The 65,164-nt window shown below is 41.0% G+C and overlaps 1 protein-coding gene across 2 annotated transcripts; it reads left to right on the forward strand.

The window, feature by feature from the left end:
• Positions 1-14,634: 14,634 nt before the first annotated feature.
• Positions 14,635-59,450, forward strand: pax7a (paired box 7a). 2 transcript variants are annotated; one of them, XM_034869091.1, is made up of 9 exons: positions 14,635-15,133; positions 16,345-16,580; positions 17,380-17,509; positions 17,911-18,039; positions 35,849-36,048; positions 43,168-43,333; positions 43,806-44,002; positions 55,283-55,526; positions 56,665-59,450. In XM_034869091.1, the coding sequence occupies exons 1-9, from the start codon at positions 15,046-15,048 to the stop codon at positions 56,778-56,780; spliced, it is 1,506 nt and encodes a 501-aa protein (XP_034724982.1). In that variant the 5' UTR covers positions 14,635-15,045; the 3' UTR covers positions 56,781-59,450. The 2 variants fall into 2 exon arrangements, with proteins under 2 accessions (XP_034724982.1, XP_034724981.1); XM_034869090.1 differs by having other exon boundaries at positions 14,636-15,133; positions 17,380-17,524.
• The last annotated feature ends 5,714 nt before the right edge of the window (positions 59,451-65,164 follow it).

Below are 65,164 nucleotides of genomic sequence, written 5' to 3' on the forward strand. Positions count from 1 at the left end.
GTCGTGACGTAATACACATCCATAACAGCAAGTGGCGCTAATGTGTATTTTCACCCAAAAAATGAAAACCGGCACCTGACTGAGCAAAGCATGATAATAATGTCAAAACATGTTACATTTATAATTATGAGTTTGTAAATATTATGATCTGATGCTCAAGATTATGCTCGTTCTGTCACACAGGTGCTCTTCAACAATCTTTTTTCTGTCATTTTTTCTGTCATTTTCTATTCTACATGTGTCCTACATTAGCAACGCTTGGAGGTTTAAATCAGCTTCCACTGTTGACCCCAGCAGAAATGAAACACTGATTTCCTGAGAGCGTTCATGAATTCAGGGGTCATTTCTTTGCCTGATGTTGTCTGAGTGCACAGATTTCTGCCGACTGGGAGCCCAACTACCCTCCCCCCACCCCCAGTCTTGGAACATGGTGATTTCACACTCCTGTTGTGTAAAGCTTGTTTTCTGTGTGTGTGTGTGTGTGTGTGTGTGTGTGTGTGTGTGTGTGTGTGTGTGTGTGTGTGTGTGTGTGCGTGTGTGTGTGTGTTTGTGTAGCTTTCTGTGAGGAGAGGTCACTGAAGACACACAAATGAGATGGGCCATGGTTTGTAATTCTGCAAATATCTATTCCCTGCATGACTCCTCATATATAAATATATACACATATATAAAGCCAGTTACAATTTCTACACGAGGCATTACATAAACATATTTATTAAATGCTTCATTTAATTGATTCAACTCTCCTTGGATCAGAATGTATATGAAAAGCTTTAGTAAAGAATGCATGCAAGGTTTCCACTTCATACATTACAATTTCTTCTGTATTGTAGTCTAAATAACGTATCTAAATGGATAATTATTAATACATATCTGTAGCAGTGATGTTATTGCAAATTATTTTACAATTTTTTAAGGCGAACATGACAACTAAGACAAAATTCTTATGTATGTAAAACTAATCTAATTGACTGTGCACCACATTATCCAAACTATCCACACACACACACACACACACACACACACAAACACACACACACACACACACACAGCTGAATAGAATAACCAAATTACAAGGATGTTAGATCAAAAAGATTTAAACATTTTGTCAGTTTGGTTTGTCACAGAAAATATTTTCAGCAACCAGATGAACAACATAACACAAAACACTTGGTTCAACCAGGGCTGAATTTCAAGAGGAAAGCATCGTTAATAAGTTGACCACGTTTTTCTGCGTAGAAATCTGAAAATGAATAGAGGCTTTACACAGTTAGGCAGCAAACAAAATTCATCTTACATGGTGAATCGGCAATGCGTGATTATCTGAACGGTGACATTAATTCCAGTTGTTGCTTACTCTCTCGTGAGGACCCCATGCTCTTTGGGATACCAAGACGAGTTGTTCCTCCTCTAATCATCTGTGACAGCTCAGTTAGAGACGCTCAGATGACCAGATATTTTACTAGGAAAAAGCAACAGGAGTCTGCTTTAAACAAAGAAGGCTGCCTCAGACATTGTAGTTAAAGAGGGCTGAGTTTAATTTGATTACGTGGAAGAAGAAGAAGAAGAAGAAGAAGAAGAAGAAGAAGAAGACACTAAAATCTTTAAAAACACTTTGCTTTATCCTGTGCACTTGCAAAAACAACTCTTACTACCTCGGTAAACTGAATTAAAGCAATATTTTAAATCCTTGTGAGACCATGGGGGTATTCTATGGCCCCAAACGTCTTTATATAGTTAAAATAATGCATACAGATACAAGTTCACACTGTCCGGCATGATAAGTATGTGTGGTACACAGGATTTAAAGAAATACTTTGGTATTTTGGAAAAAAACGTTTTTTCACTTGGTGGAGAGTTAGGTGAAAAGGTTTCTCCCACTCTTACACCTGTCCGTTTAATATGAAGCTACAGCCAGCAATTAGCTTAGCACAAAGACGGAAAAAACAGCTAAAAACAGCTAGTCTGGCCCTGTCAAGGTTAACAGAATCCGCTACCATCATCACTAGTGAGTGTTATATCTCATGTGTTTGATCTGTACATAACTGGTGGTTGAAAACAAATGTCAATTCATTCTTTTAAAGGCATTATGTGCTAATCTATTTCGTGGCTGGAAACACTAACTTCCTGGAGCCCCCCCTGGTTGTCTAGCAACATGTCTCATTTGTAGTCTTTGAGCTAAGCTAAGCTAACCGGCTGCTGCTGGCTGTATCCTTCTATTTAAATATCCTTCTCCTGTAATACGTATCCATAACTGGAGGCGGCGCTAATCTGTATTTTCGCCCCAAAAATGAAAATCGGCAGCTGACTGACCAAAAATAGTTCACCAAAACATGTTTCTGAAAACATTTTAAGCTAGAAATAGGCCATGGATTTGCTGAATCTGTGTTCATTTCAGATCGACAAAGGTCAGTTTAAAAGATTTTTGTCAGATTTGGAGAGGCGTTATTTCCAGGTTAGCAATCCACCAACCAGATTGGTCATTGAGTCCGACTACCCGCCTTCCGATTCAACATGTCAAATCAGCCCAAATGAAGGCTGACGGCTCCTCCGCCTGACGACAGGAAGCAACGCCCTGAAGAGACTTCAGTCACTGTCCTTGCCAGACTGTCCGACGTGTCAGGACCTAAACAGACAAATACTGGATATGTGAGTGGTATCCATCTTCTCTAACAACTAATTCTCACCATGTCTAAGTATTTCTGCAGTCTTCCACTGGATCTAGAACATTGTTTATTAGGAAATTTAAAAAAGGGGCATAGTGCATCCTTAAAGGTCTCTTATTTGCTAATTTTAAGGTCAATTCTTGTAATTTGGGTTTTACTAGTACATGTTTACATGATTTAATCATTCATTCACAGTGATATTCAAATGTCACTGTCTAAGTCTGTCATCCCCATGTGCTTCATGAAGTCCATCATCATTCCTGTGCCCAAGAAAACAAGGCCAGTCTGCCTGAATGACTACCGCCAAGTGGCACTCACTTCTGTAGTGATGAAGTGCTTTGAACCACTGGTCAATGATTACATCTGATCCTCACTACCCAGCACAGTGGACCCATTCTTACAGATTGCCTAAAGTCCCAACCGATCTACAGAAGCCATAGCACACATACTCCCCACCACCCAATCTAACCTGGAAAAGAAGGGAAGCTATGTGAGATTGCTGTTCATTGACTATCATCAGCGTTTAGCATCATCCAGGCATGTTACAAAGCTCAAGGACCTGGGCTTAAACACCTCACTGTCCGTGTGGATCCTTGTCTCCTGACAGACCAACCACAGGTGGTGAAGGTGGGTGGACACACCTCGTCCACCCTCATCCTAAACCCTCTTAGGTCTAAGACATTAGTTCCAATATTTGGTTTGCCCAGTCTCCTTGTGTAAAAAGGCTTGTGCTGCTTCAACCCAGTGATGCACAATCAAGTAATAAAATGATTTGTTTCAGGAGAACTTGGGCTCTCAGGATATGCTGCAAGGATGTCACATCAATGTATAAATTGTTATATGACTATAAAGATAAAAGAAAAGACTAAATGGAAATGGAATCTCACAGAAATTTATTGAAATCACAAAGAGAACAAAAAAAACGAAAACTTTTGGCTTTTGAAAATTATTATCCCAAGTCTTGGCAATCAGAAGAAACAAATATAAACTCTGTTACGAACAAAAATATGAAACTATTTAGATTTTTCATCATAAAACTCTATACGTTTTTTGTCCAAAAGGTTAGTTGTGACATCTTCAATCCATTATCCGTCTGCTATTTCACATCAGAAGACCAAATCACACTCACTTCAACCTCCAGCTTTCATTCTGGCGTCTCTATCTGCCAGGCCTCTGCCAGGACCTTCCAATAAACACACACAGACACAGTAAATATATCCCTCCTGTAAGGGCCTGCTCTTGGCGTCACTATTCCATAAGTTATCCGGCTGACGCAAATCGTTTTTGGTACATTAAGATGACTAAATACAGTAAATAGCCATTTAATCGTGGATTTGAAATTACTTGTGGAAGCCCCTGAAAAGTCACGTTTCGAAACATTGCCCTTGCCTTAAATATTGGAGCTTAAAGCAGTGTTGCAGACATTACATTTTTTTCACTTTAGTATTTCTCATTTTTCCTGCGCCTGTCAGAAGGCGGGATGTGCACACAATCACTTTTATGAAAAAGGAACTAACCTCCCCTTAATAGCAAAGGGTCCTCGGTGAGGAGGTTGGACAGGTTCAAGTAGCCTGAAGTCCACATCACCAAAGGTCTGACCTGGACACTGCATACTGACTCAATAGTGAGAAAGGCAAGGCACAGACAGTTGTACCTCAGCGGCCTGAGGAAATTCCAGTTATCACCTGAAATACTGAGCAATTTCTACTCCTGCATCATTAAGAGCACCCTGACGGACAACATCACTGCCTGGTACAGAAACAGCCATGAATTTGACCTCAAGGCCCAAGAATGGTTCGATTGGCTGATCATGCAATAGGCGGTGCCCTACCCAGCCTAAAGGATATTTACACCATGCACTGCAAGAAAAATGCTAAGGGAATCATTAAAGAGAATTAAAACCTGGGTAAAAGCATTTCCTCCCTGTTGAGGTCTGGTAGAAGGTACTGCATACACCATTCCACACTGCCCCCCATGCCCCCCTCATTGATTGATTAGATTGAAAAGCATATGCATAGAAGGGACAAAGACAACTTGGACAGGACTTCCTGACGCTTAATGCTCACTAACAAATTCACTTGCATGCCTTTGAACTGTTTAATGAAGCCATTGGAGTACCCAAGGAAACCCGCATGAACACTGGGAGTGTTTGCAAACACTAAATGGTGCAGGGAAAAGTCCAGATCCCATCATGGAGGCCTTGAGAAAGAACTGCTGAAACCTTGTTGTGCTTCTTTGTTCTGACCACAATTTCTGCACCAAATAATACATTTTCTAAGGTAGAGTAAGGTTTCGTTTTCGCTGAATACAATCAAAGTGTGATGTTTATTTTTTTGTACGTTTATTTTTTGTTAGGAACAGCATGCATTCGATTCTTTAGCTCAGTTAGTCAGAATAATGGATCTTTTCAATCACAGGGGCTGTGTGACTTCTGGTCTGTGAGCTCTTTGTGATGCCCCGTGCTTTTTTTTTAATCATCTGTGTCCAGCTCGAGCAGAGATAGACGTTCTGGTTGCAGAGAGAACCTAATGGAAATACAGAATTCGGTCACAGATGGAGTGTCAAGTGATCTTTCTTCTCTGGAAGGATCTTTCAGATGGTTTTGGTGAGACTAATGGTAATCGCATGCTGAAATGAAGGCATTACTTTTATCTTCATTAACAAAGAGGCTTTTTTTGTTACTTTTTTCCCTCTAAGATTTCTCTCCTCTTGCAGCCACTGACAAAGGAAATTATTCTGTGTTCTAGGGAATTGAGAAGTATATGCGTGATTGCCTCAGTCAACAAATTAGTGAATGTTGTGTGGGTGATACATAATCTATTTCATGTTGCATACTTTGATTTAATATTACTATTACTGTTAATTTGAACAGCTTTTACTTGTCACTAATTATGTAGTAAGATTTGTAAAGAATAGGTGTATGTTGAATTTCAACCTGGACCATAAATCTTCCCCAGAATGTTCCCTTGGATCAGAGAGGCTCCAAAATCAGGGTAGCATCTGTCGCCTTGGTCCCGCTCCATGTTCTGTGATGCCATGTTCTACTGCTACACTGCAGTGCCCTGCTATGTCCTGCTGTGCCTTGTAATGCCCCACAGCGTCCTGCTATGCCGCAGACTACTACAAAGAACTGCTACAGACTACACATTTTTGTCTATTTTTGTTATTGCCACTCTTCATTCCAACCCCAACCGGCCCGTCAGACACCGCCTACTAAGAGCCTGGGTCTGACCGAGGTTTCTGCCTAAAAGGAAGTTTTTCCTCGCCACTGTCGCACTGTTGCTTGCTCTGGAGGAGACTACTAGAACTGTTGGGTTCTTGTAAATTCTGGAGTGTGGTCTATCTGTATAGTGTCTTGAGATAACTCTTGTTATGAATTGATACTATAAATAAAATTGAATTGAATTGAATTGAATTGAAAATACTATTTTGATTTTCCATCTTTTACTACACAACCTCTTCAACAGCTTTAGCTTTGAGAAACTAACTCTTTTGGGTCTTAAACATGGTTTAATGACTTCAAGGACCAGGATAACATTTCAAAACAGAATGCTCACAGAATAAGCATGATCAATTCATTAAAAAGGGATCGTAAACTACACATACTATTAGCTTTTAATGACTTTATACACTCTTCAGCACGACAAACAGGAGATTGTGCACAAAATAAATCCCTTTGGTCTTATTCAGAGCAAACGTTTGGGACCATGTTTACTTGGAACAAATATGCACGTCTGATTATAAAGTGTGCTTCTGTTTTTTATAAAATTTCACTTCGAAGACCCAAACAATTACCAATTAAACAGTTTTTATTACTAGTGACAAGCTACATTGTGGGCATAAAGTTGTGCCATGCAGGATTATTAATGATGGTGACAATGTTTTGATGGGATGTGGGTTGAAGAAAAACGTTGTGGTCAATCAACAAAAAAAAGAGAGCTGGGCCACATGCAACCAATGTCACAGTGCAATGGTGGAATGTATGTAGTTTTGAGGTACTTGTACTTAACGTACGTATTTCCATGTTCTACTACTACATACTTCAACTGCAATACATTTCAGAAGGTCAGTTATAGTTACATTGCAAATTTAGAATTGCATACATACCAGTATACAAAGTACTTACTATTAGCTTCATCTCAAACAGCCACAACAGTGAAATGCTTCTTAAGTGTTTATGCCTTAGTGATGATGATTAAATAACATAATATGTAATAACTCTGACAATGGCCATACTGTAAAATTATTTAGCTTTCATTAATTTCTATATATTTTGTTGGTAAACTTTCAGGACTACAACATAAATGCAGGACTTTTACTTGGAATTGCATATTTTTACATTGCCGCATTACTACTTTTACCTTAGTAAATGATCTGAAAACTTCTTCTGTAAATTTCACAATCCAGCAAATATAAATAGTTCAATATAAAGTTCACATTCCCAGAACTGATTGTTACTTTAATTACTATAGTGTCTTTAGATATCAAATTTATGTTTATGTTTAGCACCAAAAAGTTAGCTATGACTGCCATACATAGCTCTGCCTTCATCAGTGTGCAGTAGTCAGTGAGTAATTTACAAAAGGACCTAGGTTAAAAAAGAAACTGTGAATCTCTATTTAAGAATGCTAATAGATTTTTTTAGAGCTACCTGGTTTTTCAATTGACATTATGAAACAATTAACAGCCGGTGAGAGCAGACAGGGTATCTCCAGGCAGATAAAGGTAATTTTTGGTCCGTTCAGTCAGCACATAACATTGTGATTTCTGCTATAAGGGGTCGTGAACTGCCTCCTGAGCTGCAGCTCTTCCCAGACCTCTGCTGGCAGAGCTGAAGCTGCAGAGCCACACTGGTAGGTTGTGTGAGAGGACAAGTGGATTTGGCATGCACATCAGAGCGTGATACCCAGCATTTTGGTCCTATCACATGCCACACACAGACACACACACTCACACAAGTACAACAGGCACACAGAGCACTCTTGGTTGTGTAAAATGGATTGCAACAGTGGCCACTGTAATTAAATGATGCCAGCAACCCACAGTATTCCTTTACAGACAAACTCTCTAAAGCTGTCAGTGTACTCTCAGTGTTCAGTGTTTTTACAGTATTACAAGGAATTTTACCAAATGTATTTTTTACATTGTAAACAATCTGTGTTTCTTGTCTTACTGAAGACAGGGGGAATGTAACGCAGCCACTTTCAATTTCAATTTCATTTTCAATTTGTATATAGTATCAATTCATAACAAGTGTTATCTCGAGACACTTTACAGATAGATTAGATAGTTTCCTTCAGAGCAATCAACAGTGCGACAGTGGCAAGGAAAAACTCCCCTTGGGGAAGAGACCCTGGACATACCCAGGCTCTTTCCTTATGTTCAATAGACTAGACAGAGCACTAACAGCCTGGCTGCGATTTAACCTCTGGGAGTTGAGAGACAACGTCTACGACAGATTATTTCACAGGTAGCAAGTATTTGTTTAGTTATAATTAAGTATGAATGCTGAACCGTTTTTAAAAAAGCCAAGAAAAAGTTAAAGCGTCGTCAGACGATAGCCAGTGAGTTCTAAGATAGCTTTTCGGCCAATGCGTTCAGCTTCTTTTGCTTTGCACACGATCTGTTGACCCACATGCAAGCAAAACCTGCTCAAACATGATTGGTCAATACGACTCATTATACAAACGGACAACACACGGAAACCACAATGCTTCCAAAACCAAAATCTTGTCCCGTTACTTGCAGATTCTGCATTCATATGCAGATATTTGTTTATAGAGATTAACGTTTGACAAACTTAAAAGTAGATTTCAGTTTAATTTGACCAAAAAAAAACTATTTCAATTAATAGAAAAAGCCTTCTGGTTGTTTTTTAGTCAAACCTTTGAAGGTATTTTGAGCAAAGTGACAAAAATCATCGGCGATACATTCTTCCAAAATGCTTGTTCACTGATTTAGTCTCAGTCATGTTCATTTGTGCTTCAGGGAAATCTGTACATCTGTGATCTTTCACATTTGGGTGTTTGAGTAACCTGTTTATTGAACACCCAGTAGCAACGCAGAGATTACTCCTTGTTTAACTGCAATGATGCCCCTCTCTTAGGTAACTGACACTAAACCAAAAGCTGCCTTATCTTAGGGACATTGTAGGCGGCCATGACAAGTTCTACACCATTTAAAATATTGCATTATCTCAATGCGTTTGTGCCGGTCTGAGGCGAATCATCAAAGACACGAGATCAGTGGTTGGCTATGACATGGTACCATATTTATGCACAGCTCAGAGTAGCAATGCCATACTCAACGTTACACAAACTGGTGTTAAAGTGAATGTATGATTTTGTGTGCCAGTAAAACAGAAAGAGGTGTTTTATTGGTTTTCTGTTGCGTTAAACAGAAGAGGACAGGTAAGCTCTGTTGTGGGGTGATAAGAGCCTTGTGATATGCAGACAACAGGTTTCTCAACACATTGTTTAAGGAGGATAAAGGAGCGCTGTTGCACATCCTGAGACGCAAAGGAGACAACAGTAATCATCATTGCTTTGTCATGTGCCTTGTATTTTGTTTGTTACTTCCTGGCTTCAAAGTGTGAGATGGCTCTCATTTGAAGACTCAGTAGTATGTGTCTTTATGCAGTGCATTGTCCACCATCTACATTGTCCATCTTCTTGGGGATAAAACTCTTCCCTCTAGACCTCTACCTCCAGTGTTGCATCACTAATTTGTGCTGCTTATGTGCCAAATTAAGGTGCTATTGAGGATACACAGAATTCACACTATAATGAGCAGTGACAGGATGTCAACTCCCAGCCCGCTGCTGCCATCCCTGCACCCACCTGCACCCATCCAGCTGAGTCTGCCTATTTATGTGATGTCACCCGCACTCCACAGAGTTGTTTTCTCTGCAGAGCCGATCAGCCTGTTGATGGCGTTGCAACCAGGAGGCAACATTCACTCTGTCCCTTTTTCCTAGCTTGACCTGATATGACTGATTAGTCTTCTCATTTTTACCACTGTTGTACCGTAATTTTTGTACCGGTATTTTCCATGTCCAGTTTGTCCTCCCTCTGGTTCCTTTGATCTCCTTGAAACCCCTTTCTAAGTGGCCTTTGGCTATGTTTGATCACTGGTTGAGTTATAGATGTCTCTATGACTCATAACTCACATGCCAGACTCAAATGTCAACATAACATATGTCGTTTTTCCTGCTCCCCTACCGCACGTTGCGTGTGATAGAGTACACGGTGATGTAGAAAAGAGTAAGGTTGTTGTGGGATGTTTTGTGCTCTAAAGCAGAACTTTTCAAGCACAGTTCAAGCACAGTTCACACACATAGGCTAACTTGTTCCAAATGAGTGTGAGGAATGCTCCTTGCTCTCCTTATTAACCAAACATCACCTTGTCAGCCTGACATGCCTGTTCAGGGCTCCTCCCGGTGCCACACATAATGAGATGAATATCTCAAATCAGCTTTCTTTAGATAAAGTTACAACACAAAGTAAGCTTTTTGCCAGTATCCTCCTAAGAGCACATTTTACACGCCCTATCTCTATTGTGATAAAATAATTCCCATAAGGAAGTGATCACACATAAGTATAATTCTGAACAGATGTGGGAAATGTCTCAACACGGTAACAAGATTGTGGTGGAAGAGCAGTTCTTGTCACTGTTGAGGTAGCGGTCTGAGGTCTCCCTTGCGTTCAGTCTGGCAGTGGAGGACGGAAGATGTTGAAAAAACAACAGGTTTTTTTTTGCCTTATACTTTCAGAAGCTTCCTTTTCTTTGCCTTTCTTTGGGTTGCAGATTTCACTTGCAATACATTCAAATTTAGCTATCACAGGAGAGAAAACGTATGGCTGAGGATTCACTGTGTGTGTTGAGTACTGGGGCAGATTATTTTCAAAAGGATTGACAGCAGAGAAGAAAACTTGCCTTCAGCATTAATATGCCTACAAAATGGAATGAAAATGTAGGAAACTATTGAATTACATTCAAGAATATTTATATTTTTTGTAGTGCAAGCCAGCAGGGAATGGACGGAGTATTTGTCTCTTTCGGGGTTTGTTTAAGAACTAGATTGTGTGTTGTACCCGTTTAACAGTTTTTTTTTTTAACTCTTGGTGTTATATACAGTATTTCTCTCTTTATCCTTTGCCCTTATACAGGGCTTACATTTGAAAAAAGAAACAAAATAAGCTAATTCTTCCTAATTTTATGTACAGTATGCAGAATATGCAGAACGGATGTTCATCCTCAAAAAGTGAATTTGCTGTTGTAACATCTGCTATACTGCAGAAATGAAACAAACAACACATTCTGCACACCATTCACTAAAGACAAGTGTTGTTCGGTTGCATTCAAAGTCCCCCCTACTTACAGGAAGATAAAAGCACAATTTCAACACAGTAAAAAATAGTGTTTATATACAGTTAATGCCTGTGCTTCTCGCCTTTGTTCAGCTCAGACAAAGATAAAGCCTAAATTGGTGATGCATCTTATCAAAGGTGTTTTGTCTTTGTGCTCCTCAATGTGAATAGCTAAACACAGAGAAAATGTAGAAGGGGGGTGGTGGGGGGGTGTTCACCTACAAGCAAAAAAGAAACTTTGGTAATTGCCATAACACAAATAATGGGAGGGTATGTAGGGAAGTGTTTGAAGAGCGGTCCTGATCTAGATAAGATTGGAAACAGCATCATGAGAGGGAGGAAGTGTTTTTCTGTCTGCTGCAGCTGAAAGGAAACTTAAGTGGCAGAGTTACTTACATGAGCCAGACGCTGCGCCAAACTCTGAAACAACAGGGCTAAATGGAGTGTGGTGTGACGAGGACCCCGCTTATGGTCAGATAGTACAGAAACGTAATGCATTCAACTACAAAACTGTTGTTTGGAGCAGCATATAGATCACATAAAAGTAGCTTATATCCACAACTTCCAGGATTGCTTTGTTGCCACCAGAAATTCCACCGGATGTCACTCTTTTCGGCAGGATTTCCATTATCTAAGGATTTCTTTGTGTTGTAATTTTAAACTCTGTTCAATTTAGGCTGACTGTGATTAACTGCTCCCCAGATCTCTGCAGGGTAAATCCAGACATTTAGCTATGTGTCCAATCGGAGTTTCCTGTTGCACAACTAAAATAACCTTTGAACGTACAAGTGTTCCACCAAAACAAGTTCCATCCCAAGGCTATTTTGCAGCAGCACCGTCTGGCGCTTAGCACCGTCCAAGACAATTGTGATTGGTTTAGAGAAAGGCTAATAAACCACGTCCTTTTCCTATCCCAGAATGCTGCGTGGACTCTCCTCCACAGCGCTGTGGAGGTCTTTATGTGACTTTTCTCCACATAAGAAAAAACAGTAGTCGTCCACTAGAGAACATGGTGCAACAACAATATAATAACGCAATCATAAAATACTGAAAAAAAACTCAGTTTAGAAGATATAGGCTAACTAAAAGCCTTTACAAGATAAACATTTTGGTTGATTAATATCAGCTGTTTCTGCTGCCGTGTTGAGTTTGTAGGTCCAAAAGGAGGAGGCTAATAACCATTTATTCTATTCAACGCTTCTGTTATCACAAATTCAAGCCGGCATCAGCTTTTAAATTCTTTATCTGGACTCTTTAAAAATGTTCTTGAATGTGGTGTTACATCAAATGTCCCATGGCATGAACGTTTTTTTACATAAATATGGGTTCCCCCAGCCTGCCTATGGTCCCCCTGTGGCTAGAAATGGTGATAGGTGTGAATCGAGCCCTGGTTATCCTGCTCTGACTCAGATGGGCCGATTTGGATTCTTGCCCCTTATGAGGTCATAAGATGCAATGTTACCTACCCTTTCTCTGCCAAGAAATTTGCCAAGAAAACTGGCAGTTGGTCAAGCCGCCCCCCCCCCCCCCCCCCCCCCCCCCCCCCCCCCCCCCCCCCCCCTCCTCCTCAAAAGCAACAGACTCAGAAATGGCACATACTAAGGAAAGCTCATTGTGGGACTAGCTCTAGTGGCTGTAATTCTGAACCAAGACAGAATTTTGGGAAAGACGCTTCAGATATGGTATTAGGGGACCACTAAGGTCTGTATAAAAGAATCCAAAGAGCACCATGTCTTGGGACCTTTAAGAAAACTGTACAATGAAGTGCAATTCAAGCACCAAAATTGAGCTTGTATACCATGTACACACTGTACAACGTATAGTGTCTATTTATCATAGTGACTGTTCATCTCCAAAGTTGTTTTGTGTTTGTTTGTTTAAGTTGTTAAGGTGTTTCTAGATGTGTTTGTGTTAATGTGTCCCTCTGCATGGCTTTGTCAAAAATAACTAAATGAACATCTGGCAATTCATTTATAGTAGCCTATTAACTTAAATAAAATTAGTGTAAATCAATTGCCTTGAAATACTCAGAAACAAATTAGAATAACAGGATGTATAGTTCAGACCTATAAGTGGCTTTATATTTGCAAAAATATTACAAACAGAACATCACATTTAATTTCGTAACTTACTGAATATATCACACCTTTCTTTTTGGTGTAGGCCCTAATTATCATCAGCTGCATAACAAATGAATAACAGGCTAATACTGATTGGGGCAGACCTGATGTGGGTGAACCAATGATATTTGCAGGGATTAACAGCTTGAATTGCGTGTCTGTGGGATTTCAAAAACATACCTGTTGTAGCTTCAGACAAACACAGAGGTGAAAATATTTGTAGAAGAACATGCTTTCCATAGACATTTGCTTTTGTTTGGATTCCACATGATTGATGCTTGACTTAATCCATTGCTCTTTGCAGCTTCCCAGGAGGGTGAGGCGGTCTCTTTGTGCTTTTCTGTCCCATGTGAAGCAAACCAAAGCGGGAGAGTGAGGGTCATAGCTATTCGGCAGGGTACCAGATCCTTCCCACCGGCACATCTGCATGTGAAATCGCCATTTCACCCCTCCACACTCCCTAATTGTTGCTAAAATTATTTGTGAAATTGCCTTCCACCAGGAGTGTTTTCCACGGCAATTGTCACACAATTTTATATGCACGGTGGGCCCACATCGTTGACACATGCACTTCTTCTTTTCCACCATATGTGCTCTTTTTATTCGTGTTTAATAGTAGCGCATTATTATTATTTTTAACAATTACTCTTGTGCGTACTCGAGGGCAAGTCAACCTGTTGTCATCAATAGAGGGTCGATATAAATGTTGTAATTACCACAAAAGCTATAGGAGCGATTTAGATGTTCATGCTGCGCACATTTACTTAATTGAAAGGTTAACAAGCCAAACGCATCTTGTAGTCTAACCTTCGCTGGGCAGGGCTGCTTTTGCGCAGCTTTTGTCCATTCAGAAACCACACCATCAACTGCTGACTCAATTATTTTGGACCATGATTTTTGCACGAAGCTCAGCGCGTGTTGGTGTATGGAGGGACAATTTAGAATATAGGCTACACGTTTAGCCTACACTCTTAAAGGTTGATAAAAAAAACAAGGTGATTTTTCTCAATTCATTTAAAAAGTTGAGATTTTATTCAGACTTTAATTCCTTATTGGCAGACAATATAAAAAATAAACTATTTTCATATTTTTTTAAGATATCATTTCAGGTATTTTTCATTTGATATTGTTATGTAGTTTATATATGGGCAAATATGTTTTTTTGTTTTTTTTAAAATATACCCTTACGTTTTTTCTGCTCTATCAAAGAAAAAAAGAAAATGGAAATATCATTATTAATCCACAGGTTCGAATAGCTGAATGTCAGGGAAGCAGACACATTTTGAAAAGACAGGCTTTAGTATAACATTTAGATATAATAACATTTTGAACTGCTTTTTGGTGAAGTCTAATGAGAGAGGCAGCAGTGAATTAAAATTGAAATGTGTTGCTCTGATTGGTCGGTCGGCTCCTGGCTAAACCCACTCTCTTTCATCCATAAAAGAAAGGCCAGAGAGCCTATAGCGCTCGGCTGTCTCCTCCTACGACATGCACGAAAGTTGGCCACTTAAACTACTTCCAACCAGCCAGCCACCAGACATTATACTGATCCCAAACTACACCAAGGAAAATAATTACAGTGCATTTACCATTCAGACAGAAAACTTTTTAATGCTCCATTTTGCAGACTTCACTGCTTAAAGGAGTTTTTATTTAATTTGTAACAGCTGATTTTTTTTTATTTTTTTTTTACATTTTTGGGCACGTTCATCGCACCGGGAGAGCATCATTAATTTTCGCTGGTGGAAGGGCTTGTCCAGTTTCTCCGCCTTGGATTTGGATTTGACAGCAGACTGTGCATTATTTTGAGCATTTTGAAGACATTGCGGCTTTTTTTTATTGGACTGGAGTCCGTTTTGTTGTTTGTCTGTTGTTTATTTGAGTGGCTAAATGATGGCTACTTTACCAGGAACGATGCCTCGGATGATGCGCCCTGCGCCAGGCCAGAACTATCCCCGAACCGGCTTCCCCCTGGAAGGTAAGAGAAACGACAACGTGTGTTTGATGTTTGAACTTGTGCTGTGACATAACTCATCATCAGTACTTCCATATGTCAACGTAATAGTCACACAGAGCGCAGTTCGTTACCGGCGACATGCTGGGAAATAAAAAGGTGGGTGAACAAATACGACCTCTAGTCATTGATGATTAGAGTTAACAACCTGAATCGAAAGGGAATTATATTTGCATAAAAAACTTCGGCTCGTTCTTTGACAATCAACCCACAACCTTTTAGAATAGCCTTCCTCACAGCCTTGTTTTAATTTGAATTGATATTGTGTTTATTATTCATAAAAAATTCCATAATCTTTGTGTGAATTTATGTGGATTTATTTGCATCTGATTTTAGGTTGTTTTGTTTAGATCTGTATGTGTAGATCTGTAATGGTTATTATACGGAATCTACCTGAAATATTTATAAATGTTTTTGATGGTTTGACGTTCAAATAATATATACAAGATAATAAAAGGCCCAGAAAATATTGTATTTTAATTTTGTTTTAGTTTTTAAATTGAAGCCAACATGACAGATTTTAACTGTAGACTTTAGATTTGTATTTTAAAGTCCAGCTTAGATTGTTACACACACAAAAAGCAATCTAATTGGTAATTCTTTTTTAATGCCCATGTTCAAGTTGTCTGAACATATGGGCAGAAAAAAGATCACTTTGTATTTGCATGCATTTATGGAAACAGTTTTCCCATTACAACCAGTTCGTGCTCAAGTGCTCTGGACTGAAATGTAGAAAAACCACGTAGCTCGCAAGTTACTCGAGCTGCGGGATTTGTTCAAGTGTCCTGCTGCTGGAAATGGCAATAATACACACAGCAAAGAGATGACTCAAAGGATCACATCAATATTTGTACAGCATGACTAGGAATAATCAAGGTGGGAAGTGTCCCTCTTTAGTCTCTCTTGAATGTGAAATTGGATCCTGAAGTGGCCCCGGATAGCCTGCATGCTGTCAACCAGAATGACGCTGGATGAATTTGGCACGACGCACTCTTAAAAATGTATGATAATGTGCGTAAACAGCGTCCCATTAAAAGTCAGCAACACAGCAAACACGCCACTATTTGACTATAAAACAAGCTCAATAAGCATCCTCTAATACAATAAAGTGAACATTTTAGGAACAAGATTTGTTGATGTTGTTTTTGAGACTTTTGTTGTTTACTGTGGCGCAGTATCCACCCCTCTGGGCCAGGGTAGGGTGAACCAGCTTGGCGGTGTGTTCATCAACGGGAGGCCCCTGCCAAATCACATCCGACACAAGATAGTGGAGATGGCCCACCACGGCATCCGACCCTGCGTAATCTCGCGACAACTGCGAGTTTCTCATGGTTGTGTCTCCAAGATCCTCTGCCGATACCAAGAGACCGGCTCGATCCGTCCGGGAGCCATAGGAGGCAGCAAGCCCAGGGTGAGTGGGATCCATGAACGGGTTTGTGGGTCACTGCAGCGCGAGGGAGGGCGGCTCGAGGGGCAGCACACTTGAGTGAGCTCAAAACGGATGTTTTGTTATTGCAACAACCTGATGGAGAGGAACGATCAAGACTTAAAGGATGTCAGACCTCGTCTGCAATATAGTAATAATAGTAATAATAATAATAATAATAATCATAATCATAATAATTCTGGTTCCCAAACGTTTTATTAGCGTTTACATTTAGCCTACATGACAGCCCACCTGTAACATCCTTTCTGCAGTCCTTGCTGGTCATAACAAACTTTTGCAGCTGCTACTTTGTTCTTTATGAATAATCCTATATAAACATGCAATATGTTTCATAATTGATAAAAGAATTAACCTAAAAAAAATGAAAATAACAAACACTGAGAAGTCAATTGCTATGATATATATATTTTTGTCTGTGGTGCTCAGTAGTGATTTATTACGCAGTAGTGGGAGTATTTAACATGAAATAATTATTTGTGTAATTATTCTATCGGCTACATGTTTTACTAAAGGGGGACATATAGCTTAGTTTATCACTGGTGTTGAAAATTTGGTTTATTGTGCCGTTAAAATGGTTGGCTTATTTTGTTTGTTTGTCTCTGGCATGTACTTACATACATAAGTACGTATGTACATACATGTACAAACATATTTGTTATCATTTTAATGCGTTTTATTATCACAGTTTGTGTTCATCTTTTTATAAATCCTCTGAATTAATACGTCTTTTTCCCCCAACCTTTACACCATTTCAAACCTAAAGCAGGTGGCAACTCCTGACGTGGAGAAGCGGATCGAGGAGTACAAGCGAGAGAACCCCGGGATGTTCAGCTGGGAGATCCGGGATAAGCTGCTGAAGGACGGGGTGTGCGACAGAAGCACAGTTCCTTCAGGTGAGGCTTCATCTGGTAAGCTGCACTTTTTTTTTTTCTTATTACGAGCGAACACTGCAGCACCACTTCTGAACATCACTTTGAATTCAACCTGTTTTAAGCCCCAGTTACCGATAATAACATGTTCAGTGTAGCAGGAAGCACAAATACAGTGACCCAAAAAAAAACACCCTGTTGGGAAAATGTTCCTTTGGTGCTCAATAGTTAATTTTCCTCATTGCATTTATAGTGTATTATTTTCCTTTAATATAGAATTTAATTTGTCAACGCAGCTGCTCCATGTAAAACTTTTTCTGTGTTTTTTTTGGTATGGTATCGTAAAAAAAATGTATGATAGGATTACAATGGTTCTTTTATGGGTTTTAGAGCTAATCACCCATTTACCTTTTTGTTGCCATTAGTGAGCTCCATCAGCCGCGTTTTGAGGGCCCGATTTGGCAAAAAAGATGACGAGGATGACTCTGATAAGAAGGATGAAGATGGAGAAAAGAAAACAAAGCATAGCATCGATGGCATCCTCGGTGATAAATGTAAGTTAACAGCAGAAAGTATATGGCCCTTTTGTATATGTATTATTATCATTATTATTATTATTATTATTATTATTATTATTATTATTATTATTATTATTATTATTATTATTAATATTATTATTATTATTATTATTAATAATATTATTATTATAGGGTCAATTACAGCCTTGTAAACAGGGAGCAAATGTTTTAAATACACTTCCTACTTTACGTCCTCTTGGGATATTGGCCCACATCCGAGCTGCAGCTAAACGCTGAGATTTTATTCCTGCTTTTAACTTCGAGCCAGCAGTTGTTCATTCACTCAATTATTTATGAGAGCCTTGGCAGAAGGTTTTTAACAGCAGAAAATTAATTTGTGTAGCGAATTCCTCCTCATTCATTCATTCATTTAACGACCTCTAAACGACAGCTGACAGTTGACCCATTTCACAATCGATGTCAGTTCACTGACATTTCACCACTTGTCAGTTAAAGTGGAAATCAATGTTCATATTATTATTTGCTCTGTTAGTAATGCTGCGAGGACGGGAAAATAAAGCTTTGATGCAGGTATTTGCTGTCAGTGTTTGTCAATGGTATTTACAAGCTTATAATAACCTTACATGTGGTATATAATACCTTTGTAACATAATTTTTATATGTAAAACAATGTATGTAATAGCAGCCTACACATGAGAAAAAAAGTTCTTAGTTAATACAAGTTTATATAAGAAAATGTGAGATTTCTCTTATTCTACGTTATTTAATAAGAGTAGAGAGGTTTGAGATATTACTAGACAATCTTCTGCTTTTATTGTCATATTTTATAGTCACGTTATGTTTAGTGTTTTTCTACGGAGTGAAAAATGCAAGGCGTCCAAACGATATAAAGGTTAGCTCTTTTGCTGATCAAACATGAGTGAATGGGGTTTAGATAAGAGTTCACAAAAGCCTCTTTTTTTCCTCAAAAGGACATTGCCAAAATATTTTAAACTTCAAGATGAACTTCACGAGCAAAACCTCCCCTCCATTGACGCTTTTCTTAAGCAAAGAGTGCAAGGTACAAAAGCAAATCCTGGAAAGCAGTGCAGCGAAAAGGAGAGTATGGACGCGTCCATTCTCATTCAAAAAATCGGGTAAAAGAGAGTGAAAACTTTGGACAAAGGGCACGGAGAGACATAAAGGGAGATGAATTATTCAGTACGCCCCGCTGGTAGATAGTTTTGTAATTTTATATAATGGTCCGTTGGAGAAGAATAAGTTGATAGCGTGAAAACGGTGTCCTTTCTCCTGCCATAGCACGCATTAATGTTATGAAAGAAATGTCAAAACTTTGTTGCAAATATCTCAAGTGTCCATATTGATGGTGAGTGAACTCTAATGACCATAAATGGCCACAGTCTTATGGAGAGTCTGCTCGTTACGCACAACTCAGCCGCGTAAAACTGAGTTCTGTTTTCTGAGTAATGTGATAGTTTGACTTTTAAAGCGTTAACTACATTATCGTTGCATTATTATTACTAAGTGTTGGTAGAAAATATCCACATGATGTTCCTGCTTCTTTTTTTTTTCTTTTTTTTTTAGGGCTTCTTATGTTTTAAATTGGGACTCAATTACGTTGCTATAAAAAGAGACGCACCCTCTGAGTAAAGCAGTTTAGACTATCGGCATCCGGATGGCATTTAATAATGTTAATACTTATTAGAGTAAGCACTGGAAACGATGGTTGCTGAATAGGTGGCTGTGTTCGTGCCGGGTGTAATAGCTCGAAGGCATGGTAAGAAATGTATTTATCCCCAATCAGCCCCTCACTCTCCGAGTTTGAAGCACAGCCCTTATGTGGAGAGGGGTTTTAAAGCAGATTAAATAGAGCCTTTTATTTCTTTTCACTTTCATCTCACAGCGGAGCTCACAGTGGCTCGCCCAGGGCACAAAAATTCATGAGATTTTTTTTTCGTTTACTTATCCAGATTTTAAGACTTTATTTATTTATCTGTTTGTTTATTAGCCCTGTGTATTTGGTTTTCTCAGAGGTTACATCCCGGATTTATCCCAGCTCTAATCTAGCTTTATTTAACGTTTATTCAAACTGCTAGCCATATTATAATATTGTAGGTTACATTTTATTTTGTTGCTTGGAGTCAACTGTTTTTTCTCAGAAGGATAGCTAAACCAAAACAACTCAGTGTATGCACGGAAGTCAGTTTCACCTTTTCTTACTGCTGTAATGGCCTTCTAATTCCATAACTGTGAATCATCTGTTGATCACCAAACTAGTTTGTGCTAAAAAAGAAGTTGGTGCGCAATTTTAAATTCTGTGCCAAAGTGAAATTACGCGCAAGAAATTGGGTTAAGATTGCACAACATCTGTGCAAACGTGGACATCCTTTTGTTTGCGCCACACTGCTAAGAAAGAGAAGGTGAAACAGCTGTCTGGCGTCCATCTGCCACACTAACACAACCGACCTGACCGTCATATGAGGTGGAGACAGGCGATGGACACTTCAGCAAATCGCAGGATTACCTGAGGTGCTCAATTTAATTAAACAGATGTCAGATGGGATTATTTCCGAGCATCATGGTGGGAAAGTGACAGAGCAGCGAAGAGGTGTGAGGAAGCCAGACAGACCAACGATCCAGGTTAGGATTGGCTGAAAGGAGGCTCCAATTATATGCAGTGAAATGTAATTTGTAGTGAAATGAATGTGAGGCGTAAATCACGATTTACACTGGATTCCAAACGTAGTTGTAGAAACCAACTGTCTCTGGACTTTCATATTCCATTCCGGAATCAGTGTATGTTGTATGTTACCTCCAAAGTTAATTTACGTCAACCAGTTACGCAAAAAAATAGTTGTTTTTCGATTGACCATGTACTTACAGTTAGCCTAGATGAGCACATGTTTTCCTACAGAAACAAAGAAACAAAAAAATATAATTTCTGCTCGGCCTGTAGTGATGAAAACTGTGAGAAGCTGCCCCCTCTACGCCCTCCACCTCACAAACACGCACGCACTTAAACACACTCACAAACATACACACACGTATGCACACAAATAGCCTACACTAACACGCGCGCACACACACCCAGTCTCTTAGTGTATGGTAATATAATGTAGCTATATTTCGGGTCTAAAGCCGTGCTGAATGAGAAGACCAGGGGAATGAAGCGAGAGACCACTTCAAACAAATCCATCTGGAACAGTGTGTGAGAGAGATTCAGTGAAAGTATGGGGAAGTTATTTAGCTATTAATAACGTTTTTTCCTCAGGCATTGAGAGTGACTCCATCTGCACTTTCTCGCAGCTATTTGGCTGGGTGGAAATTGAGGGAGACCCAAATGTTGGGCAGAGATAACATACCCATCATAGCCCAGACCCTGCGCTGTGCTTCACTGCATTAAACTCGGATTAACCTCCCCTGTCCCCGCAGCCACTCAAGCCACATTTCACTGGAATTTACATCGGTAGGCCTACATTTCTTCTTATAGAGGGGGCAGGAGATGAAAGGCACGACAAAATCGATGATAATAAGAGTAACAACAACTATAATAATAATAATAATAATAATAATAATAATAATATTAATATTAACAATAATAATAATAATAATAATAACGTAAGGCCTATTTATAAAGTATAAAATAAAAGAAGAAGAAGAATTAGAATCATCACTATCATATTAGAACTATTTGTATTTACGGTAGTCTAAATTAAATAAATGAATGAAGACGGAATAATATAGGGACTATTGAATATTAAAACTAAATTTTAATTCAAATCTTTAACAGTTGTCTTACCAAACCGTTTTTGCTAAAAGTCAAATCAAATGATTTTGTTATATATAGCCTACCACTTTATATAAATATGCTGTTGAGCAGTCTTTTCCCGTTAAACGTAAATATGTATATAGCTAAGGGAACTTTACACTTAAAATTTTAGTCTTCTAATCCTTTGGCTATAGCTCTGCCGCTAAACAATATTTTTCTGTTTTGTTTTGAGTGTTTACATTGTATTTAGTTGGCATTGATGATTGCGTGTCTCAGGGAATATGCCTTTAACGGATGCTCCATACTAGAAAAATCAACAAAATTGGACAAATACTGAGCCCAGTTTAAATTACAGCCAGTAGGTTACATGGTAACTGCACTGTCTCATTCAGTAGGCCTACACTGGTGTAACACATCTCAATTTTAGTTTCAGTAATGGATTATTAGTTGACACCATATAGGCAGAATAGGCCTGTAATTCTTTTCTCCATCCATTCATTTAGTTAAGATTACTACCATCTGAGCAGGCTTAAGACAATAAATTCACAACAAAATTCCACGTGAAAGAAATGGTGACATGTTATATTCAGCGTATACATTTTTTGTTCAAAAATGGTGGTCTAATTTGTCGTTAATGACATATTGCGAAATGTTATGGGGAAGAGCTACTACCAGTGTAACAAATTAGCCTATTGGTTCCAGCAAGGTAACATGAGCGAACCGTGCACTATAATAACATGGAAGCCATGCTTATGAGTAATGAGTAATGCATCAATTTTGTGGAGTGCAGTTTAAGCTTGTAGGCCTACCACACTGCAGAGACATTTCAGTGTCAGAAGCTTTAAGTGTCAGCAGCATTAGGCTAAATAAAAAAAAAAATGGAGTAGGCTTAAATTCATTCTGTGATGGCATTTGACTTTGATCACATCAGAAATATTCATGGAAGCACAAACACTGACTCTGCCACCATTATCCAGGCTGACAGTGATACCTCTCAAGGCTGTCTATTAATTAAAGTGGCGCTTACCATGTGGGACGACTCCCTATCTGGGCACAAAAATGATTTTTCCATCTCTTGTGGGGCTCTTGAAAAGGGGCAATCTTTCCTCTCCAGCTTCTTGTGGGAAATTTAAAAGTGTACAGAGGAAGACATGGGGATTTCTAGCTCATTTATAAAGACGAGTTTATAATCCTTTCCTGCTTAATAACTTAAAAGGATTCAATTTCTCCCCTCATTTATGGGGTTATGATCACACATTGTTAAGCACAGATAGTAGCATTTCAAGGTTAACATTTCCTGCTCAAAAATATCCGAATGTAAGCTGTAAAACTATAGGTGCCCTTCGTTTAGCCTGCAATTCCCCACACATGCTGATAGGCCCATTTTAGATGTTGTTACTATTAATGTGATAACAAGGATGAAGCCGAGGAAGACCAAGTTGATAAGATGACTCCATGCCACCAAGCATTTCTAAAATGATAGGCTACGATATTTAATTATAGCATATAATTTCACCATCGACAATTAAACTCAGTAGGCTTATGCAGACTCTGAGGATTGAATGTCTGGTTGGGGGTCTCAAACCATACGAGACAAATTAAAGAGGAAGTGTTGCCCTCCAGGTATCCTGTCACAACAGTAGGGTGCTTCAGCGTGTCTCTCGTTTCTGGCTGTGTTTTATTCCGCTAATTTTTACTATGGGGCTCCAGGATCCTGCCTGCAGGGCTGCAGTCCAAAATAAATAGAAATTCTCAATTTTTCATCTTCCTAAGTTTGAATGACTCTCTCTCTCTCTCTCTCTCTCTCTCTCTCTCTCTCTCTCTCTCTCTCTCTCTCACACACACACACACACACATACACACATACTCACACACTGCATTCTCAGCGTCACACAGTCATGTCAACAAATGGGGGGTATTGAAATATGTGAAATTTCATTTTTTGTGACATCATTTGTTCTTAGTGTGTGAATGGGGGATTTGGGGTTCATCTTAAACAGGTGATGTAGTTTTAAAAATGTCAGTTTATTCTGATGTTATAATGTTGATAGAGGTAAATACAAATTTGTGGTAATTTGGGGGTGATCGTGTGGTGTTTTTGTTGAAATAGGCTTAACATTTTGGAAATAATAAGAGTGTTGATAGTTGAAATTCTAGAAAAAATTGCTTGTAGGTGTTGCCCTAGTATTTTATATATTACCCAAGTGTAATTTCTTTTGCCCAGATATTAATTTTTTTGTGGCCAATATCATTAGCAGCTCCAACTTTAACATCAGATACACAATGTGTACACTATACACACATGCACTGCCTTAGTAGTATTTTCCATTTAAATATGACTATTATCATGTTAGTGTTACCAGTTTATTTGTTCAAACGTTTACTTTTCCACTTGAGGCGTTTAATATATTCCCCAAATTGCCACCGCTTTGTTTGGAGTGATGTTTAATTGGCTGGAAGAAGATGAATGAGGCTGACAGGAATCAGCTGTCCAGAGATTCCCCTGTGAGGCTGACTCGGAAATCATAACCTGACCAGCTTTTCCTCCTCTGAAACCCGCTCGTTGAACTTGTCACATCTAATTAGGGTGTTAAAACACACCAAGTGCATCGGTGGGAAACAGTAGGTGGTTGGTCCGGGGCAGCCAACAAGGCCTTTTTGGGTCAGATGGTGGAGGTAGAGGGGGGCTGAGCAGCGTTGTTGGATGGGGATGTTGTTGAATTGGACCGCTGCGGGGTTTCTAAGCAGGCCTTTTTTCCGCTATTACTTCAATTACGGCCATCCACCGGGCTAAACCAGCCTGCATGGACTGTCTAGCCTTGCTTTAATTAGGTATGAAATTAATTATAGCAGACGTATGTATTAATACTTTTAAGTTTGGCTATTTTTTTTTCACAGACTTTAAAGGTAGAACAGTGGATTAATGGCTTACAGCCAAAATTACATTTTATTGCATCCCATCATTTCTGTCTAACAGGTGTCAGGCAATCTTTGAATTTAGAGAAAACTAATATTTTCATCATCATCTGCCCAGTTTTTTCACCTTCAGCTGTATTTTGATAAATGAATTAAAACATGGGCCTTTGAAATTTAAATCTCATACTTTCTACCTACCTATTTTCTGCAAATTTAAAGTTGTATGTCAATGAATGGATGCACATTTTAATTTTGTAAACAACTTTCCAACTTAGTGTGCTGCTTGAGTTAGCACCTCTTGTGCACTTGTGAAAATACAATTGTCTTGAATCCTTTTTTATTACGAGGCCGCATTCTTTTTTTATTGAATACTTTTTTTCTTGTATTGATACAAAAAAGCCCTGTGATGTCTGACAGCCTACTCTCACCATTGTTAAATGAACAGCCACTAGAAAAGGACGAGAGAAAGAAGAGGGAGGCGAAAAGGCCCTTCTGTTATCTTCTGTCTTGAGACTTGCTGCATAGGCTATTCAGGCAAGTTGATGAACTCCTCCAAAAGTTTATTAAGGGGCTGAAAACAATACAAACTAAAGCCTTTGGATGCCTGGGCAGACAGTTTATAAACTAGCTGCTATTGTGCCTCAAAGGCAGATGCATGAATACTTTTGAATAGGGGCCTTCAAACTGACACGATCAGGCTGGACAGCAGCAGTTTTAAAGGGAGAGAGAGTGCTTCTGCTGCAGCTCAGATCTCTGCCTTTTTTGCATTAATGTACATCTGCAAAGGAAGGGGGGGAGGGGGGGAGGCACTGTCTCTCATGCTTACATACACTTAAAAGAAGATATATATGTACATGATTGAGTAAACAAGCACTTTCTTAGGAAATTATAGTTTCTAGAAATAATGTATGCTTTACAGAGTATGGCTTCATGTTTATTTAATATTGAAGGACAGAGGTTGTTTTTATCTGGTAAATAGTAGTTTGTCCTCTGAATCATCATAAAAGAAGATGGTTTAGTACCTTGCATCCTATTTTCTTCTTCTGCTAATGTTATATTTTGGGTGTGGAAATTGCACAAGCTGTTATGGAGACCAAGCGCAGAGTGTGACAATTGGTCTTTCCTGTTCTGTACTGTGCTGAATTTCAAACAAAAAGCTTTCAAATGGTCCCGATCATTTATGCACCCAAAAGGAGACAAAAAACAAGGCAGAAAACTGTTGTATGCTTTGGCGACGTGGATTCACTGTTGATATGTTGTTGTTTTTTTTGAATGGGGCGCACTGGTTACGCGCACCCAAGAAGATACATTATTCCCCTCCTTTTCAGTAAACAATAGACTGTCACTCTTTATCCTTCTTCCCTCCTCTGTCCCGCCCTCTCCAGCTTTCTCTTTTAGTCTTCTCAGTCTCTGGCTCTGTGCCTCACAACATCAGAGGGAGTCCAGTGATTTGTGACCCCAGCAACCCACACTTAATCTCGCTAAAGAGGGGGAGCATCCAGTTTGCAGCTTGGCGGGCCCCAAATAGACCAAGCCTGCTCTGGCAGGTGTCAACATTAGCAAACAATTGGTCCCCAGTCCCATGCCCCGTACCCCAGTGCGAAACTGAACCTAAACTATTTGAGACGCTCTGAAAGGAGCCACATAATAGAGAATGTGAAGGGGGAGGAGAGGAGGGGGAGGACAAGGGAGAGATTACACTCTCAGACAGCTATTAGCAGGGATGAGGCTTTTCTAAACAAACAAACAAAAAAGAAGACGATCAATACTGTGTTAGTTTACCAAGTGGAGTCATCATTGTGGCTTTGGAGTATTTATTTTCTGCTCCATTGTTTTTCTCGACTTCTCAAACATCTGTGGGCCGTATTGGCAATCCAATTTAGTTTGGAGGGGGTTCCCTGGGAGGCCTATTTTCTTCTCCCGGGCAGTTGTGTGTTAGTTGTGGATTTTGCTTGGGTGTGGGCAGTCCATTCATAGATTAAGTGTTGTAATGAATCCTGATTGGTGAGTTATACCTTCGATAGTGGACGATGACTGGGCTGTCCAGAGGGAAAACAACACACAGGGATGACAGAGCTCCGCTTAGCCCTGTGGGATTGCAGCCCCTATACCTCATTAGACAGGAGTGTCTTAGCGAAGAGAGCAGAGGAAATGGGAAGAGAATGAGTTGACATGTGGACTGTTGCGCTCTTGAGTGGATATGTGTCTTGACAAGAGGGACAATGTTTTTTTAAAAGCCATTTATTTATCTCTCACTGCTGAATCCCAGCAAAGCCATGAGGAGAGACAAGTGCTCTCAGTTGGGGAGATTAGTTTTAAAGGTTTTAATGGAAAAACCTATAGTTATCAGACAGAAATCTCATTTAATTGCTTTGAGATGTCCTCTTGGCGTCTTTCTTTCGTTCCTGCAAAAAGAATCTGTAAAACAATCCTCCTGGTGCAGATGTTCTGCACACAACACTAGAGAATCTGCCATCATTTTTCTGCAATAAACAAGTGTAATTAACTGACCTCAGGACTTCTACAGACAATGGTGCCTGTTGTCAGGAAGCACCAATAACAATGTCAACGAGCAATAAAGTGATTCTGAGCCTTCATGCTACAACACAGATAAGAAGCCTCAAACATAGACTGATCAGACTGAAAGTAAAATGTTTTTTTGTTTTTGTCTCGACTACGGGAATTGTCAGATGGGACAGACAGTATACAGAGTTATTTCAGCTTTAAGCAGTATTTAATTAACCATGTAATTCCATGAATCCTTGTCATTTAGACTAATACGTTATCTAACAAACAACATAAAAAACACGTTGTTGCCAGCTGTCAGATAATGTCAAACAATGACAAAGAACGGTTAAATTGTGAAAGATCCACCAGTCATTTTTCAATATATCTTGATGTAGGCCAAATCGGTCAGGAGACAAGTATTGGTGTGCAGTTGTCTCTTTGATTTCATCCAAATACAATCTTCCAGCGGATAAATCAGTACCATCTAGTGTTTACGGCTCAGTTGGACTAAACACTGTCTTCTCTAGATAAGAAATATTAATTATAATAATTGATTATTATTGAATCAGTAGTGGAATTTTTGTCTTGCAGTCCTGTTTTTTTGTCCTTATTATGATCTGTTTGGTTAAATGTAGCATGCACATTTTATGTTAATTAAAGTCTTAAGATTTGAAGATGAACGGGGTAAAAATAATAATAATAGACGGGACCTTTGGCAGGAATACATCTTTGTTAGTGATGAAACCATTGTTATTCTGCCATACACAATTATCACACAAATAAGTATACAGTACATCAGGACATCTCCAGCTTTATTATTTAGATGTTAAATTGTGCAATGAATAAGGAGGTCAGAGCCACATAATTTATTGAAAGAAATGTAGTTTCCTCCAATTCGCCCTGCCACCTAAGGTTGTCAAGCTCTGACAGCTGGCACAGATCGGGGACAGTGTGTTGCATTATGACCATCCACTGGTTGCCATGGAGCTGCATTACAAAAGACAAAAGGCATTTCTGGCTAATTTTATTACAATACAGGAATAGCCCACATAATGTGCAACAGTAATTACGTTTAGCACAGTGCGCCCCTGCTCTCCCTCACTGATGAATGAGAAACATTGACCATGGTCTGCTAGTTTAAAAATCGCCATTAGCCTATGCTACTTAGGGCCAGAACATTTCACATTTTATGCTCTTGTTCTGCTGCAACACTGAAATATTCATTTATTTTAATTGTGCATGTTTTTTTTACAACCACAAAGACAATAAACATGTTCCCTGAGTGTTGCAAATCAGAAATGTGTTTTTTCCCACCAAGTTAAAATGTGTAAGCGGTTGTCCAAACAGTGGGGTGGAGCTCCTGTCTTTGCCGACAAAATAACAACTTCAAATGTTGTCCGCTATTTTCAACTAATGGGCTTATTTCTGCATCGTCAGTCATTCTCTCCTTGGGGAACGTGTTGTCTCTGTATAAAAAGCTTTGCTACTGTGCCACATTACATCCCCTCAATATGGAGGGATCTAAGAAATTAATGCTAAGCACTGTAATGCTTCACTCTGCCTAGAAAAAGCTCTTTATTTAAAACATTACTTAAATTGTTGAACATAAAGGAATTCTTTTTGTTAAGTTGCAAGTCACAAAATGTCTGTGCGTTTAAACACAGTGGAGAATATTTTTTGAAAATAGGTTTCATGATTTCAAATTTTATATGAAGATTTTGAAGGCATTTATCTGAGATCTATATATATATATATATATAGATATGTACAAAAAACAAAAAATTATAAATATATATATATATATATATACATATACATATATTTATAATTTTTTTGTAGCTTTATTTACATCAATCCTAAGGTTTCTGTTAAAGTTTCTATTAAAGAGTTAAACTCTTTTTTTCCTTCCTTGTGTCCTCTATATCGCACAAACTTTTTTCGCAATATTTGCTGCCCAGCCTTGTCCAGAAAATTAGGAAACTTCCCTTTGGGCACATAAAAATGTCTGCTGTGCATTCCTATACTGTGCCCAGTAATCTCTCTTAGGCTTTGTTGAGAAAATGATTTGTTCCTCCAGGAGACCTCGGCTCATAGCCCTGAGACGTTACTGTTTGATTTCCTGCGTAGGTTTTTAGAGCTTTTTGCAGGGGGACTGAGGCTCTGGCTTCAGTGCCATTTGGCAAAGACCCCCATGGGCTCCTTTTTACTTTCTTGTGCGCTCTGTTAATTTCATTACTTTTGCTGTGACCTCAATTAGCAAAGACTCAAGCTCAGGCGGTGACATGCTACTCGACAGAAGAGGAAGTTCAGTCTTAGTGAGGGAGGAAGTGAGAGGTGGCAACAGTCTTCCTCACAAGGTTCAAATTTTGTTACCTCTGACGTCTGTAGGGATCCTTGTGGCTCTGTTAGATCCTTTCTAATCTAGCTCTATTCTGCCACAGTAGGAAATTATATTATAATTTAGCAAGTAAATTCATACAGTATATGCTCTCGAAATGTGAGATTTTGAATTTTTGTAAATTAATAAAACTAACCTATTTGTAACGTTAAAGGTGCATTTTCCTTAATATCTACATCAAGAGAAATCTTTCAAAACTAATGTATGTACAAGAAAAAGAAACTAAACAGTACTCTAGAGAGCAACAGTAGTTTCCTTAATGTATATCTTGGAGTGAAAAACATATTGTTTAATATCCCAGTGTTAGTCAGTAGTATATTAATGAAAGAAAATCCCAACCTTCGAGCCCTTCACGCTTTCACACTCAGGCAGCGCAGAGGCATGGGGAGTCAATATGTCAGCGTTTATGGATGCCCTGCGGAGCTGCACAGGGCTGTCAGGCCCCTATTCATGCTCTAATGGCCCCCCGAGGAGCCCGTCTCTCTGGGCTGAAAAGGCCGGGAGGCCCAGTGGACACCCTGTTGTTGAAGGTGAGCGTGCACTCTCATGGACGCGCTGCGCCTTCATCCATATGACAAGAGCCATAAAAGAACATCGCTTTTGCTGCTTCTCCCTCTCTGTCTCCTCTGCTTTCTCTTGCGTCCCCTACCCTCCCTCCTCTATCCCACTTTCTCCCCACCTCAAACAGAGAAAAGGGCTAATTGTTTGTTGTGAGAGCCAAAGATTACAGAGCCTCCCATCTTTCTTCCTTCCTAGCATTTTTCTCCTTTTTTTAAGACCCCTACTCCATTTCTAAATAATGTGATTCTGTCCAAGAGATAAGAGAAGAAAAGTATTGTAATTTTCCTGAGGAATGCCAATGTTAAAGAGCCTAAAACTCTGACACTGGCAGTGGTGAGGGGTTGTGCGTTTGGTAGTGAAAGCAAGGCGGCTGTTTCTATTTTCATCAGGTAGTCTGTTTGAAGTTTAACAGCTACTTTTTATGTTAAAAAGTAAATTTAAAGCTTCACACCTTTTAGAGCTCTTGCTTTCCTTTCTCCGTTGTCCATCTTACCACTTGAAATAGACTTTGGGACAAGTGCCTTTGGCCCTGGGCCACCTGCCATAAACTGGTAATTTACATAATAGGCATGAGACAAAGCTGAATCCAATGACATCTGTCCATAAAGGTGAGCTGAGATAGATGGTGGATTTTTAATATCCTTGTGTAAAGTTACACATCTAATCCCGATTCAATTTCAGCTAAATGTCAAATTACGGCCCAGAGAAGGTCACTGACAAGCAGACGAAATTGATTTTGTATTTTGGCATGTTACCGAACCAAGTAAACAGTTAACTTGATTTTGCCACATACTATGTGCAGTCATTTAACAACTAGTTTGGTATGTTAATCAAAATATTTTAAGTTAATATACATGAGTAAGTTCCAATTATGCTGAGGCTACGCTAGCTTTTGGAGTTTTGTTTTTGTTTTTCACTTGCAGGGAGATAACTACAGGAGAAGATTATTCATAGAGAATGTGTCTTTAAACCATTCTGGTTATCGCTGTCGTCTATCTTGTATTCACATAAGGTTCCTATCTCCGATACATCCTTCGGTAAATGCCTTAAATCACATGCCTTCTTTAACTTGGCAACCCCTTTGGGATGAACAGGCAAGTGCATTAAGCAGAGATTCGGCACCATTCTCCGAAAAATGCAAATGGGGAAGTTGTTAGTTATTTGATGTTGCTGCAAGATCCCCCCCGCCCCCTAAACATCCCTCCACTCCAGTGTCGGTGGTTGAATCGCATGCAGTCCTGAGGACAGGCAGGGCTGTTTATATGCAGGCCTGGAGCAGCAAAGACAGCACAGAGACAGATGCATGTCAGAGATAGCAGATCCCATCTCAGGCATATGCCTCTTATCACAGGCCTGTTTGCATAATTAGGCCTTTTGATATTCACCCCCTCTGACTGACAAAAAGTATAATTGCAGTATCAACTACGACAAAAGGTAGGCACAAAATAAACAAGTCAACATAAATAGGGAGAAAAGACGCGGTGTTATTTTTGTCCTATGGGAAAAAAGAGGGAGGAAAAAACACCATTTTAAACTAAATCTGCTGTCAGTCACAGTCAACTGGTGTGACTCGGTGCTCAGAGGCTGGTCCTGTGAATGCCTGCAAAACACTGAGCGTGAGGCCTGATTGTAATTATGCTGGAACTAATATGCTTTTCAAAATGAGCCATTATGAGCTAATGCTGCACTGCCAAAGCCCTGTCTGTTTTTGTCCCTCTGTCTTGTATAGTTTGCAAAGGTATGGCTGATATTGAGGCCATGAGTTATGACATCAGAGGCAGTCTGACTAGGACGAGCGCTACTTAACTTTAGGCTAATACTGCTCACAGGTGAGTCAGAGATGAGGGGTGAAACACCTGAAACCTGCACCACTGCAAAGGGATGTTCTTCAAAATGATTCCTACAGAGACACCAATGATTTTTGGTTATTGTTATCTTTTTATTTACACAAAGAGTGAGTCTTTTATTTTTTTGTTTCATAGTTCACATGCGTTGTAGCTGTGTTTAATTTTTGTTATTTTGTTTGTTTTCATGGATTTGTCTGTTTTTTTTTGTTATTGAAACACCTCTGGGTGGAAGTAGATATTTTTAGTTGTAGTTTTTTTAGTTTACCCATTTTCAGAATAAAGCCTTTTCACCCTTTTTAACTTTCATCATGTCACAGATTTTGGCTCCTACAATTGATTGTAATGCTTCATGATGAACATTTACTCAAGGCCATAGATCCTGTTTTTTTCACTCGGAACGCCCCTCGATGAATCAGCATACATTTAGCCAACATCTCTCAACAACATGAAGTTTAATGCAGTTGTCATGTATCATAAATATGTAACCTTATGGATCACATGGCTATTTGCCAGTATTGAGTGGACAGCTGTCTGTTTAATCAGCTTTACCTCAGTGTCTCGGGTAAAGGTGGAGGAGTGCAAGGGATTGGCGGTAAAGGAAGAGAAGGAGTTGGGGAGGGGGTTGATAAGAGGGGAGGGGTTCGAAGAAACAGGGTGATGATGAGGATCCCATCTGCCTGTAGTCTGAGGAGTCTGTCTGCGGGGTCAGCAGAAGAGCATCAGAGGAGAGGGCAGGCTTTAAACCTCATCCCAACCTTAAAACTATTAACTAGCAGCACAAAGCTTTCAAGAGCAAGAGCTCTTTTTGTCTAAAAGGTTTGCTCAGAATTAAATCATCATTAAAGCAAAGTTACACCGTTGTGAAAGAATTTGGTGGTTATCCATGTCTTTAGAGATAATTGTTAGTATGGTGTCAACCCTTAAATTAACACAGGGATGTGTTCATTTACAAATTCTTTGTTAGTGTTCATCCACTTTGCGACCATAGTTTGTTTAGCAAGATGAGTTTTCCAGCACAACAGTGCCCCAATCAAAACAGGACTTTAATGCTCGCAAGTCATTAACAACACCTTTTCAATGTTTTCTCAATTATAATTAACATTCTTAATAAAGGTCAGTGATTGATCCGTATCAGTTAAACCTTTAAACTATTCCATGTATTCAAAACATCTCTTTCTTAAGTCATGGCATTCATTACAATTTAGGTCAAGGTAGCTTTTACTCAAACCAGTGTTATTTCTAATCTCAATCAAACACTCACCTAGATAAAGCAATGTGTAAAGCTGATTAATTCCTACTCTTAATGGGCACAATTTTAAATCAATATTGGGGAAAAACCTCAGAGGGCCCCTGGAGGAGAGTACACAGTGGTAATCATACCCACTGGATAGTACATAATTGGATTCTAATTGGACGATAAGTAATGAGACATGGCATGAGTGCCTTATCAATATCCCATGAACCTGTGAATGGAATTACCGCAGTTGTATTATAGGATTGTCTAATCACAATGTACCTTTTTGTGCCGAGAGGACCATTAAGGAGTTGACCTAGACGGCCCTGCAGGGATTTTGTTGGCTGAGTCTTATTTTATCTTTTATTGTTAACATTGTCACATGTGAGGGGAAAAAGACACATGAAATTAATATTTGAAAGAGATTTTGTAAGCAAAACAGACTGAAAATTTGTTGTTTGCTGTCTTTATACCTGCTTTTGCCTAACATGAATTCAAGCCAGTTTGTTAGTGATCTTGTCTTTGTACCGACTGTTGTAACACCACTGTGTTCAGGTCTGTATGTTAATCAGAAATCTCTGTCAGGCTCTGTCTTACATCAACATGGAGAGCAGCCATGTGATTTTATGTATTTTCCATCTTCCAAGTGTAATCGGCAGATAGATGAGTTTTGCGTCCAACCCCAGTCCCAGTTGGCCCCAAGCAGCGTGTGCCATTTTCTATTTTCCCTTACTCATTACAGGGCAGGCTGTTGACCTTGTGCTTCTGGTTCATGTACAAGAGCAGATGCGTTGGTTGTGTATGGCTTAATGGAGAGCAGCAGTACAAGCTATTGTCTGTTGAGGTTTATCAGTCATTAGCCTGATAGCATGCTAAATGGGACAAAGATTGCCACAGCAGTTTACTTGTGAAATAAAGTCTGTGAAAGCGCCTCAGACAAAGGAGAGGAAAAGAAAATAATTTGAGGAGAAGAGGACTTTAGTGTCTTTCTCAGAGCCCCTTGAGTATGTGTCTACTCTGGCCCCAGTGTCTCCCTATAGGACACAGAGGTGACTTTGGAAAGTGATCTGCAGACTGCTGGGCTGGTCTCAAGTGTCGTCATGGCAAGTTACCGGGCAAATGGATATACGCATCCTCATGAAAACCAACAAAGGGATATGTGGTGTATGTACATATTCAACTTTGTATGTTCAAGGGTGTTCTGCCGCGAAGTGAGCCTGTGCTTCAAGAATCAATCTTTATTAAAAAGGATAAGACTGAAGAATTGATTTAATGAATGCGGCGTCATGTCCTACGGCCACATGTAATCCGCAGAGAATCATTGAGCATGAGCTCAGGGGGACAAAAATGTTCGTAGAAGACTCATAGAGTGGCCTGTAATGATAGTCTCCATATAATCCCATAATTCCTTGTTTAATTAAACTCGGGAGCTGGCCTTGAGACTTCGCCAGCTCTATTGCTCTTTTGTTCTCACAGTTGTTATTTGGAGGCTAGGTTTGAGTATTCTTTTGTCCACTCATGTTGAAGGATTTGACTGGAGTGAACAATAAACAGAGATCAGAGCTGGAAAACAATGAATTAGACAGTAGGAACTCACTCTGACGATACATTCAGGTGAGCATTATAGTTTTCATTTAAGCTGAATAGCGTAGGGCCTCTGTCAGCAGCAGAAATCTCTTCAAACACCCTCTCCTTCAATATCTCCCTTTATTTTCCCTCTCCCACACTTTCTGGACTGTGCATGATGCAATCCAACTAGGCCTGGAGCAACACTGGCTCATCACGCCGCCTTGTCAATGTCTCAATGAGGAAATTATGAAAATATAAATTTTATGACATGAAATGAAAAGGGCCATGTAGTTTGAATAGACATGCAGAGGAGGTGAAAATGATGCAATTTTCTAAATTCAGTTATAATGGTAATGTGCAATGGTAATGCGTTTTTGCTGTCAAAAATTTCCCTGTCGGCCCGGATTGTACAGCTTTGTGCTGTATCTATATTCCTCGAGCGAAAATTCAGCTTAGTAGAATGCCTAAAAAGTAATGTAAAATATGTTCTAATTCATTTAATGACAGCAGATGGAAACACATGGGACTGAATGGTTTTGGTGTGATATTGTGTTCTATTTTATACACTTTGGCTGAGCTGTGTATGATCAGTGTGCCCTGGGCCAATGAGAGAGAAAAGCAGGGTGAGGAGCAGCAAGGTGGCCCTCGCAGATTAACCCCTCTACCCACCGACACCCCCACTCCCCCTCAGCCCTCTGCCTTCTCAGCCTCTGGGGCCCCTTACAGAAGCAGGATTGTGTATCAGGGCCTCTTTTATAATAAATAAATATCCACAGATTAAGATAATATTCTCCCAGTTGTATATTCAGAGAGGAGTAGCTGTCATTTGAATCCTCTGTGTTGTCAGTCCTGCTTTCTGGAGCAACAAATGAGGCTCTAAAATGCAGATAACGCTGTTGAAGCTCAATTTTCATGCTATTTTCTACAAACACCCCTCAGTTAATTCACATAAAACACTCTTCAACTTGATTTCATTCCATGATCACACAGATGGCCCTCTGTCTTTTTCTTTTTCACCTCAGGTAACCGCACAGATGAAGGTTCAGATGTAGATTCGGAGCCTGACTTGCCCCTGAAGAGGAAGCAGAGACGCAGTCGTACCACCTTCACCGCTGAGCAGCTGGAGGAGCTGGAGAAGGCTTTTGAAAGGACACATTACCCAGACATCTACACCAGAGAGGAGCTGGCTCAGAGGACAAAACTCACAGAGGCCAGAGTGCAGGTTAGACATACCAGTGACAGTACCAGTGAGTCCAGGCATTGTGTTGTAGTATGCCTGGTACCTAGCTATGAAACATTGGTCCCTGAGATTTCTGCTTCCACCCTAATACAAATGGAGGAATTTGCATGTAAAAAATTGTAAAAGAAAATCAATGTTACTCTGGATAACCAAAAGAACATATAGATAGATATATAGATAGATAGATAGATAGATAGATAGATAGATAGATAGATAGATAGATTGCTAATGACTAACCTGAGATGTAACTCAATTCATTGTCATTGTGTTTGGGTGGAGGCAGACATCTCAAAGACCGATGTCTCAAAACCTGGACAAATACCAGCACTATAAACGTGTGTAATTGGACTTAAGCTATGCTAACTGTAAAATTGCCACCTGCCAATGTGCTGTTGTCACTCAGTGGTGAGACTCACAAAGAAAAAGAGTTTCACACCTGGTGCAGGCTTCGCAGGGATCTGTGCTGCCTGAACAACAAATACCAGAATTTCCCTGAACACACGGCAAAAGCATCAAGTTTGATCCTCTAAATATGTAATGTTGCCCCTCTTTTACCCAAAGCAATGGTTTACTCATTTTTCAGGAGGATGTTTCCCCTTTTACCGTATAATGCTGTGCATGTAAGGGAGTTTGCTACAAATCATTAGCCAAGATGTTTGAGAGAAATGCTTCCCATCTTCACACCTCAGACCCAGGAGCATGGCTGTCTGACAGCCAGGGTGCCCTGCAGTTGCATGTAAGATTGAATGAAGATATGTACAGTAGAGTTATAGCAGCAGCTGTTCTTCCAAAGATGGAGAAAGGGAGAAAAAAGAGGAGAGGAGAGAAAGGGAATGCATTCCTGATGGATTTCTCATTTCGGCCTTTGGCCAGGATCTGATCCCATCACTTTCAAGCTTGCCGCTGCTTGTAAAACCTTCCACATATAACAAAGGGTTCCTCATCCTCTCCAGGGACCCTATGCCCCGACAACAACATTAATCAATCAACCGCTAGTAAAAAAAAAAAAATGGACTGGGGCACCCCTCTCCTCTTACCACAGTCATTCACACTCCCTCTGAACCCCCCAGACTCCTCACCGCATGCTAACTGTTCATCACACTACAAACATGCAGTTGGGGTAACTGATTCCACACATGTCTTTGTCCATCTTGAAATCCCCCAACACGCATAGATGTTCTATATGTCTGAGTGTTTAATGCCTCACTCAAGGGAGGATAAATTTATCTCATGGGTGTTATTAGGCAATATATTAGTTTTAGTTTGAGAGGTAAATGTGGACAAGAGACCTGAAATCATCAATAATATTTATTGAAAATTTGATCATTACTTTCATTGAAAGTGAATTTTATTTGGCATTTTATAGACTGCATTCCAACATTCCTAATACCGTTTATTATTGACACTTAATTGTACAAACCACATAAGAAAATCCACGTACCAATGCATTACTCTCATGCAATTCAAAGTCACCATGGATAACAATAACAAAATTCTCGATCATTTATTCTTGTATTAACATCTGTGTATTTCTGGAGCTTGACAAAAATATCTAAGCAAGAAAGTGAGTGACTGCTGTTTGCTCTTAGATAATAGACTTAAATGATGTCATGTGAAAACCTGAGGAATTTAAGTCATGGCTATAATTTGTTAACGCTGTTAGCCTCATAATCTAATTCTTAAAGACTTTGAAAGTCTCAAAAGGTCAACTCAAACCTAATTTTCTGAAGTTATGAAGAAAGGGGGTCTGGTAGCCAAAATAAATAGATGCTAAAGTTGTGCTGCAGTTTGGTGAAGTTAGATATGGGTCTATAACCATAACATAAGTCTGATTGTTTTGTCATTTCATTTCCCAAATGCATCTCAACAAATTCATTGACTACTGGAAATACCACATATTTTAGATATAGACCACAAAGATCAACTAAATAGCTGGGCTTTCACATTGGTGCCCAAAAGGCCCATCAAAGGGCAGGAGAGAGGAGACCCTTTAGCCTGAGAGCAAAGCTTGTCCACCACAGCTGCAATGACGCATCTTCCAGATGTCGTTCACAGACAAATTGGTGTTTGGGGCTGAAAGAGAAAGTTCGGGCGAGAGGTGGCAGTGCTCCCAGAGACTCATATTATTTTAACTTGAACCTGTGTCCGCGGTCATGGTTCACCGTTACCCGTTTGTCATTAAACTCAGTGATAATGTGCGGAGCAGTTTGTTCAGGTTGGTTTCAGAAGTAAACTGTAATCGTGAGGCACAAACATAGCCGCACTGGCACTTAACCGCCAAAGCCTGAAGCCTGTGTACTAAATTAAAATTAGTCGATTTTTGTGGAAGTGATGAGTGTTTGGCTTAGCGCTGACTCACAACCTAAACTCATAAACAGAGCTAACTCCCTTGTGTATGCCCTCGCCTGCCATTTTAAGACACTTTAACCATCCATCTTCACAGCCCGCTGCCCCTTTCTGCAGCACTACCGGCGCTCCTTCACCACCATGAGCCCTGCAATGGTTTTATCACCCCAACTGACAAATTGTGGGATATGATCCGTATCTCTCAGCAATTAGTTCCAGGCTGTCTCAGTGGGAGGGGATACTGCCAAGTTTACCTTCAGTATGTGATTCACTGATGCAGTGTGCGCTGCCACTTTCCATCTGATAACCACTCAGTTTTAACAGGAGCAGGCGGCAGAGCCATTCCATACCCTATTAGCGAAGAGGGCATCCTTAAAGTCTGTTCCCTTTGCAGAGTGGATCAAGTAGGGGTAGCACTGAGGTTAGGGGGGACAGGCAATAGGCAGATGAAACAAATTACATTCTCCTCTATCTCTATTTGGACTGAAGTTTTAAAGAGAATGACTCCTATGTCTCAGCTGAGGCTCATCATCCCAGCATGCTGCCTCCAGATCACTTTACTGAATCTGTCACATAGATCCTCTTTCATTACCAATAAACATTCTGCATGTAGCTATTATACTTAGTGGAATCTAATAAGGTATAAGCATTGCTTTTTACAAAGCGTGCAAATCAATTTGGTAAAAAGTTTCTTTCTTTATCTGGGGCTTGTGCTGGCCTTTTGATGTGCAATGAAATGAGGACAGGGAAAAAAACCAATGTGGAGTATGTGTACTGGTTTTCATAGCATATGTGACAGACCAACACAAGCAAATTCAAACTCATGCTGAAACTTTTAAACATGTTTTCAACACAGCTAATATAAATAAAATCCCATAGGGAGGTATCAGGAGGTACTGCACAGTTCCCTGGTTGTTACAATATCAGTTGAGTACAAGCGGCAAGAGAGAAAATCACAATGTAGCTGAGTGGTGACAACCAACAGGCAACTGTATTCCCGCCAGTATGGGTTTATGTTTCATAAAGGAATAAATAGGATTTGTGTAGATTGTAAGGGAAAAATTGTTGCAATGCATCAGTGTGAATGTTCTAACAGTTTCTTATTATTAGAATTTAAATGACTTTGGTACAGTGCTTCTGTACTCCTGATACTTATCAAGCTAATCCCACTCTCCTCTCAAATTCACACTCCTAGCTACTTTAATTAGCATAGTGCCAGTCTGGAAGGCAAGCAAGGGAGGGAATCAGAGAGAGAGGGGAAAGAAGAGGGGAAGGAGAGAGAAGGAGGAGGGGGGTATTGCGTGGTATGAGACAGAAGAGGATTTGTATGTTGAGGCTGGTTGCATCACCCCACTGTGTTTTTGTGGATATGAAGTGAGCAGCACATTTTGTTTTGTCATTATCTCAGCTCTTGGTATTCATCTACCGAATGTTGCAAATTGGCTCCTGAAAGGCGTCACACATTCAGCGCTTGTCTTTGACAAAATAATTCATGGAGGATTGTCTGAACGGGGAATTCGGAAATATGAGTGATCCTATTTAAGAGAAACAACAGAGAGAGAATTTTACTGCAGTGCAGTGTCACAGTGTTTGTGAGTGCGTGTTATCACTCTTGATCAGCGATGAGAAAATGCAAAATGCCACTTGATCGCTCAGAATCGATTCTGTCGGCGGAGAGTGAAGGGAAGATTAAAGGCAAATGAGCAAAGCATGCAAACTGGGGACGGAAGGTGTGAAGGTTTCTTATTACACCATTGCAGATTTGAGGTTTGTAACTAGACCATCTTCTAGTTGTGCTCTGCAACAACCCTCACCCTCCTTCAACTGTGTCTTCTTCCAAGCCTTCCTCTTTTGTTTCACAAGCTGGGCTAAGCTTGACTTCTATAAGATGGGTTAGTGCTCTTTCATCCTCTGCTGCCTCCCTAAACTTTTTCTATAAACATTCAGAGATGCAGTGCAGATGTATCCAAGTGCACTGGATGCAGGGAAACCTTTTAGTCCATGAAAAGGAAACAGAAGCGAGCCACATAAATTCAGCGGCACACATGTAGGTAGATAGGGAAGACACGGAGGAGCACAGCAGCTCTCTGTATGGCAGAGAATTAAAACGGATTGGGGAGAGCAGAGGAGAATCTGTGGTCCAAGGTGACTTTGTGATCAGGTTCCAGAGCGCAGCCTCAAATCCTCAGCTTCAGGCTGTGTTAGTTTGTGTGAGAGTGAATGTGTGTACGTAATGTATGCACGTATGTGATAGTGTATGGGGCACTGGTGCACTTGTGAATCACAACTTGTGTACGTGTTTATCCTGGTCTGTGCTAAGAGCCTGACAATTGTCCACTCAGTCAGTGGAGCATGTTAAAGTGAACACACTGCACCTGGATTTTGTGCACAATACCTCAATAGATCTGCAGTCTGCTTGGGTAAATTCAGTGTGTCGTAACATTGAAGCTAATGTATAGAATACTTTAAATTTCCAATAAAAAAAAGAGGATACCCTTTACTAATGTTCCTCAATGCGTATTTTTGGCAGCTAAAGGGATTGTGACGGGGAAACCCATCCCCTTGAAATATACTGTTTATAGTATACTAATTTGCAAATACACATTTTTAAAGGAACATTGTGGTAAAAGTGTCAGTCAACTTTTTACGTTATGTTTACCCACTTACAGAACGTTGGCAATCAACAGCAACTTGATGTATAAGGCACAAAGTGTAACTAAAAACAAAATCTTCGCGGTAGAGAAACAAATTGAACCAATTTAGTAAAACAGCAGATAAATTTACTTTCAAGGAGACATTGTCGGATCAGGAAGGAACACCCTGACAAAATGACAGCCAATGAGTGATACATTCCTGTATGATGACAAAAACAAAATTAAATTCCATGAAGGTGTGAACACAGACAAGGCTCAGATTTTAGCATGGATTTTAGTAGTAAACTGATAAATGTATACATTTACATTCAAACTACATTACAGGAACCTGGGAACCTACTTGTTTAGGAAATTATTTTTGCAAAAGAAATGTCTAACTTTGTGGTGGCTGCAAATAAATATACATATGCATTGAAAACAGTAAAGTTTGGAGTGGGAGAAAGAACTGAAAATGTGACACTGACAAAGGGAAAGTGGTAAAAAAGCAAAAAGCACACGTCAACGTTTAAGTGTTTTGTGTCCTTCATAAGCTTGGATGACAACGGGGGAAGGAAGTTAAAGTGAACATAAAAGAGGGATGGGGTGAGTGGATGAGGTCGAAGGTGAAGTGGCACTGTGGGGTGGGGTGACGGGGAGTGTGTGGAAGAAAGGGGTGTGCCTCTCGTGCCCCCCTCCCCTGAGCCAGGCAGCTGTTTGTCTGGCGCAGTAGGAGCTTAGTTCAGACCTTGGACCACGCTCCACTACATCCCAATAGCAGAAATTTCACTAGAGCCACTTACCACATTTGTTTTGCAATAGCTGATTTAGGGATTCAAACAGGGTCTTTAGAGGCAACCAGGCTTGAGATAAGGATTTCCTGTTGGTTTTCCAGTTGTGTGTTTGCCCGACACAGTCATGGCCTGTTGCGTTCCATTTTCTCTCTAGTGAACGCTCAAGACTAAACCAAGCTATGGGCACACAAAGAAATCACCTAGTCTTTGCAGAGGTAGTGGCTCTGTGGGAAAAGAACCACATTCAAATTAAGATCTTCATTAGGCTGAGATCCCTTGTAGGCCCATACGAGTTTATATGTATGTTTGTGTGTACAAAAAGAGGCAGCCCCGAAAAGCAGTGAGTACGTCGCTGTCTAAGTCCCCTTGAAAGTGTCCCTCTTTAAGACCTGTTTAAAAGGGACGCCCCCTCTTTGTGTCCAGTGTTCTCTGTGGCGTATGGAGGGTCTTTTGTCCCCCTCTTTCATGTGCTCTCACAATAGCCCGGGCCGTTTGAAACACAACAGTAGATGAACTGCGCTGACAGTGTATTAAACTCTGATGAATTGCCTGTGCGAGGCATAGATCAATGTCCTTCAACCCTTAGCACACAGTAAAGCCCGGGTCTTGGTTAAATGGAACAGGTTGCTGGCTCTTTTCAAAAGGACCTGATTATATTCATGTTTTGTTGAAGCAGAAGCCTTTTTAAAATGTGTAAATCTTTGCAGTTTAAAAGAGTCCTATTTTTTTTCCCTTTTCATTCAGGGAATTGACATTGTGTGTCTGCGCTTTGGTCCTGTTCATTTTGTGAGCATTTTTGCTATTTTCAGCACTGTGTCTTGAAACTATAGTTTAAAAAAAAATGTTGTTCTCTTTTAATTGTCTTTTCCAAGATTTGAAAACAACTGCATTAAAACAGCACAGCAGCATGTATGCCAATTAATGTTTCTCTGCATCAACAGAGAAGAACTGGCCTCTCGCAAAGCATCCAATAGCTTCACAAACTTGAGGTGTGTGATGTGTAGGCTAGTGGCCTACCTCTGACCTTTAAATGACTTGGACCCTCTGAAGGTGGCTATGGGCAGCCTGTTTACACAGATCATCGCTTCAGCCACTTAAGTACAACAGGGACAGACCACTGAGCCTCTATGGCAGCTCCCACAGGGACTCTCTAAACTACTACAACCAGCTCACTAACTTGCAGATTAATTACAGGTGGCAGGAGCCAGCCCACTCTACTGCAGTCAAATGCTCACAGCACAAACATGTATGAACGTGTAACCTGCAGGAGTTGAAACATACAAAGCTGAAAATTAGTAAAAACTAAGAATTTGAACTGTGCCTCTTCTCAGGTGTGGTTTAGCAACAGGCGAGCTCGGTGGCGTAAACAAGCTGGGGCCAATCAGCTAGCGGCCTTCAACCACTTGCTCCCTGGAGGATTTCCACCAACAGGGATGCCAACTTTACCCACGTACCAGCTACCAGAGTCCAGCTACCCCGGCGCCACACTATCACAGGGTAAGACCCGCACAAAACACTTCCATGTGAAAACATACAGAATGCTCTGTGCTTTGAGTTTAATCTAATTTTGGTAAATATTAGATTAGTCCGATTTATTTGCTGTATGCCATCTATATTTTATGTTCACATGAACAACATTATAAATGATATATGAGCCATGTGCAGCATTTAAGAACCATGCTGCAAGTACTTATGTTTACAATCACATCATTGTCACAGTGGAACAAAAACAAGCCTTCTTTTTTGTTGCAAGTTCAGGTCACATCTGTCCATTGCAGCACTTTTAATGCACAAAGGGGACATTTCTCTATGGTTATGAATTTGCAAGAAGGACATCCTATGTATGACTTAGCGTGGTTAAATTTAGAGGCTGCTGTTTAAGGGTTTGTTGTTTAGCGCCAACACAGAATTGTAAGTGTGTTTTCCACCTTGATTCCCTCTTACCTGTTTATGTTGTTCTTGGTGTCAGAGGGCAGCAGTACATTGCACCGACCCCAACCCCTGCCTCCATCCTCCATGCACCAGGGAGGCCTGACTGCTGATGGCAGCTCTGCTTATTGTCTCTCGTCTAATCGCCACGGCTTCTCCAGCTACTCCGATACATTCATGAGCCCTTCAGCATCCAGCAACCACATGAACTCTGTCGGCAACGGACTCTCCCCACAGGTCAGTCCAGCAAGTTGTACCTCCGTACATCTTCCCCATTATGTATAACGTTCCCACATGTAATGCATGTTCACATTCATCAGACTATCACCCCCCCCCCCCTTCCTCCTCCTCTCACCGTTCACAATATGTAATTGTATTCGACGGAAATTAAAATTCAGAAACAGCATGTTCAGCAAAATACTGTCAGTGTGGGCTTTTATGTTTCGCCTACCAAAGCCCTGGATTTATTTTAGTTACTCTAAATTGCTACATTTGTAAAACAATTGGATTAACATCAACAAATTAAAATTCATCTTGATAGTACCGCAAGTACTCAAGCTGCTCCAAACAGCGGTTTCGACTTTCCTGGGACATCTAAATCCTTGCGCAGCGCAGTGAGAACACATGCAGATGAAATAATTAGCTAAAGCTTATAAATGTAGACCCATAATCTTCTTCACGTAATTGTCTGCAGCTGGAAGACTCCACTGCTATGCAACAATTTTCTTCATCTCTTTACTGCATGATTTCCGGGAAGCTCTATGTACAGAGTAACAGCGGCGATGAGCTCTCTATGTGTTTGATTATCTGGTAGGTCTATCCTGCTGGCAACTTCACACACTCTTGTACACTCCTGTCATGACAAAGAAGAACGTTACCCAGGCTACTTAGGTTTCTGGGTTTCCTAATTGCAGTTTAAAACCCAAAAATATAAATTCTACGCATTCCTTTCAGTGCCATCTTAATGTGTTACACAGTATGTGCAGGTTTGTTTGCTCCCTCTGCTAAAAAGCGCTGGATTTCATGTTAACCTCTTTGGACACCTTCATTAATGAGCGTTAAAATGCGACTCTATGGTAAGGGTTGAGCTTTAAGTAGCACTGAATGAAAAATGATTTGTATTGATGCAAATTGTGTGTACGGAGTGAATTATACACAATTACCCATCAATACTGGCCAGTCTTGCCCACCCTCGCCAACAAGATGTGGTTAACAGGCAGAAAATAAGATTGAAATGGTGTGTAAAGAGTTGAAAATGAATTTCAATGCTGCATTTGTCCACAATTACCCCGTCGTTCACACATGTTTTATTGGGAGTTTTTTTTTTTTTCTTCAAATATTTCTCAAAGCAGATTGGAAACATTCTTGGTATTACCCTCTTTCTTCAGAGAAGAAAGAATTAAGGATTTTGTGACAAAAAAGAGATTTTCTTTCCTGCTGGAGCGACGGAGGATAACATGGAGGCTCACAGCGTGTTTGATTGTTAATCGTGGCACAGGGGCTTTAACTGCTAATGCTCTCACTGCAAACCTGCAGAAAAACACCAGGAACATGGAGTCAGTTTTTTTTTTTTCATTAATGTCTCTCTAATACTGGCATGGGGTACACTGTCGCTTTCTCTCCCTCTCTTCACAGGCATTCAAGAATGTGCTGCGATATTAAACATTTCCTGTCATAGTGAGGATTAGGACAGGAGCCTTTGGGCTGCTGTACAGCATGGATTTTGACTATTCAATTACTCTATCAAAGTCGGTTTGATTGGAGTTTTTTAATCACCTAAAATGCATTTTATAATTTTTTTGTTAATTTATTATAATTTTAGAACATAAATTATGTTTTGCTTTCTTTTTTTCAGAGGGGCAAATGCATGTGGTGTAGATGTTTTGATGTGTCACACCATGTTTGCACTGCACAGAATTGAAATGTATTGAATGCATGCAGAATGCTGTGTGGCATCAGTCTCTCAGCATGGAGATGAATGTTCCCACTGACAGCAGAATCAGAGTTCAGTCTGTGGTGCAGTGTCCTGCTGGGCCGGGCAGCCACCATCTCTTTATCTCTCTCTCGCTCTATCTCTCCTTCTCTGTCTCTCTATCCATCTATCTCTCTTTCTCTATCTCTCTCTATCTCTGTCTCTGTCTGTCTCTCTATACCTAACCCTAACCCTACCTTGTGTTGTCTTCGCATTTAAACAAATTTTGGCTAAAGATGGCTAAAATTGGGAAATTATCGACGATTGTTCGATAGCTCACAGTTTAGTTTCCGTGATTTACAGTTTTTACTCTCCTGTTTCCCTTCACTGTAATGGAAACGGCAAGAAGGAGATTTTCCATTGAGATGGAATTGAGAATTTGATATTGCGAGTTACAGACAGCATCTGTTTGCAGAAGATATGCTTGTGCATTGGCATGTGTGCTAGCTATTTCTTCAAGTGTCTGGTATTGATGGCCTAGCGGTTGCAGTAAAGATTGACAAAAATTCTCTGATTCCCAGTAAATGGGCTGTGGTGGCGAGGTGCCAAGTCTGTAATGGAATCCTGCAGCATTCAGCAGTCCCGACAGGAGCTCGCGTCGATCCCAATCCCATAACCTATCCCGACAGCACACATTTTCCCATTACAGGCGGTGGAAAAGCCATCTGCACTCAAACTGGTTGCTGTCATTGTGGGATATACAACGTGTTTGGCTGGTAGAGGGAGGCAGTATATTAGGGGTGGTGAGAGTGAAGCTGTGCATGGCTGGGCAAAAGGTATGAAACCAGAAGTGTTTTGTGGTTGGTCTTGTTTCATTTAGCGGCACAGCGGGTGTTGCAAACAAGGAAAGGCAAGGGCAAAGAGGACAGACATGGCAGTCTCTCTTTACCTGAAGATTTAAGCTCATGTCTGCTTTTTCATTGTGGCCCATTTCAAATAGGCCTTCGTCTCAGACCTCATATATGGCCATCATGCTTCAAATTTTAATTTTGTATTCTCTGACTAGAAAACAACAAGACAGGCAGATTTCTTAAAACTAAAGAGGGCATGCTTTTACAGCTAACGCATCTTTTATGAAGAATATTGCATATTTACTTAACATATATAACCCTAACTCTACAAACAAACCCTGGTAATATGAAACTCTAAAGAGCCTTTTAGATACGTTTCAAATCATTCTTTGAAGCACTGTTCATGGGCACTGCATTTTGTGGGGAGACATTTGGGCTGAATTCCTCATTATTGCATGGCAGGGACACCTGCTGGGAGAGGAAAGAAAACAACTGCACGGACTGGAGAGTTGAAGCAATGCGAGAGGAGCTCAGTGGCAGAGCTTGGGTTTCACTACTCAGAGAAACCTCTAGAAATAATGACATGAAGGAATAATAAGAAGAAGAAAAAAACGTTTCATTGCAGAGTAAAAGTGGGAAAGGCTCTGCTGTGATGTTGCATGGTGTTCACAGGGTATTCAAATGATAGTAAGGTGTGATATGGAGAGTGGAAATTCAAAGCTATGACGGATAGAGATTTTATTTCTGTTTTGATGAAGGAAGTTTGCAAAGTTCTTTGAGGAACTTTTTCTGTTTTGCAGTTTTATAAAAGTGTTGTGTGTTTTGGAATGACAAGGATGTGAGCGCGTGTCTGTGCATGTGTGTGTGTGTAAGTGTATCTGAGGAGGGCCTTTGGGCTGTGTGAGTGGGCCGGGCCTACACACACACACACACACACACACACACATACACACATACACACAGTCGCACACGCACACACACACACATACACACACACACGTACACGGGATCAGAGGCAGAGCGACTCTCACCCCTGCCTCCCTTTGATCTGTGTCCCCAGGCCTGCCTGCCCGCGCGGCGCTGCACCGTACCACGCACACTGACACCATGCTCACCAGCGACTCCCCACAACTGTCTGAGAGAGATAAGCCAGGGGAGACTCCAAACTGTGCTGCTGCTCTTCCATTAGCTAGCGCAGACTCTTCTTTTAAAAACGGGATGAATTATTTTTAAGAAGCAAGCTCTGCCATTGCCAAAAAAAAAAAAAAAAAAAGAAATGGAGAGGGGAAAATGTATGGAACAATCTGGAGCTCGGGCTTCTTTTCGCCTCCCTCCTTGACTTCTAACAAGACATTCTGCACCTGAATACCAATGAGAGGGAGAGATTCATGTAGTCCCCCACATTATTAAAACTTGGGCATTAAGCCTCTCACCGGGCACTGTGTCAGCTGGCAGGCTTCACTGACAACAAATCAAAGAGGATGAGCACATAGCCTGCATTCATAGCTCAGCCACTCGCAGAGCAAGAGGGGGAATACATACTGGTTAATTAGAACTCCCATTAAAACAAATACTGTTTCAATTTGGCAAGTATGAAAAAAGATGTAAGAGGCTTTCAGAAAAAGAGACCTGCTGTTGGCAGCTGCCAAGAAAATCCAGAGACTGTAAATCATATCCACTGGCTATGCTGTTTCTGCACAGATTATTAGTGTTTGCTGTTGTTTTGCAACACATTCGAACTCTGAGGAAAGATTATGTGCCTGTGACACCAGAAATGCACCTCTGTGCACGTCATGGTCGTCGTCGTAGTTGTTGTGTTGCCTTGGCTCTTCGTCTTCTTTATGATAATGTATCTTGGTTTGTTTCTGCAGCTTGCAGATACTTACATCTGCATGGACTGTAGTGTTTATAAAGTATGACATGACTATTAGTATTATTTCTTGTTCTAAACTCAAAGCTTTTGACACTTTACAGAACCAATAAGTGCCGTTCATGGTTGATATTGTGTGATAGCTGCAGCTGAACATGCAAGCCCTATTTGCTAGCCGCTGCATACCTGAGCCATTTGTTGCTCACTCCAGCTTTTTGGTCTCCCGAGCACCCAAGTAAAGCCATTTTCTTTTCCATTCCAAAATATTTTTGGTTGGAGCTTTATGTATTCATAATCTATTTTTCACCTACCAACCTTCCTACCCTCTATTTGGCTTTATGTCATCCCATGATGCCTTGCCAATAGTGCTTTGCTCGCGTTCTCTCTCTCTCTCCACCTTCCTCTTTTGCTCCAACTCTCTCCCCTGGAGAGGCAGCTCTTCTCCCCACGCCCAGATGAAAGGCTATGGCGGACAATAAAAATGCTATTTAAATGCAAGGGTGTTTGTGTGCGGGTGAGAGATATTTCCTGCTGAAAGTGAGCTGCTGCATCCTGATAAATAGTAAATATAAGGGAATGTGATTTACATTTATCTTGCAGAGGCAGCCAATATGAATTTCAGTAAATCCTAGAAGATGGGGATTTAAGGAGGAAAATGACTGAGACTGATTCACATGCTGTGTCCCACGCAGTTGAAATGCCTGTAAGGTGGAAAGTGGTACTGCTTTTATTAAAGTATAGGCACAGACATCGATCCTATCTAAAATACCTATTACACACAGACAAGCAGTGTGTCACATTCTCATCTGTAGAGATTTCCAGCCTCATTCATACACTATTTGAAGATGACTTCAGATGACTGAAATAATAATAGAAATGATAATCATATGAATGTATTAATGCAATCTGTAATTGCAGGCCACAGGGCAGGTGAAGTGTATGTGGGGCATACGCTGGGTGACCCATCTCCGGGGTCAAGGGTCAGGGTGCAGGGGGTTATGGGACGGCGGGGAAGAAGGAGGGCTGGTTTGCTGTGAACCTGTCCTGCTAGCCGGAGGTCTTGGGTTGTTGTCTAGCTGCATGTGGTTCCTCTTAGTTCCAGATGCCACTCTGACAGGTGCAAGGCTGTGATTAATACTCTCTCTGACTTTTTCTCTCTCAAGTTTTTGAAAGTCTTTTTTGCATGTCCCTCCCTTCATCCTTGACTTCATTGTGGACTCGTCCTCATGATCACTTTGCAAAGTTGATCTAACACTCACCGTTTTCTTAGTCTTAAAAAAAAAAAAAAGGCTAGATATCTGAGTATCTATGCCAGCATGCTTCATTGCACGTGTCTCTTTCTCTCTCCTCCTTTCTTCCTCCTGACTATAAGATGAGAATATGGGAGTCGGTTGGGTCCTCAGCTGGTTGTCTCATGCAGCAGCTCTCCCCTCTCAGTTTCCAGCTGAGAGCTATTTCACTATTTATTTACATGTAATTATGGCTATGAGGTGCAGATATTAACACTGTCAAGAACAATTTGACCTGACATTTTTCACTAGACCTGGCCCCTGCTGTTTTTAGCAAACAACCCCCACCCTCCTCCTCCTCCTTCTCCCCCCTTTTTCTCCTTCACTCCCTTGATCCGCCTCACTTTCTTTCTGGAGCTGCTTCCTCACACACACAAACCCTTCTTTGCTGAAACCACTCTCCTGGAATCAGAAAATCTGCCGTTTAATTTAGTAGAGGCGTTGGTGCCCGATGCAGAGAGTAAACCTGTATGTGTGCATGCATGCGTGCGTGCGTCCGTGTGTGTGTGTGTCTGTGTGTGTGCACGCTTTGATGGGGGCCTCTCTTGTTCCCAATGGCTGAATCCATCCCATGGTTACTCAACCATATCACACGCAGAGAATAGAGGATTGCTCCCCACACGTTCTCCAATTGCAGTCCAATAGACGGCATATTAACCTCTGGTTAGCGCTGGGCCGAGTTTATAGCTTATACTGTGGGATGTTTAGGAGGGAGGTAGGACCTTCCTCCGGCTTGAGCAGCTGTGCTTTCTTAAACAGTAACACTAGCATGGGCTACATTGGGCTGGATAGGATTTAGCTTAATAAAAATGTTCAAAGAGAGAGAAGTATAAAATAGCCTAAACATTCCTTTCCCACTTGTTTCAGCTTTCTTTGTATGCATGAACAGCTTCACAGGGAGAAGAGACAGAGGCACAGGATGGCTAACATGTTGTGAGGAGTGACAGCTTGTTCCAGTGCCCACTAATCGTCCTCATCTGTGCCTCACTTGTCAGTGCCCAGATTCTGTCAGTGCCAATCAGCCAATTAATTGAACACAATTAGCACCCACCCCACCTCATCCCCCCCACATGTGCATCACATTCTTCAAAGGCCAATTTCTCTCCCTCCAACACTAACTCCCCCACCGCCCTTCCTCCCATTCGACTGCTCATTCTGCTTCTGTCTCTTCATCCTATGGCGCTGGTGGAAGACACTTTTCAGTTTTTATTAATGTGCCGCAGCCAATTAACACAGTGGCATGCAGGCCAGAGCCCGTCATCTGCTGCCTGCCACCATCCCGGCTGTCTGCTGTAGCCCCACACCACCCCTCTCGCCACCTCCACCGTGACCAAAACGCTTTAATTCAATTTATGCAATCACTGTTATTTTTAAATAGTCATTTTGTCTGCTTACTGCCCGCTGGGCCGGCCCTCTCATGTGAGGGATGGGGGAAGGGTGGGACGTTGTGAAAGCAGGAGTGACTTAGGGAAGGGGGGTGTTTGTATTCTTTTATCTATTTCTTCATGTTTGTTTCAGGTTATTAGATGTTTGATTCAGGTTTTTTGAAATCATTATTTGAAGCAATTCAAATTAAAGTTTTCAAGGATAATCTCTAGATTTCCTCCTCAAATATATGTAAGAGTCTAGATATAATATTTAGTTTTCAAAGTCAGTCACTTTTCAGGCACTGGATCCCTGTGACTCTTTGTTCACAGAATTAAAGAGTATATTCTCTTCCTGTAATCACACCCTCCGGACTGGCCTTCAAATATTGATCTGAAATTCAGTGTCATCACTGTGGATCTTTAATCACTCTTTGCTGAAGCGAGTATCAGCCAGGCAGATCTGCTAAGGTGCAAGATGCTATTCTGCACCACTCAGATAACTTACAGACATTTGGAGTGCTCATTTTTCCCTGTCTGCCCCGGTGACCTCTGCCTAACTTAAAGGTACATCTTGGGGGCATTTTGATTTGGGCAGAACAGGGTGCTATCGGTGACAGAGGAACTAATCCAGTCTTGCGCAGATTAGAGCATTTGTGGAGTGGGGTGTGTTGGCGCTGGCGCCGGGAATGGAACAGAAGGGGCTCCTATCAGCTCTCCAGGCAGGCTAGCCCTCAGGCCAGCGCAGTCCTACAGGAGTCTTTGTACTTCCCAAAGCCTCCACTTTCCTCTCACTCACCCTGTATCACTTTCTCTTCCCTCTTCTGCCCCCCTCGCCCTCTTTCTATAGGCTATCATATTTTCATTCTCCGTTTCCTCTCTTTAAATGTGTGAATTTATGTTGTTTTAGTCCAATGTAAGAGTTCATGTGTCCACTTATCATGGTCAGGTGCTTGAACAAGAACAAGCAGTTGTTACATAATTTTTCTAAATCACAGATTTAAGACAAATTAATACCATACTGCCTAATATGAAAAGACATAGATGTTGACCATTTAAATATTGCACAATATATTAGAACTAAATTGTTGTAAAAGTTTTTTTTTTTTTAAAAGGGTGTTGCAGCAAATCTGCACTCTATTTCTTTGCTGGCTTTCCCTCCCTTTTTTCTGGTTTTATTTTTTTTTCTTGAATCACTCAGTTTTTTTCTCAGCCCTGTCTGTCACATTGTTTTATTCTGGAAAGAAATCCAACAAAGAACATCTCGTCAAACATTCAAGCACACAAAAAAAATGTAATTTAACTGTTGAAGAAATTAGGGAGGTATGAAAGGGCCTCTATCTGTGTTTCAAGTGCACTATTTATTTATCTGAAAGGATGCACATTGTATCAATTTACACTCCCCCATTCACTTCGCCACAGGCTGGAGGGCTCAGAAGTTGAGAGAATTAATTACTTTTTTATTATTATTTATAAAGTAATCTATCTGTAGAGAGGGAGCGGAAAAAGGAGAAGGAATGGGTGAGGGGAGGGGGTGAGAGAGGCACAGAACGCCCTGGAGCATTGTCCTTTAAACTAGGTCCTGGCTCACATTATCTCCCAAACCAGCACTCACACAACGTCAAACAACAAACGAACTCTGGGCTGCTGAGGACGCTGTTTGCAAGGAAAGAGAGGGAGGTGGGAGAGAGGGAGGGAGGGAAGGAGAGAAGCAGTAAGGAAGTCTTCTCTGCAAGAGTGTAAAGAGCATGTTAGGAAAAATTACGTAGTTGTTAAGATTTTTTTCTCAGCTCTTAAATTTTACACCAATTCAAACTCCACAAGTCTTGTTTAATGCACCTGTGTTTATACTGAGAGGTGTAATTTAACACTTGAGTGACATCCTGGTGCATCAGAACCCCATTTCGTGAAACATTCCACGTTCCATTAATGTCTATCAAGCTGTGCATGTAACATATAAATCTAACAAAACGCTTGGTTTTACTCCTCTCTGACAGTAAATTCACTGGCTAGGATTTTGCCAGCAGGAATGCTACTTTTGTGCCAAAATGTAATATCTATCACGTTTTGTTTTACATAGCATGTAGCAACAGAACTATGTGAGGGTATCAGGCTGCAAATGGTTTTCATGAGCTTAAGTGACTAAGTATCATTTAACCCCTGAATGTGAAGTGAGAGAACTTTATGGGGACATCAAAGTAGTAAAGCCATGCAATTAAAGTTGACCTATGGGAAACCTAAAATACTGGAGATGTGGGTGGAGGAAGACAACTTTGCTGAGAGGCTGAAGTGACTCCAACACAGTCCAACCTGGCTATTAAAAGATAAATCCACTACTGTATATCTGTACCTTCATCAGATTGAGAGAACAATGTTGAAACAGCATTGATATTTGTTAGATTGGTGTGAACAAAAAAATGTAACTGACACACAGCTAATAAGAACCCGACGACTTCATGAAGAGTTTACCTTTCCCTCTCAACTCCAATCATTAAGACAGAATCCTCTTTTGAGGAAGGAAGACTGAAGGATAGCGACGTCCTCACAGATGACAACACTTGTTAGACTCTAAAGTGGTTGACCCATCCTAATTTGCTAAAATAGCAAAACTGCCACAATGTCAATGATAAGAAGACATTTTCTTTAAGAAGAACTTTTTTGAGCATGGATAATATTCAGGCCAATTGTTGGCTATTCTATTTCATAAGGAAGCGATGTAATCAAGCTTTAATTAACCAATGACTAAAATGGACTCATACCCTGCAGCTGTCTCTCTCAGGACACTGAACAAGCTCTCCCCTTCACTCTCAACCATCACAAACTATCAGGACACATACTCATCTCATCCTCCTCAGAGTGTGCGGCTTGGCTCCATATGGGAGGAAGCATCACATGTGTCCGGCCTTGAGAGGGCCATGAATCTCCCACTTATGGATACATGTCACATGCTTTGTCCGCAGATGTGGAGGGGACGGGGGCTTTGGGGTTTCCATACTGATGGAATTAACATGTGGAAATGACTAACCTGCCTTTCTGTGTATGATGTGCTTCAAGTGCTCCATGTTTCCTCGGAGGCCTTTTCTGAAGATATGATTAATTTGTAGAATATGGTTAATTTTCCCTCTGTGGGATATTCCTGTCTTAATTCATAATTTGTGAACTGTTTGGCTTGCCCCTGCATTGCCTCTATGTTTGGAGCATGTGGGTGCGTGCACGCATGTGTCCATTCATGTGCATGCAAACACATGTCTGTGTGTGTGCATGCCCCCCTGTGTAACCACCTCCATGATGGGCTAATTGGTTTAGCAGCCAAGGGGCCAAAGGCCAGTGCAGCATAGCAAAACTCAACATGAACCTGATGTTAAAGGGAAGGCTTCCCTGCTATAGGAGGGAATCATGTGTGGGACAGTTCCCTTTTTACCACCCCCACTCACACACACACACTCCACTTTGCTTTTTTACTTTTAAAACTCACCACATAAGAAAACTGAATTCTTCACAGTGTTCTGGGCCACTGTGCTTCAGACTGGGGTAGCACTAGAGGTAATCTCTTCCATTTTAACATATTTTGAGACCTTCTCCTGACGAATGTCACATGATATTACATTAATCTAAAATACTAAATTGGAAGCTTTTATGCACTATGAATAATGTACACACTGTAACATTCAGGCGAGCATCAACATGCAAGTATCAGCGGGCCCCACAGTAACGTTTGTGGATCCTACTTTGTGTGGGGATCTGAGGGGATCATTTACCAGTTCCAAATCCATTACTATTCATGAGATGGGTAGGCTAGGGGCGAGGGATTAGGGACTCCCTTGGTGCTTGTTGTGCTGTAGGCTCGGGCTCAGGCCTCAGGCTCCGGGACAGGAGCTGTCTGGCACGGATGGTGGGTCTATTATCACCCTGGGACCCTTCTGTCCCACAGCAGAACACTCGATGCCAGCGCCAGCTAATGAAACAGTCTCTCTTGTTCCTTTTCTCCTTTTTTTAACCTCATCACTTTCCTTGTATCCTTCTTTTTGCTCTTTAAAAAAAAAAGATGGGGAAGTTTTTCCCTTTTCCCTATTTCAAAGTTTATATGGTATATTTCTATTGGCATCTTTACCGTGAAGTGCTGGGATGGCACTATATTTGCAGAAAAATGTACTTTCCCCTTAACTCTGTCAATGCTTTGATCCTCAATTTTCCAAATTTCTAACATCCTCCGTTTCCCCTTCACCCCCAGGTGATGAGTATCCTGAGTAACCCCAGCGCCGTATCCTCCCAGCCCCAGCACGACTTTTCTATTTCCCCCCTGCACAGCAGCCTGGACAGCTCCAACCCCATCTCAGCCAGCTGCAGCCAGCGCTCTGACACCATCAAGGACAGCCTGGCTTCCTCCCAGTCATACTGCCCCCCCACCTACAGCGCCACCAGCTACAGTGTGGACCCCGTCACTGCAGGCTACCAGTATAGCCAGTATGGACAGAGTGAGTAAACCCTGAATTCACTTTTTAACACTGTAAGACTGTGTTCAACTTAAGTTGTTGTTGCGCTATTGTCTATTTATGTGTCCAAACGAGTCCCTCCTTTACATCCTCTTTCGAAAGTTGACTACATTTAAAAAGCCTGTGAAGTGATGTCCCAACTCCCAGGCAATAGAGACTGCTGACCTTTGCACCCGGGTTGGTGGAGGCAGACACATGCTCTTGATAAAGACCCCCCCTAACACCACCAAGCGCACCACCACCATCCTCCTAGAGAGCTGCCTTAGTCACACCCCACTCCACTTGGATGGGAAAGAGGAGAGGGCCACTTCAAAGAACGGCACACCCTCAGGGGCCACAGTGTCCTCTTGCCCACCTCTCTCTCTTTTTCTCTCTTCTCCATCACACACACACACATACACACACCCTCAGGGCAGGAAAGAGTTTGCTTTATTAGATCAGCATAATTGACTGATGCTGTCACAGCCATTCATAAGAGGTAAAATGAAGCACACTTCCCAAACAAGCCAGCGCCAGCTAGCCGACATTTGTTTGTATTTATATTCTTCTTCTAGTAGTGATCTTCTGTATTGTGTGTCTTATTTTAAAATGTTGTTTGTGAATGCACGTGAGCGGATGCCAATCTGTCACGTTTTGTGTGTGCGTACCAGTGTTTTGTCAGCAAGCAAGAAAGTGACGGATGTGGCAGTGCGGATGTGAGCTGATGTGAGGTTAATTAAGATGGTGATTGAGCACAGTAGATGGGTAATGAATGGAGGAGAAAGGAGATAGCTGCTGTCTGAGGATGAAAATGATCGACCATGTGGAGTGTGGAGGGCATGAAATCAGAGATGCCAAGTGTAATGAAGACTGGCACACAGAACACACACAGGGACCCGTCTGAGTGACAGCACGGAGACTTTACCAGGATGCACATGCTCTGTGCCAGCAGCGTGCCAACCTCAGACAGGGACAGGGGAGGGGTTTTTATCTTTCATTGTTTTCCTTTAAATCAATCGCTTCTGCCACAACTTATTTCAGCCTTAATCAGAGGAATGAAGCAAGAATGAAAAAGACGTGTGTCTCAGGAATCTACCACCTGTCTGACGTGTGTTTTTTCTGTGTTTTTGTTTCTGTGCAGCTGCTGTGGACTACCTGGCCAAGAACGTGAGCTTGTCCACCCAGAGGAGGATGAAACTTGGAGACCACTCGGCCGTGCTGGGACTGCTGCAGGTGGAGACGGGACAGGCCTACTAAAGCCCCTCCTAGGACGCACCGAGCACCACTCTCCTCGGCCCTCTGCCACCTTCCTCCATGCTCCATCAAGTCTGGACTCCAGCTCGCCCCTCCGCTGCTTGCTCTGCAGCCCGGCCATTACATCAGCACACAGACAAACAGACACAAGCCTCGCTGTGTAACAGAGAAAGTGACGCTTGAGAGTGTGACAAGGCAATTTGGGGAATGGAACTAAACGTTTCACGCCATTGTCAACCACCAGGCGGCTCTGTACCCTCTCTTCTCAACCTTTGGGCTTCTCTGCCTGCTCCTTGTACTCCTTCCCCAGCCCCAAACCCTGTTTCGTTTTGCTCAGAAGGCCAGACAGAACCCCAGAACACCCGAGGATGGTCGGCCGTCTTGGCCCGGGTTCCTGTTTGTCTTGGCTGCAGTCCAGCACACATTTAGAGCCATCAACAACATGTACTTTGACCTTGCTGTTCATAGTAGTTAACAAAGCCAATATCATTTGAACGACTCTTCTTCTTGTTCCTTTTTGATATTGTTAAGATTATTGTTGCTGTTATATGATTATGGTTAATGTGATTTATGTTGTTCTTTGATTCCATTCATATCTCTTTTCTCTGTTAGATGTTGGTATGTAAAACACAGTGTGGATGACTGAGACGATTTGGGAGTGCGTGTCTGTTGCGTGTGCATGTTTTGCGTGTCGGCACAGTCACACAAAGAGGATGATTGTTTTCCAAGCTGCTGTTCCTCTGCCTGTTCCCTGAGCACTAATGTTTGTGAGCGATTTGACCTTCCCACTTTCATATTCATCTTGACATTCCCAAAGAACTTGGCCACTCTGTGGGAAGTCTGGCTGGATGGATTCTGCAGGGAATTTAAGCAGCGTTTTGGCGGCCAATAGCTTTCCCCTTCTAACCTCCATCCCATCTTTAGCTGCGGTCCATGGGGAGGGGGGCATTGTTTGCAAAAACAGGATTGGGCAAATTAATGTATTTTGTTTAGAAATATGGACCTTGCCAAGGAGGGCTAACTCAATCCCCCCCCCCACTCCCTTTACTCCTCCAAAATCCCATCTGCCAGGAAACCCTGTGTGACTTTAACAGTGTAAAGCAGATTAAATCACACAAAATTAATGTCTGAGCTAATTCACAGTGAACCTTTCCATTACTAGCCAGTATTTCTGTTTTCATAGAGTAAAAAACTCATTGTGTAAATGCACCTTCAACTGGTTTCCACTCTCAGACTGAACAAGCATTCCTTCAAAACATTCCACCGGCTCCATAAGCATTCCAACGCTTTCTGTTATGAGATTAAAAAGTACACAAGCTGTGCCATTCACTCGCACTCTGGAAAATCATATAATCCAGTCAGTTGTGAAACGGCACAGGTAACACCACCGATTGGCCCCCCACTCTGGTTTGGACCGGAGACCCCCTCTAATGCTCCGCTTTGACGGACTCACTGAAATGTACAAAAAGAAGGAAAAAAAATAAAGAACAGTGGATATGAGACATTTGTGTAGCACTCATAGTTGACTTTTGACATGATCCGGGACCAGCTATTTCCTTGAGATGTGTGTGTGTGATATCCCTAATGATGAAATGTTCACTTTATCTCAAGACAGGATTTGGTCCTCAGTCGCCTTGAAAAACGGAAAACTGTACAGTAGCTGGAGCAGATTGTGTATTGTTTTTATTATAAAGAGTATGTTTTATACTAAAACAAAACTATGTTGAGTGGTAGGTAAGCAAGGAATCTGTGGAAGTAAATGTTTAATTTGAGTTTCCTTAACTGGCAAATTTTTTTTTGTTGATTTTGTTTTAATAGTATTTAATTGGTTGACCTGTTTTGATCAAAAGTTGTATTTCGGTTTTTGGGCCCAGGTAAGATTGAATTTGTATAAATTAGTAAAATATAATTTCCATTAAAAATGTTCCAATTAAAAGTTGTATAAAAGAGGATCAAACTGAACTTAATGGAAATAAATGCTTAGTGACACAAATAGACTCCCTGGACCCCAGGGCCGCTGTATATTTGAAAGGTGGCTTGATGAAACATCTTCATGTGTCAGAGCATTCTGATCTCACAGACTGATTATTGGTGCAGACCGGACTCAACTGGACCATGGACCTAACACACCTGAACCCTGAGACTTCGGTTACAGGACTTTACCAACGGTTAGGGATGGCGAGGAAGCTGGTGAAGACAGCCTCTTTGCTCTGGGAAACTGAACGGAGTCACATTTGATTTGTGGACCAATATGACTTCAGGAGAAGAAGTGAAAGTAACACTGATTCTGCACTGAATCACAGCAGTTCTCCCTGCTCTGCTTAGACGCCTCACCTATGTGTATATTTTAAAAAGGAAGAATTTTAGAATTGTCTTTAGTGTATCAAACCCATTTCTAACACTTGCGTCAAACGTTTGGATATTTAAAGCATACTCCTTATGCCCCCTCCCGTCTGTTTGAACCTTCACTTGTTTAGTTGCTTTCTGACATCTGTGCTTTGCTTTACTCCTTTTTCTGTTCCGCATGTGTGTATATTATCATGGTATAATTTATTCTGCTGTATGAAGTATTAGAGTAGTGGGAAACTTGTACTGGTATTTACTACCTTCAGCCTGTTGGTGTGTTTACTGTAACACTGGCGTAACTGTTATCAATTAAAGATCCAAAACTGATTCTGCCATTCGTCTTTTTATTGTGTGTTGATTTTATTTTTAGACGTATTCTATTTTAGACTTCCGATTATTTCACCATGTGTGTGAGTGTGTGTGAGAAGTAGTGTGATTCTGACTGATCATTTACAGAATAATGTATCTGCAACTATACCTATAATTAGATGATTGTTAAAATCATTCTTCAAACACAAATAACAGAAACAATTTGCATTCAACTTCTCAAATGTGTAAATTTTATTGTTGTATATCATTGTGATTTAAAATATCTTGTCTTGATGGAGTGTTGGACTGTTGTTCCGACAAACATTGCAGTGTGAAGACATCACCCGAGGCTCTGATAAGTATTAGTCTGTATTTTTGGACAATTTTTAGAGTGAAAATGTAATGGTTAATCGAGAACAAAAAGCCAGCAGATAATTTAATAATGAATGAACATTGGGTGCAGCCCAAGTGTAAAGTTTGAGTGCACCATGTGCACATACACATGTATACATGAGCATTCGCGCACACAGCCAGTGCATGTGTGTGTGTGTGTTCGTGTGTGTGTGTGTGTGTGTGTGTGTGTGTGTGTGTGCGTGCTTGTGTGCGTGTGTGTGTGTGTGTGTGTGTGTTCTCCATGTGTGTTCAAGTACATTTGTAGAGCGAGCGGCCACCAGTAGACTGTTCCAGTGCTGGTGATGTGATTAGGGAGTGATGAGAGCTCAGACGTCCCAGACTCAGAAACACAGACTGAGAGCGTGTCTGGTTGCAGCTGTAGGAAGTCATTCATTGTGCCCACTGACCAGCAGCGCTGTCCTCTACCGCCACTGACCAAGGAATGTTGTGTGCAAATCTCTTTGGTATGGTGTGAATGCAGGGGAACTAACCGGTGTGGTCTGGAAGCATCCGCTGTGTTTTATTTTACAAGTCAGAACAGTTGAACTCATTCAGTTTTTGCCTTCAGCACTGCTAGAGGTATGTGAAACACACTTTAGGTATGTTCATTCAGTCCGGATGGATTTTAAACACACTTCAAACATGTTACGTCTGCTATCACTGCAGCAACAAAATGTCTATACATTGTCTGTTGTAAATTAGTAATGACAGGAAAATCAAGCCAAAGTGCGCTTTGAGAGATGTATTTACATTTCAAAAGAGCGCAAAAATAATATCCAATACTTTACTGTTCATTTGCAATTAAATGAAACTAATTAAAGGCATCACTAATCACAAGTATTGACATAATTAACATCAAATTGTATTAGTAGATAAGTTTAATGCTTAATAAAGTAAGGGCTCATCTGAAAACTTTAGACTGTGTTATCATGAGGTAACTATTAGTCATATTTTGTACTTTGTTAAATATTTGAGAGATTTGAACTGCTCAGCTAGTATAAACGGACCTAGAATATTAAGTATTCCTTTTACTGATTCAAATCAGCTACAGACTGCAGTGTTATCACCACGTTATCATTATAAATATTATCATCGAGGCTCAGTTAAATGTGACACAAGTGGAAATTGTCTTCAGTGTTGAATTACCAAACACACATTTAAAAAAAGGGATCTGGAGAAGCATGTTAATGAGGCAGGAATATGATCAATAACTAAATCAACATTTTTGTATATGAGTTCACTCTGAGGAGACGGATGGATTTAGGTGGATCCTCTCAACATATTTAACATGCATTGTCAGGTGGCTCTTTGCCTGCTGTGTGTCATCTTGCATATATTCCACTAAAAGTTTGTGTTCTGGTTGTCCAGATTAGACCTTGGCATGTGCCATGGTTGTCCCCTTTGCTCCAGCTTGTCTCCTGAGGTGCCGGCCCGGGAGTTTGGTCCCCCTCCGGTCTGCTGTCACTCAGACTGGACGGGGTGGCAGCTCAGGCAGTGGTGTGTGGGAGAGTTTGTGACACTTCCCTCATCTCCTCCTTTGATCCCTTAATTGATTGACTACAGGAGCAGAGGATAAACAGAGCCCACAAGAGCCGATTCCACTCGCCTCTCTGGAGTGGTTTAGATAAAGTGCAGAGGACCTAGTTCTCTGTTCCTCCTCTCCTCTCTCTATATGGACATACGGCCATTGAAGGTGGCTCTGTGCCACGGTAGCTTAACCATTTTCTGTGTCCTCAGGCCCGCGGCTTGCGTACTGCCCCTGTGCATACATGGCTGGTGGTAATGGGTTTGTTTAAATCACAGGGATGGAAATGAAACTCCTGAGCCTCACCGTAGAGACCAGGAGGCCCTATCGCTCAGGAGGCAGCGATAGAGAAGTCGCAGCCTCAGCCTGGTCACACCCACTTTCAAATTGAGCCATGGAATAGAGGCTCTGATTTAGATCTAATTTAGGACCCAGTTCCTGAACTGGCCATGCTGTGATAAATAACCTGCTGCTGCAGACTCAAGGCAGCCATGATGAAGAAGAAGAAGAAGAAGAAGAAGAAGAAGAAGAAGAAGAAAAAGAAGAAGAAGAAGAAGAAGAAGAAGAAGAAGAAGAAGAAGAACGACCAGCGAGGGCCTCCAGTGAAGAAAAACATGCCAAAAATGTCTCATTTTTAAAGAAAATGTGTGTTTGAAAACATGACTTTAGAATATTTTAAACCAGATATGATAATTATATTCTAATTTTACAAATCTGTCTTCAGAAAGGGAGTTCAGAGCCGTGTGCAGGTATGCTAAGAAATGATTAAGAGATGCTCTGGGGGTCTTGGTTTTATTCTTTGAGATTATGTGTCACGGGGAGTAAAAAGCTCCCAGCTGTCGCCATGAAAGCACTTACAGTAAAATAATCCTCCAAATCCTGTAATTATGCCAGCATACGCCGTGTACCTGAGCCTCAGCTTTGTGCTCGTCACCTCAAGGATCCCACTGACACAGACAGAGACGCACAGCTTGCTGTGCATATATCTCCTGCCCAACTGTGTGTTTTGCATAGGGAGAAAATCTTATTTTCTGAACATTTTAGGCATCTTGAATGTCATGGTTGCCCCTCTCAGGTATTATAGATAGACAATCTGTAATGTATAATTAAAAAGCAGGAACTCAAATTAAGTATTTTGATGGCTCAAAGTTGTTTTATTTACTAGAATCTGCTTCCCAATTATAAAATATTTGACCTATATTGCATGTCATCAGTACACCTTTAATGGAGAAGATACAACCAACCTATCTGTCCAATATTGCAAATACAAGTGTGCAAATAGACGCGCAAACACACACACACACACACACACACACGCACACACACATGCACACACACACATACCACTGCACAGGTCCCACAAAGTAGTTTTTTTAAATGTATAGAGAAGAAAAAAGTCCAAGTAAAGTTGTAAATCTAAGAAATCGGAGCAAGATAAAAATCACTGTGAAGCCAAACTTGATTTACATTTCAAATCTGAGCTGCGCTCTCAAACTAATTAATATTAATAACAAAATGGAAATGAGTGCAGTGGCGGCCCTAAGTGAAGAACAAGCTGGGTGCATTCAGTAAGGAGATTCATATATAAGCCCTTTCTCAGGAGAGGTGGGCTCTAAACAGCCGTGACGGCAGGGCATAGACCGCCATACACAGCGACAATTTTTCTAGATAATAGCCTATCACGCAGGATACAATTTAAATTAAAAAATGCAATTTTCACCTTGAAATGAACAAATGATTACAGTTTCTACACAAATTAAGGCATCCAGGCTGTGCCTCAGTACTGTGCCAAGGCCATGAAACCTGACATAATTACCATGAAATACATTTTCAAATATTTGTATTTTGTCCATCGCTTTAAAACATGCCACTCTGCCTTCTGTGGGTTTGTGATCTCACCTTCTGGGGGAAATACATAAAAAAGAGAGAAAATCATCAGAGATGAAAAGCTCTTCAACAGGAGAGATAAAAATGTGGAGAAAAAAACAACCTCCCGTACACACAGTAAATCAGCGCAGCACGGCACAGCGGCCCCCGGAGCTATCTCTAAAAGCCAAATTACTGCTCCTTATCTGAGGAATCATATCTACTAGTTATCTGCTCCTGAGATAGGCTCCTCTCTCTCTTGTGCCTTGCACTCATCGCTAGAAATGCTATTTATTTGTGATTACAGACACCCTTTGAATAAAAGATGTTTGTGTTTGAGATCCAAAGTTTCGGGAGATTCTGAACTCTTCAGATTCTTCAGAGAGGAGAGTATTGAAGGCAGAACACCTTATTTGGGCAGAGTTGCTAGGGGTGGTCTGCTGCAGAGAGAGGGATGAAAGTGTAGCCGATGGGAAATATGAGACAAGACCTCAAACTTCTCTGACGCTTCGTATCACATATGCTTTCGGAGGGGATTCATACTGAGATGAGGTGTCGAATTGACTTTAAATGCAGAACCTTGTGTTTAAAAACACATGGAGACAGGAAGTTCTGGCATGTACTCTTGCTGCCAAAAGCTGCAAAGTTAGGAGTTTTGGGAGTTTTTGTACTCAGAGGTATTAGTGCTCTTAACGGTGAGGAGAAATATGAAAGTAAAACATCACGTCTCAAGCAAATAAATGGTGATGTAACACTTGAACTACCAAAAACAATGTTTCAACATGTGTAGGAGTGTTTAAAATGAAAACCAACATGGTGTGTCCAAGATGTTTCCCCTTCCAATAAAAACCCTAATGGTTGTGCTCGGAATTTGGATTTCCTTTCAAAGAAGTCTTCACTAGATCACTAGTGTCAGGAAAATGACTCTTTATGTAAAAACCTGAACTATTTCTCACCCCACCAACTTATTTGGAGAGTGAGTAACTTTTTAAGACTATGGTTCTCCAACTTGTTGAAATGAATCTTTTTTTAAAGCACCTTCTTTTCCCTTCCATGTACTACCTTCCCTCTTTTTCCCTCCATCTGTTGAAGCCCCTCAGCCAGAGTGGCGCACATCAGATTTCAATAGTTGACCTCTTAATGCTGAGGTCAGTGCTGCACCGGCACCGATTTCACACTCAAGATGAAAGGGAAATGAACACTGAGGATGCTGGGGGTGACATGGAGCCCTGACCACACCAGTCATTGCCACACTAACCGCTTCACTGCACCAGGCTGGGGTCTGAGAGGATCCAAGGAGGAGGTGCTAAGAGAGAAGTTTGCCACCTGGATAACAATGGCTAAAGTCACTGACCCAAAACGTGACATGCACCGATTGTTTTTTAGCAATGTTAAAACTTTGATAAACTCACTTTTATGTTTTTTGACTTCTGATGAATCTAACAGAAATGGACACACGTCAAGCAACTCTACTAGCACATCACTACAGGTCTGGCGAGCTGAGCTCCCATGTGAGTGAAACTCTAGCGACGCTCTCAGTCTCTCTACACGCTACTGAACCCTGACAGAATTTTCTTTTCCACCAATGAGCCGGGGCCATCCTAAAAGTCTCCTGATGCTTAGCGTCAGACTCCCGGGCCTGCCTGCACAGTTACAACTGCTCATTACTGGTGCATTTCTCTGAGGCCATTATTGAATGAACACTGAGACAAGGCCAGCAGTGAATGGACAGTTTGGTTACACCGCCGTAAGGCTTGAGCTCCTCGGAGTAATGTACTGCTTAAGTACCTGTCAGCTTTATAAAGGAGGGAGTAGACTGTGTAAATGTGTGTGTAAATAGAGTGTCAGATCAGGACCCCAGGGAGCGGAGGTGGGGAATGTGTGTGTGTGTGTGTGTGTGTGTGTGTGTGTGTGTGTGTGTGTGTGTGTGTGTGTGTGTGTGTGTGTG

The sequence above is a fragment of the Etheostoma cragini genome, chromosome 4, assembly GCF_013103735.1.
Source record: "Etheostoma cragini isolate CJK2018 chromosome 4, CSU_Ecrag_1.0, whole genome shotgun sequence".
Lineage (NCBI taxonomy): Eukaryota > Metazoa > Chordata > Actinopteri > Perciformes > Percidae > Etheostoma > Etheostoma cragini.

Coding starts and splice junctions, on each gene's coding strand:
- pax7a (XM_034869090.1), top strand. CDS start 15,046: ATGATGGCTACTTTACCAGGAACGATGCCTCGGATGATGCGCCCTGCG. Junction 16,581..17,379: donor TAGGAGGCAGCAAGCCCAGG/GTGAGTGGGATC, acceptor TCAAACCTAAAG/CAGGTGGCAACTCCTGACGT. Junction 18,040..35,848: donor TGGCATCCTCGGTGATAAAT/GTAAGTTAACAG, acceptor TTTTCACCTCAG/GTAACCGCACAGATGAAGGT.